Raw genomic sequence first — 72,089 nt, forward strand, 5'->3', positions numbered from 1 at the left:
GACTTTTCCTACTGTCTATGATTTGAACCATTCCTGTGACACTAGTCATAGAATCCGATGGTTCATTTCAGGTTTACTGTATCCCTCTGACCTTCTTAGTGACGATGAAACACAGATATTGCATCGGAATTAAATACAAAAATGGCGGTGCCGAATAAAATACAAGAAGACTGACTCTTCTTCTTGTCAACGCTTTGAACCATTCCTGTGACACAAGTTACAGACTCTGATGCTTCACTCCAGGTTTACTGTATCCCTTGGACCTTCTTATTGACGATGAAACACAGAAATTGCATCGGATTTAAATACAAAAGGCACAATGCCGACTTAAGTACAAGAAGACTGGCTCATCTTACTGATTATGATTTGAGCCATTCTTGTGACACTTAAATTCCGATGATTCACTTCAGGTTTACTGTATCCCTTGGACCTTCTTATTGACGATGAAACACAGAAATTGCATCGGAAATAAATACAAAAGGCACAATGCCGACTTAAGTACAAGAAGATTGACTCTTCTTACTGTCTATGCTTTGAACCATCCCTGTGACACTAGTTATAGATTCCGATGCTTCACTACAGGTTTACTGTATCCCTTGGTCCTTCTTATTGACGATGAAACACAGAAATTGCATCGGATTTAAATACAAAAGGCACAATGCCGACGTAAGTACAAGAAGACTGGCTCTTCTTACTGATTATGATTTGAGCCATTCCATTGACACTTAAATTCCGATGATTCACTTCAGGTTTACTGCATCGCTTGGACCTTCTTATTGACGATGAAATACAAAAATTGCAAGGAATTAAATACAAAAGGCAGAATGCAGAATTAAGTACAAGAAGACTGACTCTTCTTTCAGTCTATGTTTTAACCATTCCAGTGACACTAGTTATAGATTCCGATGCTTCACTCCAGGTATACTGTGTCCCTTGCAGAAATTGCATCGGAATTAAATACAATAGGAACAATGTCGACTTAAGTACAAGTATACTGACTCATCCTACTGTCTATGTTTTGAACCATTCCTGTGACACTAGTTTTAATTCCGATCCTTAACTTCAGGATTACTGTATCAATTGGCCCTTCTTATTGACGATGAAACACAGAAATTGCATCGGATTTAAATACAAAAGGCACAATGCCGACTTAAGTACAAGAAGACTGACTCTTCTAACTGATTATGATTTGAGCCATTCCTGTGACACTTAAATTCCGATGATTCACTTCAGGTTTACTGCATCCCTTGGACCTTCTTATTGACGATGAAATACAAAAATTGCATCGGAATTAAATACAAAAGGCACAACGCAGAATTAAGTACAAGAAGACTGACTCTTCTTACTGACTACGTGTTGAACCATTGCTGTGACACTAGTTATAGATTCCGATGCTTCACTTCAGGATTACTGTATCCCTTGGACCTTCTTACTGACGATGAAACGCAGATATTGCATCGGAATTAAATAGAAAAGGAACAATGCCGACTTAAGTACAAGAAGACTGACTCTTCTTACTGTTTATGTTTTGAACCATTCCTCTGACACTAGTTTTGGATTCCGATGCATCACTTCAGGTTTACTGTATCCCTTGGACCTACTTATTGACGATGAAACACAGAAATTGCATCGGAATTTAATAGAAAAGGCACATGCCAACTAAAGTACAAGAAGACTGACTCTTCTCTCAGTCTATGTTTTAACCATTCCTGTGACACCAGTTATAGATTCCGATGCTTAACTCCAGGTTTACTGTATCCCTTGGACCTTCTTATTGACGATGAAACACAGAAATTACATCGGAATTAAATACAAAAGGAACAATGCCGACTTAAGTAAAAGAAGACTGACTCTTCCTACTGTCAATGTTTTGAACCATTCCTGTTACACTAGTAATACATTCCGATGCTTCACTTCAGGTTTACTGTATCCCTCTGATCTTCTTATTGACGATAAACAAAGATATTGCATCGGAATAAAATAGAAAAGGCACAATGCCGACTTAAGTACATGACGACTGAATTTTCTCACTGTCTAAGATTTGAACCATTCCTGTGACACTAGTTGTAGATTCCGATGCTTCACTTCAGGTTTACTGTATCATTTGGACCTTCTTATTGACGATGAAACACAGAAATTGCATCGGAGTTAAATACAAAAGGCACAATGCCGACTTAAGTACAAGAAGACTGACTCTTCTTACTGACTATGTTTTGAACCATTCTTGTGACACTAGTTATAGATCCCGATGCGTCACTTCAGCTTTACTGTATCCCTCTGACCATCTTATTGACGAGGAAACACAGAAATTGCATCGGAATTAAATAGATACGCCACAGTGCCTACTTAAGTACGAGAAGACTGAGTCTACTTACTAGCTATGTTTTGAAACATTCCTGTGACACTAGTTATAGATTCCGATGCTTGACTTCGGTTTTACTGTATCCCTTGGACCTTCTTATTGACGATGAAACACAGATATTGCATCGGAATTAAATACAAAAGGCACAATGCCGACTTAAGTACAAGAAGACTGACCCTTCTTACAGTCTATGTTTTGAACCATTCCTGTGACACTAGTTATAGATTCCGATGCTTAACTTCAGGTTTACTGTATCCCTTGGTCCTTCTTATTGACGATGAAACACAGAAATTGCATCGTAATTAAATAGAAAATGCACAATGCCGACTTAAGTACATGAAGACTGATTCTTCTTACTGTCTATGCTTTGAACCATTCCAGTGACACTCGTTATAGCTTCCGATGCTTCACTTCAGGTTTACTGTATCCCTTGGACCCTCTTATTGACGATGAAACACAGAAATTGCATCGGAATTAAATACAAAAGGCACAATACCGACTTAAGTACGAGAAGACTGACTCTTCTTACTGTCTATGTTTTGAACCATTCCTGTGACACTAGTTATAGATTCCGATGCTTCACTTCAGGTTTACTGTATCCCTTGGACCTTCTTATTGACGATGAAACACAGAATTTGCATCGGAATTAAATAAAAAAGGGACAATGCCGACTTAAGAACAATAAGACTGACCCTTCCTACTGTCAATGTTTTGAACCATTCCTTTGACACTTGTTATAGACTCCGATGCTTCACTTCAGGTTTACTGTATCCCTCTGATCTTCTTATTGACGATGAAACACAGAAATTGAATCGAAAATAAATACAAAAGGCACAATGCCGACTTAAGTACAAGAAGACTGACTCTTCATACTGTCTATGTTTTGAACCATTCCTGTGACACTTGTTATAGATTCCGATGCATCACTTCAGGTTTACTGTATCCCTTGGACCCACTTATTGATGATGAAGCACAGAAATTGCATCAGAATTAAAAACAAAATGCACAATACCGACTTAAGTACAAGAAGACTGACTCTTCTTAGTGTCTATGTTTTGAACCATTCCTGTGACACTAGTTATAGATTCCGATGCTTCACTTCAGGTTTAATGTATCACTTGGACCTACTTATTGACGATGAAACACAGAAATTGCATCGGAATTAAACACAAAATGCACAATGCCGACTTAAGTACAAAAAGACTGACTCTTTTTAATGACTATGTTTTGAACCATTCCTGTGACACTAGTTATAGATTCCGATGCTTCACTTCAGGTGTACTGTATCCCTTGGACCTACTTATTGACGATGAAACACAGAAATTGCATCGGAAATAAACACAAAAGGCACAATGCCGACTTAAGTACAAAAAGACTGACTCTTCTTACTGACTATGTTTTGAACCATTCCAGTGACACTAGTTATAGATTCCGATGCTTCACTTCAGGTTTACTGTATACCTCTGACCCTCTTATTGACGATGAAACACAGAAATTGCATCGGAATTAGATACAAAAGGCACAATGCCGACTTAAGTAAAAGAAGTCTGACTCTTTTTACTGACTATGTTTTGAACAATTCCTGTGACACTAGTTATAGATTAGGATGCTTCACTTCAGGTTTACTGTATCCCTCTGACATTCTTGTTGACGATGAAACACAGAAATTGCATCGGAATTAAATAGAAAAGGCACGATGCCGACTTAAGTACAAGACGACTGACTTTTCTTACTGTCTATGTTTTAAACCATTCCAGTGACACTAGTTATAGATTCCGATGCTTCACTTCCGGTTTACTGTATCCCTTGGACCTTCTCATTGACGATGAAACACAGAAATTGCATCGGAATTAAATACAAAAGGCACAATGCCGACTTAAGTACAAGAAGACTGACTCCTCTTACTGAGTATGTTTTGAACCTTTCCTGTGACACTAGTTATAGATCCCGATGCTTCACTTCCGGTTTACTGTATCCCTCCGACCTTCTTATTGACGAGGAAACACAGAAATTGTATCGGAATTAAATAGAAACGCCACAATCCCTACTAAAGTACAAGAAGACTGACTCTTCTTACTGGCTATGCTTTGAACCATTCCTGTGACACTAGTTATAGATTCTGATGCTTGACTTCCGTTTTACTGTATCCCTTGGACCTTCTTACTGACGATGAAACACAGAAATTGCAACGGAATTAAATACAAAAGGCACAATGCCGACGTAAGTACAAGAAGACTGACCCTTCTTAATGTCTATGATTTGAACCATTCCTGTGACACTAGTTACAAATTCCGATGCTTCACTTCGGGTTTACTGTATCCCTCTGAGCTTCTTATTGACGATGAAACACAGAACTTGCATCGGAATTAAATACAAAAGGCACAATGCCGATTTAAGTACAAGAAGACTGACTCTTCTTACTGACTATGTTTTGATCCATTCCTGTGACACTAGTTACAGATTGCAACGCTTCACTTCAGGTTTACTGTATCCCTCTGACCTTCTTATTGACGATGAAACACAGAAATTGCATCGGAATTAAATACAAAAGGCACAATACCGACTTAAGTACAAGAAGACTGACACTTCGTACTGTCTATGTTTTGAACCATTGCTGTGACACTAGTTATAGATTCCGATGCTTCCCTCCAGGTTTACTGTATTCCTTGGACCTTCTTGTAGACGATGAAACACAGAAGTTGCATCGGAATTAAATACAAAAGGCACAATGCCGACTTAAAGACAAGAAGACTGACTCTTCTTACTGACTATGTTTTGAACCATTCCTGTGACACTAGTTATAGATTCCGATGCTTCACTTCAGGTTTACTGTATCCCTTGGACCTTCTTATTAACGATGAAACACAGAATTTGAATCGGAATTAAATACAAAAGGCAAAATGCCGACTTAAGTACATGAAGACTGACTCTTTTACTATCTATGTTTTGAACCATTCCTGTAACACTAGTTATTGATTCCGATGCTTCACTTCAGGTTTACTGTACACCTTGGACCTTCTTATTGACTATGAAACACAGAAATCGCATCGGAATTAAATACAAAAGGCACAATGCCGACTTAAGTACCAGAAGACTGACTCTTCCTACTGTCTATATTTTGAACCATTCCTGTGACACTAGTTATAGATTCCGATGCTTCACTTCAGGTTTACTGTATCCCTCTGACCTTATTGCCGATGAAACACAGAAATTGCATCGGAATTAAATAGAAAAGGCACAATGCCGACTTAAGTACAAGAAGGCTGTCTCTTCTTCTTTGTCTATGCTTTAAGCCATTCCTGTGACACTAGTTATAGATTCCGATGCTTCACTTCAGGTTTACTGTATCCCTTGCACCTTCTTATTGACGATGAAACAAAGAAATTGGTTCGGAATTCAATACAAAAGGCACAATGCCGACTTAGCTACAGGAAGACTGACTCTTCTTACTGACTATGCTCTGAACCATTCCTGTGACACTAGTTATAGATTCCGATGCTTAACTTCAGGATTACTGTATCCCTCTGACCTTCTTAGTGACGATGAAACACAGAAATTGCATCGGAATTAAATACAAAAAGCACAATGCCGACTTAAGTACAAGAATACTGACTCATCTTACTGTCTATGATTTGCACCATTCCTGTGACACTAGTTATAGATTCCGATGCTTCACTCCAGGTTTACTGTATCCCTTGGACCTTCTTATAGACGATGAAACACAGAAATTGCATCGGAATTAAATACAAAAGGCACAATGCCGGCTTAAGGACAAGAAGACTGACTCTTCCTACTGACTATCTTTTGAACCATTCCTGTGACACTAGTTATAGATTCCGATACTTCACTTCAGGTTTACTGTATCCCGCTGACCTTCATATTGACGATGAAACACAGATATTGCATCGGAATTAAATACAAAAGGCACAATGCCGACTTAAGTACAAGAGGACTGACTCTTCTTACTGTCTATGTTTTGGACCATTCCATTGACACTAGTTATAGATTCCGATTCTTCACTCCAGGTTTACCGTTTCCCTTGGACCATCTTATTGACGATGAAACAAAGAAATTGCATCGGAATTAAATAGAAAAGGCACAATGCCGACTTAAGTACAGGAAGACTCAATCTTTTTACTGACTATGTTTTAAACCATTCCTGTGACACTAGTTATAGATTCCGATGCTTCACTTCAGGTTTGCTGTATCCCTTGGACCTTCTTATTGACGATGAAACACAGAAATTGCATCGGAATTAAATACAAAAGGCAAAATGCCGTCATAAGTACACGAAGACTGACTCTTCTTACTTTCTATGGCTTGAACCATTCCTGTGACACTGGTTATAGATTCCGATGTTACACTCCAGGTTTACTGTATCCCTTGGACCTTCTTATTGACGATGAAACACAGAAATTGAATCGGAATTAAATACAAAAGGCACAATGCCGACTTAAGGACAAGAAGACTGACGCTTCTTTCTGACTATGTTTTGAACCATTCCTGTGACTCTAGTTATAGATTCCGATGCTTCACTTCAGGTTTACTGTATCCCTCTGACCTTCTTATTGACGATGAAAAACAGAAATTGCATCGGAATTAAATACAAAAGGCACAATGCCGACTTAAGGACAAGAAGACTGACACTTTTTACTATCTATGCTTTGAACCATCCCTGTGACACTAGTTAGAGTTTCCGATGCTTCACTCCAGGTTTACTGTATCCCTTGGTCCTTCTTATTGACGAAGAAAAACAGAAATTGCATCGGAATTAAATACAAAAGGCACAATGCCGACTTAAGAACAAGAAGACTGACTCTTATTACTGACTGTGTTTTGGACCATTCCTGTGACACTAGTTATAAATTCCGATGCTTCACTTCGGGTTTACTGTATCCCTTGGACCTTCTTATTGACGATGAAACACAGAAATTACATCGGAATTAAATACATAAGGAACAATGCCGACTTAAGTAAAAGAAGACTGACTCTTCCTACTGTCAATGTTTTGAACCATTCCTGTCACACTAGTAATACATTCCGATGCTTCACTTCAGGTTTACTGTATCCCTCTGATCTTCTTATTGACGATAAACAAAGATATTGCATCGGAATAAAATAGAAAAGGCACAATGCCGACTTAAGTACAAGACGACTGAATTTTCTCACTGTCTAAGTTTTGAACCATTCCTGTGACACTAGTTGTAGATTCCGATGCTTCACTTCAGGTTTACTGTATCATTTGGACCTTCTTATTGACGAAGAAACACAGAAATTGCATCGGAGTTAAATACAAAAGGCACAATGTCGAATTAAGTACAAGAAGACTGACTCTTCTTACTGACTATGTTTTGAACCATTCCTGTGACACTAATTATAGATCCCGATGCGTCACTTCAGGTTTACTGTATCCCTCTGACCTTCTTATTGACGAGGAAACACAGAAATTGCATCGGAATTAAATAGATACGCCACAGTGCCTACTTAAGTACGAGAAGACTGAGTCTACTTACTGGCTATGTTTTGAAACATTCCTGTGACACTAGTTATAGATTCCGATGCTTGACTTCGGTTTTACTGTATCCCTTGGACCTTCTTATTGACGATGAAACACAGATATTGCATCGGAATTAAATACAAAAGGCACAATGCCGACTTAAGTACAAGAAGACTGACCCTTCTTACAGTCTATGTTTTGAACCATTCCCGTGACACTAGTTATAGATTCCGATGCTTAACTTCAGGTTTACTGTATCCCTTGGACCTTCTTATTGACGATGAAACACAGAAATTGCATCGTAATTAAATAGAAAATGCACAATGCCGACTTAAGTACATGAAGACTGATTCTTCTTACTGTCTATGTTTTGAACCATTCCAGTGACACTCGTTACAGCTTCCGATGCTTCACTTCAGGTTTACTGTATCCCTTGGACCCTCTAATTGACGATGAAACACAGAAATTGCATCGGAATTAAATACAAAAGGCACAATACCGACTTAAGTAAGAGAAGACTGACTCTTCTTACTGTCTATGTTTTGAACCATTCCTGTGACACTAGTTATAGATTCCGATGCTTCACTTCAGGTTTACTGTATCCCTTGGACCTTCTTATTGACGATGAAACACCGAATTTGCATCGGAATTAAATAAAAAAGGGACAATGCCGACTTAAGTACAAGAAGACTGACCCTTCCTACTGTCAATGTTTTGAACCATTCCTTTGACACTTGTTATAGACTCCGATGCTTCACTTCAGGTTTACTGTATCCCTCTGATCTTCTTATTGACGATGAAACACAGAAATTGCATCGAAAATAAATACAAAAGGCACAATGCCGACTTAAGTACAAGAAGACTGACTCTTCATACTGTCTATGTTTTGAACCATTCCTGTGACACTTGTTATAGATTCCGATGCTTCACTTCAGGTTTAATGTATCACTTGGACCTACTTATTGACGATGAACCACAGAAATTGCATCGGAATTAAACACAAAAGGCACAATGCCGACTTAAGTACAAAAAGACTGACTCTTCTTAATGACTATGTTTTGAACCATTCCTGTGACACTAGTTATAGTTTCCGATGCTTCACTTCAGGTTTACTGTATCCCTTGGACCTTCTTATTGACGATGAAACACAGAAATTGCATCGGAATTAAATACAAAAGGCAAAATGCCGACTTAAGTACATGATGACTGACTCTTCTTACTATCTATGTTTTGAACCATTCCTGTAACACTAGTTATTGATTCCGATGCTTCACTTCAGGTTTACTGTACACCTTGGACCTTCTTATTGACTATGAAACACAGAAATCGCATCGGAATTAAATACAAAAGGCACAATGCCGACTTAAGTACAAGAAGACTGACTCTTCCTACTGTCTATATTTTGAACCATTCCTGTGACACTAGTTATAGATTCCGATGCTTCACTTCAGGTTTACTGTATCCCTCTGACCTTATTGCCGATGAAACACTGAAATTGCATCGGAATTAAATAGAAAAGGCACAATGCCGACTTAAGTACAAGAAGGCTGTCTCTTCTTCTTTGTCTATGCTTTAAACCATTCCTGTGACACTAGTTATAGATTCCGATGCTTCACTTCAGGTTTACTGTATCCCTTGCACCTTCTTATTGGCGATGAAACAAAGAAATTGGTTCGTAATTCAATACAAAAGGCACAATGCCGACTTAGCTACAGGGAGACTGACTCTTCTTACTGACTATGTTTTGAACCATTCCTGTGACACTAGTTATAGATTCCGATACTTCACTTCAGGTTTACTGTATGCCGCTGACCTTCTTATTGACGATGAAACACATATATTGCATCGGAATTAAATACAAAAGGCACAATGCCGACTTAAGTACAAGAGGACTGACTCTTCTTACTGTCTATGTTTTGGACCATTCCATTGACACTAGTTATAGATTCCGATTCTTCACTCCAGGTTTACCGTTTCCCTTGGACCATCTTATTGACGATGAAACACAGAAATTGCATCGGAATTAAATAGAAAAGGCACAATGCCGACTTAGGTACAGGAAGACTCAATCTTTTTACTGACTATGTTTTAAACCATTCCTGCGACACTAGTTATAGATTCCGATGCTTCACTTCAGGTTTGCTGTATCCCTTGGACCTTCTTATTGACGATGAAACACAGAAAATGCATCGGAATTAAATACAAAAGGCAAAATGCCGACATAAGTACACGAAGACTGACTCTTCTTACTTTCTATGGCTTGAACCATTCCTGTGACACTGGTTATAGATTCCGATGTTACACTCCAGGTTTACTGTATCCCTTGGACCTTCTTATTGACGATGAAACACAGAAATTGCATCGGAATTAAATACAAAAGGCACAATGCCGACTTAAGGACAAGAAGACTGACGCTTCTTTCTGACTATGTTTTGAACCATTCCTGTGACTCTAGTTATAGATTCCGATGCTTCACTTCAGGTTTACTGTATCCCTCTGACCTTCTTATTGACGATGAAACACAGAAATTGCATCGGAATTAAATACAAAAGGCACAATGCCGACTTAAGGACAAGAAGACTGACACTTTTTACTATCCATGCTTTGAACCATTCCCGTGACACTAGTTATAGATTCCCATGCTTCACTGCAGGCTTACTGTGTCCCTTAGACTGTCTTATTGACGATGAAACACAGAAATTACATCGGAATTAAATACAATAGGCACAATGCCGACATGAGTACAAGAAGACTGACTCTTCCTACTGTCTATGTTTTGAACCATTCCTGTGACACTAGTTATAGATTCCGATGCTTCACTTCAGTTTTATTGTATCCCTTGGACCGTCTTATTGACGATGAAACACAGATATTGCATCGGAATTAAATACAAAAGGCACAATGCCGACTTAAGAACAAGAAGACTGACTCTTATTACTGACTGTGTTTTGGACCATTCCTGTGACACTAGTTATAAATTCCGATGCTTCACTTCGGGTTTACTGTATCCCTTTGACCATCTTATTGACGATGAAACACAGAAATTGCATCGGATATAAATAGAAAAGGCACAATGTCGAATTAAGTACAAGAAGACTGACTCTTCTTACTGTCTATGATTTGAGCCATTCCTGTGACACTAGTTATGGATTCCGATGCTTCACTCCAGGTTTACTATATCCCTTGGACCTTCTTATTGACGATGAAACACAGAAATTGCATCGGAATTAAATAGAAAAGGCACAATGCCGACTTAAGTACAAGAAGACTGACGCTTTTTACTGACTATGCTATGAACCATTCCTGTGACACTAGTTATAGATTCCGATGCTTCACTTCAGGTTTACTGTACACGTTGGACCTTGTTATTGACTATGAAACACAGAAATCGCATCGGAATTAAATACAAAAGGCACAATTTTGACTTAAGTACAAGAAGACTGACTCTTCCTACTGTCTATTTTTTGAACCATTCCTGTGACACTAGTTATAGATTCCGATGCTTCAATTTAGGTTTACTGTATCCCTCTGACCTTATTGCCGTTGAAACATTGAAATTGCATCGGAATTAAATACAAAAGGCACAATGCCGACTTAAGGACAAGAAGACTGTCCCTTCTTACTATCTATGTTTTGAACCAGTCCTGTGACACTAGTGATAGATTTCGATGCCTCACTTCAGGTTTACTGTATCCCTTGGACCTTGTTATTTACGATGAATCACAGAAATTTCATCGGAATTAAATACGAAAGGCACAATGCCAAATTAAGTTCAAGAAGACTGACTCTTCTAACTGACTATGTTTTGAACCATTCCTGTGACACTAGTTATAGATTCTGATACTTCACTTCATGTTTACTGTATCCTTCTGACCTTCTTATTGACGATGAAACACAGAAATTGCATCGGAATGAAATAGAAAAGGCACTATGCCGACTTAAATACAAGAAGACTGACTCTTCTTACTGTCTATGCTTTGAGCCATTCCTGTGACACAACTTATAGATTCCGATGCTTCACTTCAGGTTTACTGTATCCCTTGCACCTTCTTATTGACGATGAAACACAGAAATTAGTTCGGAATTCAATACAAAAGGCACAATACCGACTTAACTACAAGAAGACTGACTCTTCTTACTGACTATGCTTTGAACCATTCCAGTGACACTAGTTATAGATTAAGATGCCTAACTTCAGGATTACTGTATCCCACTGACCTTGTTAGTGACGATGAAACACAGAAATTGCATCGGAATTAAATACAAAAAGCACAATGCTGACTTAAGTACAAGAATACTGACTCATCTTACTGTCTATGATTTGCACCATTCCTGTGACACTAATTATAGATTCCGATGCTTCACTTCAGGTTTACTGTTTCCCTTGGACCTTCTTATTGACGATGAAACACAGAAATTGCTTCGGAATTAAATACAAAAGGCACAATGCCGACTTATGTACAAGAAGACTGACTCTTCCTACTGTCTATGTTTTGAACCATTTCTGTGACACAAGTTATAGAGTCGTATGCTTCACTTCAGGTTTACTGTATCCCTTGGACCTTGTTATTTACGATGAATCACAGAAATTGCATCGGAATTAAATACAAAAGCACAATGCCGACTTAAGTACAAGAAGACCGACTCTTCTTACTGTCTATAATTTGAACCATTCCAGTGACACTAGTTATAGATTCCGATGCTTCACTTCAGGTTTACTGTATCCCTTGGAACTTCTTATTGACGATGAAACACAGAAAGTGCATCGGAATTAAATACAAAAAGCATAATGCCGACTTAACTACAAGAAGACTGACTCTTCTTACTGACTATGCTTTGAACCATTCCTGTGACTCTAGTTATAGATTCCGATGCTTAACTTCAGGATTACTGTATCCCTCTGACCATCTTAGTGACGATTAAACACAGAAATTGCATCGGAATTAAATACAAAAAGCACAATGCCGGCTTAAGTACAAGAATACTGACTCATCTTACTGTCTATGAATGCACCATTCCTGTGACACTAGTTATGGATTCCGATGCTTCACTTCAGGTTTACTGTATCCCTTGGACCTTGATATTTACGATGAATCACAGAAATTGCATCGGAATTAAATACAAAAGGCACAATGCCGACTTAAGTACAAGAAGACTGACTCTTCTTACTGTCTATAATTTGAACCATTATAGTGACACTAGTTATAGATTCCGATGCTTCACTTCAGGTTTACTGTATCCCTTGGACCTTGTTATTTACGATGAATCACAGGAATTGCATCGGAATTAAATACGAAAGGCACAATGCCAAATTAAGTTCAAGAAGACTGACTCTTCTTACTGACTATGTTTTGAACCATTCCTGTGACACTAGTTATAGATTCTGATACTTCAATTCATGTTTACTGTATCCTTCTGACCTTCTTATTGACGATGAAACACAGAAATTGCATCGGAATTAAATAGAAAAGCCACTATGCCGACTTAAGTACAAGAAGACTGACTCTTCTTACTGTCTATGCTTTGAGCCATTCCTGTGACACAAGTTATAGATTCCGATGCTTCACTTCAGGGTTACTGTATCCCTTGCACCTTCTTATTGACGATGAAACACAGAAATTAGTTCGGAATTCAATACAAAAGGCACAATGCCGACTTAACTACAAGAAGACTGACTCTTCTTACTGACTATGCTTTGAACCATTCCAGTGACACTAGTTATAGATTAAGATGCCTAACTTCAGGATTACTGTATCCCACTGACCTTGTTAGTGACGATGAAACACAGAAATTGCATCGGAATTAAATACAAAAAGCACAATGCTGACTTAAGTACAAGAATACTGACTTATCTTACTGTCTATGATTTGCACCATTCCTGTGACACTAATTATAGATTCCGATTCTTCACTCCAGGTTTACCGTTTCCCTTGGACCATCTTATTGACGATGAAACACAGAAATTGCATCGGAATTAAATAGAAAAGGCACAATGCCGACTTAGGTACAGGAAGACTCAATCTTTTTACTGACTATGTTTTAAACCATTCCTGTGACACTAGTTATAGATTCCGATGCTTCACTTCAGGTTTGCTGTATCCCTTGGACCTTCTTATTGACGATAAAACACAGAAAATGCATCGGAATTAAATACAAAAGGCAAAATGCCGACATAAGTACACGAAGACTGACTCTTCTTACTTTCTATGGCTTGAACCATTCCTGTGACACCGGTTATAGATTCCGATGTTACACTCCAGGTTTACTGCATCCCTTGGACCTTCTTATTGACGATGAAACACAGAAATTGCATCGGAATTAAATACAAAAGGCACAATGCCGACTTAAGGACAAGAAGACTGACGCTTCTTTCTGACTATGTTTTGAACCATTCCTGTGACTCTAGTTATAGATTGCGATGCTTCACTTCAGGTTTACTGTATCCCTCTGACCTTCTTATTGACGATGAAACACAGAAATTGCATCGGAATTAAATACAAAAGGCACAATGCCGACTTAAGGACAAGAAGACTGACACTTTTTACTATCCATGCTTTGAACCATTCCCGTGACACTAGTTATAGATTCCGATGCTTCACTGCAGGCTTACTGTGTCCCTTAGACTGTCTTATTGACGATGAAACACAGATATTGCATCGGAATTAAATACAAAAGGCACAATACCGACTTAAGAACAAGAAGACTGACACTTCTTACTGTCTATGTTTTGAACCATCCCTGTGACACTAGTTAGAGTTTCCGATGCTTCACTCCAGGTTTACTGTATCCCTTGGTCCTTCTTATTGACGAAGAAAAACAGAAATTGCATCGGAATTAAATACAAAAGGCACAATGCCGACTTAAGAACAAGAAGACTGACTCTTATTACTGACTGTGTTTTGGACCATTCCTGTGACACTAGTTATAAATTCCGATGCTTATCTTCGGGTTTACTGTATCCCTTTGACCATCTTATTGACGATGAAACACAGAAATTGCATCGGATATAAATAGAAAAGGCACAATGTCGAATTAAGTACAAGAAGACTGACTCTTCTTACTGTCTATGTTTTGAGCCATTCCTGTGACACTAGTTATAGATTCCGATGCTTCACTCCAGGTTTACTATATCCCTTGGACCTTCTTATTGACGATGAAACACAGAAATTGCATCGGAATTAAATAGAAAAGGCACAATGCCGACTTAAGTACAAGAAGACTGACGCTTTTTACTGACTATGCTATGAACCATTCCTGTGACACTAGTTATAGATTCCGATGCTTCACTTCAGGTTTACTGTACACCTTGGACCTTGTTATTGACTATGAAACACAGAAATCGCATCGGAATTAAATACAAAAGGCACAATGCCGACTTAAGTACAAGAAGACTGACTCTTCCTACTGTCTATTTTTTGAACCATTCCTGTGACACTAGTTATAGATTCCGATGCTTCAATTTAGGTTTACTGTATCCCTCTGACCTGATTGCCGTTGAAACATAGAAATTGCATCGGAATTAAATACAAAAGGCACAATGCCGACTTAAGGACAAGAAGACTGACCCTTCTTACTATCTATGTTTTGATCCAGTCCTGTGACACTAGTGATAGATTTCGATGCCTCACTTCAGGTTTACTGTTTCCCTTGGACCTTGTTATTTACGATGAATCACAGAAATTGCATCGGATTTAAATACAAAAGGCACAATGCCGGCTTAAGTACAAGAAGGCCGACTCTTCTTACTGTCTATAATTTGAACCATTCCAGTGACACTAGTTATAGATTCCGATACTTCACTTCATGTTTACTGTATCCTTCTGACCTTCTTATTGACGATGAAACACAGAAATTGCATCGGAATTAAAAAGAAAAGCCACTATGCCGACTTAAGTACAAGAAGACTGACTCTCCTTACTGTCTATGCTTTGAGCCATTCCTGTGACACAAGTTATAGATTCCGATGCTTCACTTCAGGTTTACTGTATCCCTTGCACCTTCTTATTGACGATGAAACAAAGAAATTAGTTCGGAATTCAATACAAAAGGCACAATGCCGACTTAACTACAAGAAGACTGACTCTTCTTACTGACTATGCTTTGAACCATTCCAGTGACACTAGTTATAGATTAAGATGCCTAACTTCAGGATTACTGTATCCCACTGACCTTGTTAGTGACGATGAAACACAGAAATTGCATCGGAATTAAATACAAAAAGCACAATGCTGACTTAAGTACAAGAATACTGACTCATCTTACTGTCTATGATTTGCACCATTCCTGTGACACTAATTATAGATTCCGATGCTTCACTTCAGGTTTATTGTTTCCCTTGGACCTTCTTATTGACGATGAAACACAGAAATTGCATCGGAATTAAATACAAAAGGCACAATGCCGACTTATGTAAAAGAAGACTGACTCTTCCTACTGTCTATGATTTGAACCATTTCTGTGACACAAGTTATAGAGTCGTATGCTTCACTTCAGGTTTACTGTATCCCTTGGACCTTGTTATTTACGATGAATCACAGAAATTGCATCGGAATTAAATACAAAAGCACAATGCCGACTTAAGTACAAGAAGACCGACTCTTCTTACTGTCTATAATTTGAACCATTCCAGTGACACTAGTTATAGATTCCGATGCTTCACTTCAGGTTTACTGTATCCCTTGGACCTTGTTAATTACGATGAATCACAGAAATTGCATCGGAATTAAATACGAAAGGCACAATGCCAAATTAAGTTCAAGAAGACTGACTCTTCTTACTGACTATGTTTTGAACCACTCCTGTGACACTAGTTATAGATTCTGATACTTCACTTCATGTTTACTGTATCCTTCTGACCTTCTTATTGACGATGAAACACAGAAATTGCATCGGAATTAAATAGAAAAGGCACTATGCCGACTTAAGTACAAGAAGACTGACTCTTCTTACTGTCTATGCTTTGAGCCATTCCTGTGACACAAGTTATAGATTCCGATGCTTCACTTCAGGTTTACTGTATCCATTGCACCTTCTTGTTGACGATGAAACACAGAAATTAGTTCGGAATTCAATACAAAAGGCAAAATGCCGACTTAACTACATGAAGACTGACTCTTCTTACTGACTATGCTTTGAACCATTCCAGTGACACTAGTTATAGATTAAGATGCCTAACTTCTGGATTACTGTATCCCACTGACCTTGTTAGTGACGATGAAACACAGAAATTGCATCGGAATTAAATACAAAATGCACAATGCTGACTTAAGTACAAGAATACTGACTCATCTTACTGTCTATGATTTGCACCATTCCTGTGACACTAATTATAGATTCCGATGCTTCACTTCAGGTTTATTGTTTCCCTTGGACCTTCTTATTGACGATGAAACACAGAAATTGCATCGGAATTAAATACAAAAGGCACAATGCCGACTTATGTAAAAGAAGACTGACTCTTCCTACTGTCTATGTTTTGAACCATTTCTGTGACACAAGTTATAGAGTCGTATGCTTCACTTCAGGTTTACTGTATCCCTTGGACCTTGTTATTTACGATGAATCACAGAAATTGCATCGGAATTAAATACAAAAGCACAATGCCGACTTAAGTACAAGAAGACCGACTCTTCTTACTGTCTATAATTTGAACCATTCCAGTGACACTAGTTATAGATTCCGATGCTTCACTTCAGGTTTACTGTAACCCTTGGAACTTCTTATTGAGTATGAAACACAGAAAGTGCATCGGAATTAAATACAAAAGGCACAATGCCGACTTAACTACAAGAAGACTGACTCTTCTTACTGACTATGCTTTGAACCATTCCTGTGACTCTAGTTATAGATTCCAATGCTTAACATCAGGATTACTGTATCCCTCTGACCATCTTAGTGACGATGAAACACAGAAATTGAATCGGAATTAACTACAAAAAGCACAATGCCGGCTTAAGTACAAGAATACTGACTCATCTTACTGTCTATGAATGCACCATTCCTGTGACACTAGTTATGGATTCCGATGCTTCACTTCAGGTTTACTGTATCCCTTGGACCTTGATATTTACGATGAATCACAGAAATTGCATCGGAATTAAATACAAAAGGCACAATGCCGACTTAAGTATAAGAAGACTGACTCTTCTTACTGTCTATAATTTGAACCATTATAGTGACACTAGTTATAGATTCCGATGCTTCACTTCAGGTTTACTGTATCCCTTGGACCTTTTTATTGACGATGAAACACAGAAATTGCATCGGAATTAAATACAAAAGGCACAATGCCGACTTAAGTACAAGAAGACTGACTCTTCCTACTGTCTATGTTTTGAACCATTACTGTGACACTAGTTACAGATTCCGATGCTTCACTCGAGGTTCACTGTATCCCCTGGACCTTCTTATTGACGATGAAACACAGAAATTGCATCGGAATTAAATACAAAATGCACAATGCCGACTTTAGTACAAGAAGACTGACTCTTCCAACTGTCTATGTTTTGAACCATTCCTGTGACTCTAGTTATACATTCCGATGCTTAACTTCCGGATTATTGTATCCCTCTGACCTTCTCATTGACGATGAAACACAGAAATTGCATCGGAATTAAATACAAAAAGCACAATGCCGACTTAAGTACATGAATACTGACTCATCTTACTGTCTATGTTTTGAACTGTCCCTGTGACACTAGTTATGGATTCCGATGTTTCACTCCAGGTTGACTGTATCCCTTGGACCTTCTTATTGACGATGAACCACAGAAATTGCAACGGAATTAAATACAAAATGCACAATGCCGACTTAAGTACAAGAAGACTGACCCTTCTTACTGACTATGTTTTGAACAATTCCTGTGACGCTAGTTATAGATTCCGTTGCTTCACTTCAGGTTTACTGTATCCCTCTGACCCTCTTATTGACGATGAAACACAGAAATTTCATCGGAATTAAATACAAAAGGCACAATGCCGAATTAAGTACAAGAAGACTGACTCTTCTTACTGTCTATGCTTTTAACCATTCCTGTGGCACTAGTTATAGACTCCGATGCTTCACTCCAGGTTTACTGTATCCCTTCGACCTTCTTATTGACGATGAAACACAGAAATTGCATCGGAATTAAATACAAATGGCACAAGCCGACTTAAGTACAAGAAGACTGACTCTTCTTACTGTCTATGATTTGAACCATCCCTGTGACACTAGTTATAGATTCCGATGCTTCACTGCATGTTTACTGTGTCCCTTAGCCCTTCTTATTGACGATGAAACACAGAAATTACATCGGAATTAAATACAATAGGCACAATGCCGACTTAAGTACAAGAAGACTGACTCTTCCTACTGTCTATGTTTTGAACCATTCGAGTGACACTAGGTATTTATTCCGATGCTTCACTTCAGGTTTACTGTATCCCTTGGACCGTGTTATTGACGATGAAACACAGAAATTGCATCGGAAATAAATACAAAATGCACAATACCGACTTAAGGACAAGAAGACTGACTCTTTTATGGACTATGCTTTGAACCTTTCCTGTGACACTAGTCATAGATTCCGATGCTTAACTTCAAGATTACTGTATCCCTCTGACCTTCTTATTGACGATGAACCACAGAAATTGCATCCGAATTAAATACAAAAGGCACAATGCCGACTTAAGTACAAGAAGTCTGACTCTTCTTACTGTCTATGTTTTGAACCATCCCTGTGACACTAGTTATAGTTTCCGATGCTTCACTCCAGGTTTACTGCATCCCTTGGTCCTTCTTATTGACGAAGAAACACAGAAATTGCATCGGAATTATATACAAAAGTCACAATGCCGACTTAAGTACAAGAAGACTGACTCTTATTAATGACTATGTTTTGGACCATTCCTGTGACACTAGTTATGAATTCCGATGCTTCACTTCGGGTTTACTGTATCCCTTGGACCATCTTATTGAGGATGAAAAACAGAAATTGCATCGGATATAAATAGAAAAGGCACAATGTCGACTTAAGTACAAGAAGACTGACGCTTCTCACTGACTATGATTTGAACCATTCCTGTGACACTAGTTATAGATTCCGTTGCTTCACTTCAGGTTTACTGTACACCTTGGACCTTCTTATTGACTATGAAACACAGAAATCGCATCGGAATTAAATAGAAAAGGCACAATGCCGACATAAGTACAAGAAGACTGACTCTTCCTACTGTCTATATTTTGAACCATTCCTGTGACACTAGTTATAGATTCCGATGCTTCAATTTAGGTTTACTGTATCCCTCTGACCTTATAGCCGATGAAACACAGAAATTGAATCGGAATTAAATACAAAAGGCACAATGCCGACTTAAGGAAAAGAAGACTGACCCTTCTTACTATCTATGTTTTGAACCAGTCCTGTGACACTAGTTATAGATTCCGATGCTTCACTTCTGGTTTACTGTTTCCCTTGGACCTTCTTATTGGCGATGAAACACAGAAATTGCATCGGAATTAAATACAAAAGGCACAATGCCGACTTATGTACAAGAAGACTAACTCTTCCTACTGTCTATGTTTTGAACCATTTCTGTGACACTAGTTATTGAGTCCGCTGCTTCACTTCAGGTTTACTGTATCCCTTGGACCTTCTTATTGACGGTGAAACACTGAAATTGCATCGGAATTAAATACGAAAGGCACAATGCCAACTTAAGTTCAAGAAGACTGACTCTTCTTACTGACTATGTTTTGAACCATTCCTGTGACACTAGTTATAGATTCCGATGCTTCACTTCAGGTTTACTGTATCCTTCTGACCTTCTTATTGACGATGAAACACAGAAATTGCATCGGAATTAAATAGAAAAGGCAGTATGCCGACTTAAGTACAAGAAGACTGACTCTTCTTACTGTCTATGTTTTGAGCCATTCCTGTGACACTAGTTATAGATTCCGATGCTTCACTTCATGTTTACTCTATCCCTTGCACCTTCTTATTGACGATGAAACACAGAAATTGGTTCGGAATTCAATACAAAAGGCACAATGCCGACTTAACTACAAGAAGACTGACTCTTCTTACTGACTATGCTTTGAACCATTCCAGTGACACTAGTCATAGATATCGATGCCTTACCTCAGTATTACTGTATCCCACTGACTTTGTTAGATACGATGAAACACAGAAATTGCATCGGAATTAAATACAAAAAGCACAATGCCGACTTAAGTACAAGAATACTGACTCATCTTACTGTCTATGTTTTGAACCGTCCCTGTGACACTAGTTATAGATTCCAATGTTTCACTCCAGGTTCACTGTATCCCTTGGACATTCTTATTGACGATGAAACACAGAAATTGCATCGGAATTAAATACAAAATGCACAATGCCGACTTAAGTACAAGAGGACTGACCCTTCTTACTGACTATGTTTTGAACCATTCCTGTGACACTAGTTATAGATTCCGTTGCTTCACTTCAGGTTTACTGTATCCCTCTGACCTTCTTATTGACGATGAAACACAGAAATTGCATCGGAATTAAATACAAAAGGCACAATGCCGAATTAAGTGCAAGAAGACTGACTCTACTTACTGTCTATGATTTGAACCATCCCTGTGACACTAGTTATAGATTCCGATGCTTCACTGCAGGTTTACTGTGTCCCTTAGACCTTCTTATTGACGATGAACCACAGAAATTACATCGGAATGAAATACAATAGGCACAATGCCGACTTAAGTACAAGAAGACTGACTCTTCCTACTGTCTATGTTTTGAACCATTCGAGTGACACTAGTTATAGATTCCGATGCTTCACTCCAGGTTTACTGTATCCCTTGGTCCTTCTTATTGACGAAGAAACACGGAAATTGCATCGGAATTATATACAAAAGGCACAATGCCGACTTAAGTACAAGAAGACTGACTCTTATTAATGACTATGTTTTGGACCATTCCTGTGACACTAGTTATAAATTCCGATGCTTCACATCAGGTTTACTGTATCCCTCTGACCATCTTATGTACGATGAAACACAGAAATTGCATCGGAATTAAATACAAAAGGCACAATGCCGACTTATGAACATGTAGATTGACTTTTCCTACTGTCTATGATTTGAACCATTCCTGTGACACTAGTCATAGAATCCGATGGTTCATTTCAGGTTTACTGTATCCCTCTGCCCTTCTTAGTGACGATGAAACACAGAAATTGCATCGGAATTAAATACAAAAAGCGCAATGCCGAATAAAATACAAGAAGACTGACTCTTCTTCTTGTCTACGCTTTGAACCATTCCTGTGACACTAGTTACAGACTCCGATGCTTCACTCCAGGTTGACTGTATCCCTTGGTCCTTCTTATTGACGATGAAACACAGAAATTGCATCGGATTTAAATACAAAAGCACAATGCCGACTTAAGTACAAGAAGACTGGCTCTTCTTACTGATTATGATTTGAGCCATTCCTCTGACACTTAAATTCCGATGATTCACTTCAGGTTTACTGTATCCCTTGGACCTTCTTATTGACGGTGAAACACAGAAATTGCATCGGAATTAAATACGAAAGGCACATTGCCAACTTAAGCACAAGAAGACTGACTCTTCTTTCTGACTATGTTTTGAACCATTCCTGAGACACTAGTTTATAGATTCCGATGCTTCAATGCAGGTCTACTGTATCCCTTGGACTTTCCTATTGACGATGAAACACAGAAATTGCATCGGAATTAAATACAAAAGGTACAATGCTGACTTAAGTACAAGAAGACTGACTCTTCTTACTGACTTTGTTTTGAAGCATTCCTGTGACACTAGTTATAGATTCCGATGCTTCACTTCGGGTTTACTGTATCCCTTGGACCTTCTTATTGTCGATGAAACACAGAAATTGCATCGGAATTCAATACAAAAGGCACAAGGCCGACTTAACTAGAAGAAGACTGACCCTTCTTACTGACTGTGTTTTGAACCATTCCTGTGACACTAGTTATAGATTCCGTTGCTTCACTTCAGGTTTACTGTATCCCTCTGACCTTCTTATTGACGATGAAACACAGAAATTGCATCGGAATTAAATACAAAAGGCATAATGCCGAATTAAGTACAAGAAGACTGACTCTTCTTACAGTGTATGCTTTTAACCATTCCTGTGACACTAGACATAGACTCCGATGCTTCACTACAGGTTTACTGTATCCCTTCGACCTTCTTATTGACGATGAAACACAGAAATTGCATCGGAATTAAATACAAAAGGCACAATGCCGACTTAAGTACAAGAAGACTGACTCTTCTTACTGTCTACGCTTTGAACCATCCCTGTGACACTAGTTATAGATTCCGATGTTTCAATTAAGGTTTACTGTATCCCGTGGACCGTGTTATTGACGATGAAACACAGAAATTGCATCGGAAATAAATACAAAAAGCACAATACCGACTTAAGAACAAGAAGACTGACTCTTCTTATGGACTATGCTTTGAACTATTCCTGTGACACTAGTCATAGATTCCGATGCTTAACTTCAGGATTAATGTATCCCTCTGACCTTCTTATTGACGATGAAACACAGAAATTGCATCCGTATTAAATACAAAAGGCACAATGCCACCTTAAGTACAAGAAGTCTGACTCTTCTTACTGTCTATGTTTTGAACCATCCCTGTGACACTAGTTATAGTTTCCGATGCTTCACTCCTGGTTTACTGTATCCCTTGGTCCTTCTTATTGACGAAGAAACACTGAAATTGCATCGGAATTAAATACAAAAGGCACAATGCCGACTTAAGGACAAGAAGACTGACCCTTCTTACTATCTATGTTTTGAACCAGTCCTGTGACACTAGTTATAGATTCCGATGCTTCACTTCAGGTTTACTGTTTTCCTTGGACCTTCTTATTGACGATGAAACACAGAAATTGCATCGGAATTAAATACAAAAGGCACAATGCCGACTTATGTAGAAGAAGACTAACTCTTCCTACTGTCTATGTTTTGAACCATTTCTGTGACACTAGTTATAGAGTCCGTTGCTTCAATTCAGGTTTACTGTATCCTTTGGGCCTTCTCATTGACGGTGAAACACAGAAATTGCATCGGAATTAAATACGAAAGGCACAATGCCAACTTAAGTTCAAGAAGACTGACTTTTCTTACTGACTATGTTTTGAACCATTCCTGTGACTCTAGTTATAGATTCCGATGCTTCACTGCAGGTTTACTGTATCCTTCTGACCTTCTTATTGACGATGAAACACAGAAATTGCATCGGAATTAGGTAGAAAAGGCAGTATGCCGACTTAAGTACAAGAAGACTGACTCTTCTTACTGTCTATGCTTTGAACCATTCCTGTGACACTAGTTATAGATTCCGACGCTTTACTTCAGGATTACTGTATCCCTCTGACCTTCTTATGGACGATGAAACACAGAAATTGCAACGGAATTAAATACAAAAGGCACAATGCCGACTTCAGTACAAGAACACTGACACTTCTTACTGACTATGTTTTGAACCATTCTTGTGACACTAGCTATAGATTCCGATGCTTCACTTCAGGTTTACAGTAGCCCTTAAACCTTCTAATTGACGATGAAACACAGAAATTGCATCGGAATTAAATACAAAAGGCACAATGCCGACTTAAGTACAAGATGACTGACTCTACTGACTGTCTATGCTTTGAACCATTCCTGTGACTCTAGTTATAGATTCCGATGCTTCAATTCAGGTCTACTGTATCCCTTGGACCTTCTTATTGACGATGAAACACAGAAATTGCATCGGAATTAAATACAAAAGGTACAATGCCGACTTAAGTACAAGAAGACTGACTCTTCTTACTGACTTTGTTTTGAAGCATTCCTGTGACACTAGTTATAGATTCCGATGCTTCACATCAGGTTTACTGTATCCCTCTGACCATCTTATGTACGATGAAACACAGAAATTGCATCGGAATTTAATACAAAAGGCACAATGCCGACTTATGAACATGTAGATTGAGTTTTCCTACTGTCTATGATTTGAACCATTCCTGTGACACTAGTCATAGAATCCGATGGTTCATTTCAGGTTTACTGTATCCCTCTGCCCTTCTTAGTGACGATGAAACACAGAAATTGCATCGGAATTAAATACAAAAAGCGCAATGCCGAATAAAATACAAGAAGACTGACTCTTCTTCTTGTCTACGCTTTGAACCATTCCTGTGACACTAGTTACAGACTCCGATGCTTCACTCCAGGTTTACTGTATCCCTTGGACCTTCTTATTGACGATGAAACACAGAAATTGCATCGGATTTAAATAGAAAAGGCACAATGCCGGCTTAAGTACAAGAAGACTGGCTCTTCTTACTGATTATGATTTGAGCCCTTCCTGTGACACTTAAATTCCGATGATTCACTTCAGGTTTACTGTATCCCTTGGACCTTCTTATTGACGGTGAAACACAGAAATTGCATCGGAATTAAATACGAAAGGCACATTGCCAACTTAAGCACAAAAAGACTGACTCTTCTTCCTGACTATGTTTTGAACCATTCCTGAGACACTAGTTATAGATTTCGATGCTTCAATTCAGGTCAACTGTATCCCTTGGACCTTCTTATTGACGATGAAACACAGAAATTGCATCGGAATTAAATACAAAAGGTACAATGCTGACTTAAGTAGAAGAAGACTGACTCTTCTTACTGACTTTGTTTTGAAGCATTCCTGTGACACTAGTTATAGATTCCGATGCTTCACTTCAGGTTTACTGTATCCCTTGGACCTTCTTATTGTCGATGAAACACAGAAATTGCATCGGAATTCAATACAAAAGGCTCAAGGCCGACTTAACTACAAGAAGACTGACCCTTCTTACTGACTGTGTCTTGAACCATTCCTGTGACACTAGTTATAGATTCCGTTGCTTCACTTCAGGTTTACTGTATCCCTCTGACCTTCTTATTGACGATGAAACACAGAAATTGCATCGGAATTAAATACAAAAGGCACAATGCCGAATTAAGTACAAGAAGACTTACTCTTCTTACTGTGTATGCTTTTAACCATTCCTGTGACACTAGACATAGACTCCGATGCTTCACTCCAGGTTTACTGTATCCCTTGGACCTTCTTATTGTCGATGAAACACAGAAATTGCATCGGAATTAAATACAAAAGGCACAATGCCGACTTAAGTACAAGAAGACTGACTCTTCTTACTGTCTACGCTTTGAACCATCCCTGTGACACTAGTTATAGATTCCGATGTTTCAATTCAGGTTTACTGTATCCCGTGGACCGTGTTATTGACGATGAAACACAGAAATTGCATCGGAAATAAATACAAAAAGCACAATACCGACTTAAGAAGAAGAAGACTGACACTTCTTATGGACTATGTTTTGAACTATTCCTGTGACACTAGTCATAGATTCCAATGCTTAACTTCAGGATTAATGTATCCCTCTGACCTTCTTATTGACGATGAAACACAGAAATTGCATCCGTATTAAATACAAAAGGCACAATGCCGACTTAAGTACAAGAAGTCTGACTCTTCTTACTGTCTATGTTTTGAGCCATCCCTGTGACACTAGTTATAGTTTCCGATGCTTCACTCCTGGTTTACTGTATCCCTTGGTCCTTCTTATTGACGAAGAAACACTGAAATTGCATCGGAATTAAATACAAAAGGCACAATGCCGACTTAAGGACAAGAAGACTGACCCTTCTTACTATCTATGTTTTGAACCAGTCCTGTGACACTAGTTATAGATTCCGATGCTTCACTTCAGGTTTACTGTTTCCCTTGGACCTTCTTATTGACGATGAAACACAGAAATTGCATCGGAATTAAATACAAAAGGCACAATGCCGACTTATGTAGAAGAAGACTAACTCTTCCTACTGTCTATGTTTTGAACCATTTCTGTGACACTAGTTATAGAGTCCGTTGCTTCAATTCAGGTTTACTGTATCCTTTGGGCCTTCTCATTGACGGTGAAACACAGAAATGGCATCGGAATTAAATACGAAAGGCACAATGCCAACTTAAGTTCAAGAAGACTGAATTTTCTTACTGACTATGTTTTGAACCATTCCTGTGACCCTAGTTATAGATTCCGATGCTTCACTGCAGGTTTACTGTATCCTTCTGACCTTCTTATTGACGATGAAACACAGAAATTGCATCGGAATTAGGTAGAAAAGGCAGTATGCCGACTTAAGTACAAGAAGACTGACTCTTCTTACTGTCTATGCTTTGAACCATTCCTGTGACACTAGTTATAGATTCCGACGCTTTACTTCAGGATTACTGTATCCCTCTGACCTTCTTATGGACGATGAAACACAGAAATTGCATCGGAATTAAATACAAAAGGCACAATGCCGACTTCAGTACAAGAACACTGACTCTTCTTACTGACTATGTTTTGAACCATTCTTGTGACACTAGCTATAGATTCCGATGCTTCACTTCAGGTTTACAGTAGCCCTTAAACCTTCTAATTGACGATGAAACACAGAAATTGCATCGGAATTAAATACAAAAGGCACAATGCCGACTTAAGTACAAGATGACTGACTCTACTGACTGTCTATGCTTTGAACCATTCCTGTGACTCTAGTTATAGATTCCGATGCTTCAATTCATGTCTACTGTATCCCTTGGACCTTCTTATTGACGATGAAACACAGAAATTGCATCGGAATTAAATACAAACGGTACAATGCCGACTTAAGTACAAGAAGACTGACTCTTCTTACTGACTTTGTTTTGAAGCATTCCTGTGACACTAGTTATAGATTCCGATGCTTCACATCAGGTTTACTGTATCCCTCTGACCATCTTATGTACGATGAAACACAGAAATTGCATCGGAATTTAATACAAAAGGCACAATGCCGACTTAAGTACAAGAAGACTGGCTCTTCTTACTGATTATGATTTGAGCCATTCCTGTGACACGTAAATTCCGATGATTCACTTCAGGTTAACTGTATCTACATCTACATCTACATCTATAGTCCGCGAGCCACCTTACGGTGTGTGGCGGAGGGTACTTATTGTACCACTATCTGATCCCCCCTTCCCTGTTCCATTCACGAATTGTGCGTGGAAAGAACGACTGCTGGTAAGTCTCCGTATTTGCTCTAATTTATCGGATCTTTTAGTTGTGATCATTACGCGAGATATATGTGGGCAGTAGTAATATGTTGCCCATCTCTTCCCGGAATGTGCTCTCTCGTAATTTCGATAATAAACCTCTGAATATTGCGTAACGCCTTCCTTGAAGTGTCCGCCACTGGAGCTTGTTCAGCATCTCCGTAACGCTCTCGCGCTGACTAAATGTCCCCATGACGAATCGCGCTGCTTTTCGCTGGATCATGTCTATCTCTTCTATTAATCCAACCTGGTAAGGGTCCCATACTGATGAGCAATACTCAAGAATCGGACGAACAAGCGTTTTGTAAGCTACATCTTTCGTCGATGAGTCACATTTTCTTAGAATTCTTCCTATGAATCTCAACCTGGCGCCTGCTTTTCCCACTATTTGTTTTATGTGATCATTCCACTTCAGATCGCTCCGGATAGTAACTCCTATGTATTTTACGGTCGTTACCGCTTCCAATGATTTACCACCTATGGCATAATCGTACTGGAATGGATTTCTGCCCCTATGTATGCGCATTATATTACATTTATCTACGTTTAGGGAAAGCTGACAGCTGTCGCACCATGCATTAATCCTCTGCAGGTCTCTTGGACCTTCTTATTGACGATGAAACACAGAAATTGCATCGGAAATAAATACAAAAGGCACAATACCGACTTAAGTACAAGAAGACTGACTCTTCTTACTGTCTATGTTTTGAACCATCCCTGTGACACTAGTTATAGATTCCGATGCTTCACTCCAGGTTAACTGTATCCCATGGTCCTTCTTATTGACGATGAAACACAGAAAATGCATCGGAATTAAATACAAAAGGCACAATGCCGACTTAAGTACAAGAAGACTGACTCTTCCTACTGTCTATGTTTTGAACCATTACTGTGACACTAGTTATAGATTCCGATGCTTCACTCCAGGTTTACTGTATCCCTAGGACCTTCTTATTCACGGTGAAACACAAAAATTGCATCGGAATTAAATACGAAAGGCACATTGCCAACTTAAGCACAAGAAGACTGACTCTTCTTCCTGACTATGTTTTGAACCATTCCTGAGACACTAGTTATAGATTCCGATGCTTCACTTCTGGTTTACTGTATCCCCCTGACCGTCTTATTGACGATGAAACACAGAAATTGCATCCGAATTAAATAGAAAAGCACAATGCCGACTTAAGTACTAGAAGACTGACTCTTCCTACTGTCTATGTTTTGAACCATTCCTAAGACACTTGTTATAGATTCCGATGCTTCACTTCAGGTTTACTGTATCCCTTGGACCTTCTTATTGTCGATGAAACACAGAAATTGCATCGGAATTCAATACAAAAGGCACAAGGCCGACTTAACTACAAGAAGACTGACCCTTCTTACTGACTGTGTTTTGAACCATTCCTGTGACACTAGTTATAGATTCCGTTGCTTCACTTCAGGTTTACTGTATCCCTCTGACCTTCTTATTGACGATGAAACACAGAAATTGCATCGGAATTAAATACAAAAGGCACAATGCCGAATTAAGTACAAGAAGACTGACTCTTCTTACTGTGTATGCTTTTAACCATTCCTGTGACACTAGTTATAGACTCCGATGCTTCACTCCAGGTTTACTGTATCCCTTCGACCTTCTTATTGACGATGAAACACAGAAATTGCATCGGAATTAAATACAAAAGGCACAATGCCGACTTAAGTACAAGAAGACTGACTCTTCTTACTGTCTATAATTTGAACCATTTCAGTGACACTAGTTATAGATTCCGATGTTTCAATTCAGGTTTACTGTATCCCGTGGACCGTGTTATTGACGATGAAACACAGAAATTGCATCGGAAATAAATACAAAAAGCACAATACCGACATAAGAACAAGAAGACTGACTCTTCTTATGGACTATGCTTTGAACTATTCCTGTGACACTAGTCATAGATTCCGATGCTTAACTTCAGGATTACTGTATCCCTCTCACCTTCTTATTGACGATGAAACACAGAAATTGCATCCGTATTAAATACAAAAGGCACAATGCCGACTTAAGTACAAGAAGTCTGACTCTTCTTACTGTCTATGTTTTGAACCAACCCTGTGACACTAGTTATACTTTCCGATGCTTCACTCCTGGTTTACTGTATCCCTTGGACCATCTTATTGACGATGAAACACAGAAATTGCATCGGATATAAATAGAAAAGGCACAATGTCGACTTAAGTACAAGAAGACTGACGCTTCTCACTGACTATGCTTTGAACCATTCCTCTGACACTAGTTATAGATTCCGATGCTTCACTTCAGGTTTACTGTACACCTTGGACCTTCTTATTGACTATGAAACACAGAAATCGCATCGGAATTAAATACAAAAGGCAGAATGCCGACTTAAGTACAAGAAGACTGACTCTTCCTACTGTCTATATTTTGAACCATTCCTGTGACACTAGTTATAGATTCCGATGCTTCAATTTAGGTTTACTGTATCCCTCTGACCTTATTGCCGATGAAACACAGAAATTGCATCGGAATTAAATACAAAAGGCACAATGCCGACTTAAAGACAAGAAGACTGACCCTTCTCACTATCTATGTTTGAACCAGTCCTGTGACACTAGTTATAGATTCCGATGCTTCACTTCTGGTTTACTGTTTCCCTTGGACCTTCTTATTGACGATGAAACACAGAAATTGCATCGGAATTAAATACAAAAGGCACAATGCCGACTTATGTACAAGAAGACTAACTCTTCCTACTGTCTATGTTTTGAACCATTTCTGTGACACTAGTTATAGAGTCCGTTGCTTCACTTCAGGTTTACTGTATCCCTTGGGCCTTCTTATTGACGGTGAAACACAGAAATTGCATCGGAATAAAATACGAAAGGCACAATGCCAACTAAAGTTCAACAAGACTGACTCTTCTTACAGACAATGTATTGAACCGTTTCTGTGACACTAGTTACAGATTCCGATGCTTCACTTCAGGTTTACTGTATCCTTCTGACCTTCTTATTGACGATGAAACACAGAAATTGCATCGGAATTAAATAGAAAAGGCAGTATGCCAACTTAAGTACAAGAAGACTGACTCTTCTTACTGTCTATGCTTTGAACCATTCCTGTGACACTAGTTATAGATTCCGATGCTTCACTTCAGGTTTACTGTATCCCTTGCACCTTCTTATTGACGATGAAACACAGAAATTGGTTCGGAATTCAATACAAAAGGCACAATGCCGACTTAACTACAAGAACACTGACTCTTCTTACTGACTATGCTTTGAACCATTCCAGTTACACTAGTTATAGATTCCGATGCCTAACTTCAGGATTACTGTATCCCACTGACCTTGTTAGTGACGATGAAACACAGAAATTGCATCGGAATTAAATACAAAAAGTACAATGCCGACTTAAGTACAAGAATACTGACTCATCTTACTGTCTATGATTTGCACCATTCCTGTGACACTAGTTATAGAATCCGATGCTTCACTTCAGGTTTACTGTTTCCTTTGGACCTTCTTATTGACGATGAAACACAGAAATTGCATCGGAATTAAATACAAAAGGCACAATGCCGACTTAAGTACAAGAAGACCGACTCTTCTTACTGTCTATAATTTGAACCATTCCAGTGACACTAGTTATAGATTCCGATGCTTCACTTCAGGATTACTGTATCCCTCTGACCTTCTTAGTGACGATGAAACACAGAAATTGCATCGGAATTAAGTACAAAAAGCACAATGCCTACTTATGTACAAGAATACTGACTCATCTTATTGTCTATGAATTGCACCATTCCTGTGACACTAGTTATAGATTCCGATGCTTCACGCCAGGTTTAATGTATCCCTTGGACCTTGTTATTTACGATGAATCACAGAAAATGCATCGGAGATAAATACAAAAGGCACAATGCCGACTTAAGTACAAGAAGACTGACTCTTCTTACTGTCTATAATTTGAACCATTCCAGTGACACTAGTTATAGATTCCGATGCTTCACTTCATGTTTACTGTATCCCTCGGACCTTCTTATTGACGATGAAACACAGAAATTGCATCGGAATTAAATACAAAAGGCACAATGCCGACTTAAGTACAAGAAGACTGACTCTACCTACTGTCTATGTTTGGACCATTTCTGTGACACTAGTTATAGATTCCGATGCTTCACTCCAGGTTTACTGTAACCCTTGGACCATCTTATTAACGGTGAAACACAGAAATTGCATCGGAATTAAATACGAAAGGCACATTGCCAACTTAAGTACAAGAAGACTGACTCTTCTTCCTGACTATGTTTTCAACCATTCCTGTGAAACTAGTTGTACATTCCGATGCTTCACTTCAGGTTTACTGTATCCCTTGGACCTTCTTATTGACGATGAAACACAGAAATAGCATCGGAATTAAATACAAAAGACACAATGCCGACTTAAGTACAAGAAGACTGACTCTTCCAACTGTCTATGTTTTGAACCATTCCTGAGACACTAGTTATAGATTCCGATGCTTCACTTCAGGCTTACTGTATCCCCCTGACCGTCTTATTGACGATGAAACACAGAAATTGCATACGAATTAAATAGAAATGGCACAATGCCGACTTAAGTACTAGAAGACTGACTCTTCCTACTGTCTATGTTTTGAACCATTCCTAAGACACTTGTTATAGATTCCGTTGCTTCACTTCAGGTTTACTGTATCCCTCTGACCTTCTTATTGACGATGAAACACAGAAATTGCATCGGAATTAAATACAAAAGGCACAATGCCGAATTAAGTACAAGAAGACTGACTCTTCTTACTGTATATGCTTTTAACCATTCCTCTGACACTAGTTATACACTCCGATGCTTCGCTCCAGATTTACTGTAACCCTTCGACCTTCTTATTGACGATGAAACACAGAAATTGCATCGGAATTAAATACAAAAGGCACAAAGCCGACTTAAGTACATGAAGACTGACTCTTCTTACTGTCTATGCTTTGAACCATCCCTGTGACACTAGTTATAGATTCCGATGCTTCACTGCAGGTTTACTGTGTCCCTTAGACCTTCTTATTGACGATGAAACACAGAAATTACATCGGAATTAAATACAATAGGCACAATGCCGACTTAAGTACTAGAAGACTGACTCTTATTAATGACTGTGTTTTGAACCAGTCCTGTGACACTAGTTATAAATTCCGATGCTTCACTTCGGGTTTACTGTATCCCTTGGACCATCTTATTGACGATGAAACACAGAAATTGCATCGGATATAAATAGAAAAGGCACAATGTCGACTTAAGTACAAGAAGACTGACGCTTCTCACTGACTATGCTTTGAACCATTCCTGTGACACTAGTTATAGATTCCGATGCTTCACATCAGGTTTATTGTACACCTTGGACCATCTTATTGACTATGAAACACAGAAATCGCATCGGAATTAAATACAAAACGCACAATGCCGACTTATGTACAAGAAGACTAACTCTTCCTACTGTCTATGTTTTGAACCATTTCTGTGACACTAGTTATAGAGTCCGTTGCTTCACTTCAGGTTTACTGTACCCCTTGGGCCTTCTTATTGACGGTGAAACACAGAAATTGCATCAGAATTAAATACGAAAGGCACAATGCCAACTTAAGTACAAGAAGACTGACTATTCTTACTGACTATGATTTGAACCATTCCAGTGACACTAGTTATAGATTCCGATGCTTCACTTCAGGTTAACTGTATCCCTTAAACCTTCTTATTGACGATGAAACGCAGAAATTGCATCGGAATTAAATACAAAAGACACTATGCCGACTTAAGTACAAGAAGACTGACTCTTCTTACCGTCTATGTTTTGACCCGTCCCTGTGACCCTAGTTATAGATTCCGATGTTTCACTCCAGGTTGACTGTATCCCTTGGACCTTCTTATTGACGATGAAACACAGAAATTGCATCGGAATTAAATACAAAATGCACAATGCCGACTTAATTACAAGAAGACTGACTCTTCTTACTGACTATGCTTTTGAACCATTCCTGTGACACTAGTTATAGATTCCGTTGCATCACTTCAGGTTTACTGTATCCCTCTGACCTTCTTATTGACGATGAAACACAGAAATTGCTTCGGAATTAAATACAAAAGGCACAATGCCGAATTAAGTACAAGAAGACTGACTCTTCTTACTGTCTATGCTTTTAACCATTCCTGTGACACTAGTTATAGACTCCGATGCTTCAGTCCAGGTTTACTGTATCCCTTCGACCTTCTTATTAACGATGAAACACAGAAATTGCATCGGAATTAAATACAAAAGGCACAATGCCGACTTAAGTACAAGAAGTCTGACTCTTGTTACTGTCTATGTTTATAACCATCCCTGTGACACTAGTTATAGTTTCCGATGCTTCACTCCTGGTTTACTGTATCCCTTGGTCCTTCTTATTGACGAAGAAACACTGAAATTGCATCGGAATGAATTACAAAAGGCACAATGCCGACTTATGTACAAGAAGACTGACTCTTATTACTGTCTATAATTTGAACCATTCCTGTGACACTAGATATAGATTCCGATGCTTAAGTTTAGGTTTACTGTATCCCTCTGACCTTATTGCCGATGAAACACAGATATTGCATCGGAATTAAATACAAAAGGCACAATGCCGACTTATGTACAAGAAGACTAACTCTTCCTACTGTCTATGTTTTGAACCATTTCTGTGACACTAGTTATAGAGTCCGTTGCTTCACTTCAGGTTTACTGTATCCCTTGGGCCTTCTTATTGACGGTGAAACACAGAAATTGCATCAGAATTAAATTGAAAAGGCAGTATGCCAACTTAAGTACAAAAAGACTGACTCTTCTTACTGTCTATGCTTTGAACCATTCCTGTGACACTAGTTATAGTTTCCGATGCTTCACTTCAGGTTTACTGCATCCCTTGCACCTTCTTATTGACGATGAAACACAGAAACTGGTTCGGAATTCAATACAAAAGGCACAATGCCGACTTAACTACAAGAACACTGACTCTTCTTACTGACTATGCTTTGAACCATTCCAGTGACACTAGTTATAGATTCCGATGCCTAACTTCAGGATTACTGTATCCCACTGACCTTGTTAGTGACGATGAAACACAGAAATTGCATCGGAACTAAATACAAAAAGCACATTGCCGACTTAAGTACAAGAATACTGACTCATCTTACTGTCTATGATTTGCACAATTCCTGTGACACTTGTTATAGATTCCGATGCTTCACTTCAGGTTTACTGTTTCTCTTGGACCTTCTTATTGACGATGAAACACAGAAATTGCATCGGAATTAAATACAAAAGGCACGATGCCGACTTATGTACAAGAAGTCTGACTCTTCCTTCTGTCTATGTTTTGAACCATTTCTGTGACACTAGTTATAGAGTCCGATGCTTCACTTTGGGTTTACTGTATCCCTTGGACCTTGTTATTTACGATGAATCACAGAAATTGCATCGGAATTAAATACAAAAGGCACAATGCCGACTTAAGTACAAGAAGACCGACTCTTCTTACTGTCTATAATTTGAACCATTCCAGTGACACTAGTTATAGATTCCGATGCTTCACTTCAGGATTACTGTATCCCTCTGACCTTCTTAGTGACGATGAAACACAGAAATTGCATCGGAATTAAATACAAAAAGCACAATGCCGACTTAAGTACAAGAATACTGACTCATCATATTGTCTATGAATTGCACAATTCCTGTGACACTAGTTACAGATTCCGATGCTTCACGTCAGGTTTAATGTATCCCTTGGACCGTGTTATTTACGATGAATCACAGAAATTGCATTGGAGATAAATACAAAAGGCACAATGCCGACTTAAGTACAAGGAGACTGACTCTTCTTACTGTCTATAATTTGAACCATTCCAGTGACACTAGTTATAGATTCTGATGCTTCACTTCATGTTTACTGTATCCCTCGGACCTTCTTATTGACGATGAAACACAGAAATTGCATCGGAATTAAATACAAAAGGCACAATGCCGACTTAAGTACAAGAAGACTGACTCTTCCTACTGTCTACGTTTTGAACCATTACTGTGACACTAGTTATAGATTCCGATGCTTCACTCCAGGTTTACTGTATCCCTTGGACCTTCTTATTGACGGTGAAACACAGAAATTGTATCGGAATTAAATACGAAAGGCACATTGCCAACTTAAGTACAAGAAGACTGACTCTTCTTCCTGACTATGTTTTCAACCATTCCTGTGACACTAGTTGTAGATTCCGATGCTTCACTTCAGGTTTACTGTATCCCTTGGACCATCTTATTGACGATGAAACACAGAAATAGCATCGGAATTAAATACAAAAGACACAATGCCGACTTAAGTACAAGAAGACTGACTCTCCCAACTGTCTATGTTTTGAACCAGTCCTGAGACACTAGTTATAGATTCCGATGCTTCACTTCAGGCTTACTGTATCCCCCTGACATTTTATTGACGATGAAACACAGAAATTGCATCAGAATTAAATAGAAAAGGCACAATGCCGACCTAAGTACTAGAAGACTGACTCTTCCTACTGTCTATGTTTTGAACCATTCCTAAGACACTTGTTATAGATTCCGTTGCTTCACTTCATTTTTACTGTATCCCTCTGACCTTCTTATTGACGATGAAACACATAAATTGCATCTGAATTAAATACAAAAGGCACAATGCCGAATTAAGTACAAGAAGATTGACTCTTCTTACTGTCTATGCTTTTAACCATTCCTGTGACACTAGTTATAGACTCCGATGCTTCGCTCCAGATTTACTGTATCCCTTCGACCTTCTTATTGACGATGAAACACAGAAATTGCATCGGAATTAAATACAAAAGGCACAATGCCGACTTAAGTACATAAAGACTGACTCTTCTTACTGTCTATGCTTTGAACCATCCCTGTGACACTAGTTATAGATTCCGATGCTTCACTGCAGGTTTACTGTGTCCCTTAGACCTTCTTATTGACGATGAAACACAGAAATTACATCGGAATTAAATACAAAAGACTCAATGCCGACTTAAGTACAAGAAGACTGACTCTTCCAAATGTCTATGTTTTGAACCATTCCTGTGACGCTAGTTATAGATTCCGATGCTTCACTTCAGGTTAACTGTATCCCTCTGACCGTCTTAGTGACGATGAAACACAGAAATTGCATCCGAATTAATACAAAAGGCACAATGCCGACTTAAGTACAAGAAGACTGACTCTTCTTACCGTCTATGTTTTGAACCGTCCCTGTGACCCTAGTTATAGATTACGATGTTTCACTCCAGGTTGACTGTATCCCTTGGACCTTCTTATTGACGATGAAACACAGAAATTGCATCGGAATTAAATACAAAATGCACAATGCCGACTTATGTACAAGAATACTGACTCTTCCTACTGTCTATGTTTTGAACCATTCCTGTGACACTAGTTATAGATTCCGTTGCTTCACTTCAGGTTTACTGTATCCCTCTGACCTTCTTATTGACGATGAAACACAGAAATTGCATCGGAATTAAATACAAAAGGCACAATGCCGAATTAAGTACAAGAAGACTGACTCTTCTTATTGTCTATGCTTTTAACCATTCCTGTGACACTTGTTATAGACTCCGATGCTTCAGTCCAGGTTTACTGTATCCCTTCGACCTTCTTATTGACGATGAAACACAGAAATTGCATCGGAATTAAATACAAAAGGCACAATGCCGACTTAAGTACATGAAGACTGACTCTTCTTACTGTCTATGCTTTGAACCATCCCTGTGACACTAGTTATAGATTCCGATGCTTCACAGCAGGTTTACTGTGTCCCTTAGACCTTCTTATTGACGATGAAACACAGAAATTACATCGGAATTAAATACAATAGGCACAATGCCGACTTAAGTACAAGAAGACTGACTCTTCCTACTGTCTATGTTGTGACCCATTTCTGTGACACTAGTTATAGAGTCCGATGCTTCACTGCAGGTTTACTGTGTCCCTTAGACCTTCTTATTGACGATGAAACACAGAAATTACATCGGAATTAAATACAAAAGGCACAATGCCGACTTAAGTACAAGAAGACCGACTCTTCTTACTGTCTATAATTTGAACCATTCCAGTGACACTAGTTATAGATTCCGATGCTTCACTTCAGGATTTCTGTATCCCTCTGACCTTCTTAGTGACGATGAAACACAGAAATTGCATCGGAATTAAATACAAAATGCACAATGCCGACTTATGTACAAGAATACTGACTCAACTTATTGTCTATGGATTGTACCATTCCTGTGACACTAGTTATAGATTCCGATGCTTCACGTCAGGTTTAATGTATCCCTTGGACCTTGTTATTTACGATGAATCACAGAAATTAAATCGGAGATAAATACAAAAGGCACAATGCCGACTTAAGTACAAGAAGACTGACCCTTCTTACTGTCTAAAATTTGATCCATTCGAGTGACACTAGTTATAGATTCCGATGCTTCACTTCATGTTTACTTTATCCCTCGGACCTTCTTATTGACGATGAAACACAGAAATTGCATCGGAATTAAATACAAAAGGCACAATGCCGACTTAAGTACAAGAAGACTGACTCTTCCTACTGTCTATGATTTGAACCATTACTGTGACACTAGTTATAGATTCCGATGCTTCACTGCAGGTTTACTGTGTCCCTTAGACCTTCTTATTGACGAAGAAACACAGAAATTACATCGGAGTTAAATACAATAGGCACAATGCCGACTTAAGTACAAGAAGACTGACTCTTCTTACTGTCTATAGTTTGAACCATTCCAGTGCCACTAGTTATAGATTCCGATGCTTGACTTCATGTTTACTGTATCCCTTGGATCTTCTTATTGACGATGAAACACAGAAATTGCATCGGAATTAAATACAAAATGCACAATGCCGACTTATGTACAAGAATACTGACTCTTCCTACTGTCTATGTTTTGACCCATTTCTGTGACACTAGTTATAGAGTCCGATGCTTCACTTCAGGTTTACTGTATCCCTTGGACCTTCTTATTGACGGTGAAACACAGAAATTGCATTGGAATTAAATACGAAAGGCACAATGCCAACTTAAGTACAAGAAGACTGACTCTTCTTACTGACTATGTTTTGAACCATTCCTGTGACACTAGTTATAGATTCCGTTGCTTCACTTCAGGTTTACTGTATCCCTCTGACCTTCTTATTGACGATGAAACACAGAAATTGCATCGGAATTAAATACAAAAAGCACAATGCCGACCTAAGTACAAGAATACTGACTCATCTTACTGTCTATGATTTGCACCATTCCTGTGACACTAGTTATAGATTCCGATGCCTCACTTCAGGTTTACTGTTTCCTTTGGACCTTCTTATTGACGATGAAACACAGAAATTGCATCGGAATTAAATACAAAAGGCACAATGCCGACTTAAGTACAAGAATACTGACTCATCTTATTGTCTATGAATTGCACCATTCCTGTGACACTAGTTATAGATTCCAATGCTTCACGTCAGGTTTAATGTATCCCTTGGACCTTGTTATTTACGATGAATCACAGAAATTGCATCGGAGATAAATACAAAAGGCACAATGCCGACTTAAGTACAATAAGACTGACTCTTCTTACTGTCTATAATTTGAACCATTCCAGTGACACTAGTTATAGATTCCGATGCTTCACTTCATGTTTACTGTATCCCTCGGACCTTCCTATTGACGATGAAACACAGAAATTGCATCGGAATTAAATACAAAAGGCACAATGCCGACTTGAGTACAAGAAGACTGACTCTTCCTACTGTCTATGTTTTGAACCATTCCTGAGACACTAGTTATAGATTCCGATGCTTCACTTCAGGCTTACTGTATCCCCCTGACCGTCTTATTGACGATGAAACACAGAAATTACATACGAATTAAATAGAAAAGGCACAATGCCGACTTAAGTACTAGAAGACTGACTCTTCCTACTGTCTATGATTTGAACCATTCCTAAGACACTTGTTATAGATTCCGTTGCTTCACTTCAGGTTTACTGTATCCCTTGGACCATCTTATTGACGATGAAACACAGAAATTGCATCGGATATAAATAGAAAAGGCACAATGTCGACTTAAGTACAAGAAGACTGACGCTTCTCACTGACTATGCTTTGAACCATTCCTGTGACACTTGTTATAGATTCCGATGCTTCACTTCAGGTTTACTGTACACCTTGGACCTTCTTATTGACTATGAAACACAGAAATCGCATCGGAATTAAATACAAAAGGCACAATGCCGACTTATGTACAAGAAGACTAACTCTTCCTACTGTCTATGTTTTGAACCATTTCTTTTACACTAGTTATGGAGTCCGTTGCTTCACTTCAGGTTTACTGTACCCCTTGGGCCTTCTTATTGACGGTGAAACACAGAAATTGCATCGGAATTAAATACGAAAGGCACAATGCCAACTTAAGTACAAGAAGACTGACTCTTCTTACTGACTATGTTTTGAACCATTCCAGTGACTCTAGTTATAGATTCCGATGCTTCACTTCAGGTTTACTGTATCCCTTAAACGTTCTTATTGACGATGAAACGCAGAAATTGCATCGGAATTAAATACAAAAGACACAATGCCGACTTAAGTACAAGAAGACTGACTCTTCTTACTGTCTATGTTTTGACCCGTCCCTGTGACCCTAGTTATAGATTCCGATGTTTCACTCCAGGTTGACTGTATCCCTTGGACCTTCTTATTGACGATGAAACACAGAAATTGCATCGGAATTAAATACAAAATGCACAATGCCGACTTAAGTACAAGAAGACTGACTCTTCTTACTGACTATGATTTGAACCATTCCTGTGACACAAGTTATAGATTCCGTTGCTTCACTTCAGGTTTACTGTATCCCTCTGACCTTCTTATTGACGATGAAACACAGAAATTGCATCGGAATTAAATACAAAAGGCACAATGCCGAATTAAGTACAAGAAGACTGACTCTTCTTTCTGTCTATGCTTTTAACCATTCCTGTGACACTAGTTATAGACTCCGATACTTCAGTCCAGGTTTACTGTATCCCTTCGACCTTCTTATTGACGATGAAACACAGAAATTGCATCGGAATTAAATACAAAAGGCACAATGCCGACTAAAGTACAAGAGGTCTGACTCTTCTTACTGTCTATGTTTATAACCATCCCTGTGACACTAGTTATAGTTTCCGATGCTTCACTCCTGGTTTACTGTATCCCTTGGTCCTTCTTATTGACGAAGAAACACTGAAATTGCATCGGAATGAAATACAAAAGGCACAATGCCGACTTAAGTACAAGAAGACTGACTCTTATTTATGACTATGTTTTGGACCATTCCTGTGAAACTAGTTATAAATTCCGATGCTTCACTTCGGGTTTACTGTATCCCTTGGACCATCTTATTGACGATGAAACACAGAAATTGCATCGGATATAAATAGAAAAGGCACAATGTCGACTTAAGTACAAGAAGACTGACGCTTCTCACTGACTATGCTTTGAACCATTCCTGTGACACTAGTTATAGATTCCGATGCTTCACTTCAGGTTTACTGTACACCTTGGAACTTCTTATTGACTATGAAACACAGAAATCGCATCGAAATTAAATACAAAAGGCACAATGCCGACTTAAGTACAAGAAGACTGACTCTTCCTACTGTCTATATTTTGAACCATTCCTGTGACACTAGTTATAGATTCCGATGCTTAAATTTAGGTTTACTGTATCCCTCTGACCTTACTGCCGATGAAACACAGAAATTGCATCGGAATTAAATACAAAAGGCACAATTCCGACTTAAGGACAAGAAGACTGACCCTTCTTACTATCTATGTTTTGAACCAGTCCTGTGACACTAGTTACAGATTCCGATGCTTCACTTCAGGTTTACTGTTTCCCTTGGACCTTCTTAATGACGTTGAAACACAGAAGTTGCATCGGAATTAAATACAAAAGGCACAATGCCGACTTATGTACAAGAAGACTAAGTCTTCCTACTGTCTATGTTTTGAACCATTTCTGTGACACTAGTTATAGAGTCCGTTGCTTCACTTCAGATTTACTGTATCCCTTGGGCCTTCTTATTGACGATGAAACACAGAAATTGCATCGGATTTAAATAGAAAAGGCAGTATGCCAACTTAAGTACAAGAAGACTGACTCTTCTTACTGTCTATGCTTTGAACCATTCCTGTGACACTAGTTATAGATTCCGATGCTTCACTTCAGGTTTACTGCATCCCTTGCACCTTCTTAATGACGTTGAAACACAGAAATTGCATCGGAATTAAATACAAAAGACACAATGCCGACTTAAGTACAAGAAGACTGACTCTCCCAACTGTCTATGTTTTGAACCATTCCTGAGACACTAGTTATAGATTCCGATGCTTCACTTCAGGCTTACTGTATCCCCCTGACCGTATTATTGACGATGAAACACAGAAATTGCATCCGAATTAAATAGAAAAGGCACAATGCCGACTTAAGTACTAGAAGACTGACTCTTCCTACTGTCTATGTTTTGAACCATTCCTAAGACACTTGTTATAGATTCCGTTGCTTCACTTCATTTTTACTGTATCCCTCTGACCTTCTTATTGACGATGAAACACAGAAATTGCATCGGAATTAAATACAAAAGGCACAATGCCGAATTAAGTACAAGAAGACTGACTCTTCTTACTGTCTATGCTTTTAACCATTCCTGTGACACTAGTTATAGACTCCGATGCTTCGCTCCAGACTTACTGTATCCCTTCGACCTTCTTATTGACGATGAAACACAGAAATTGCATCGGACTTAAATACAAAAGGCACAATGCCGACTTAAGTACATGAAGACTGACTCTTCTTACTGTCTATGCTTTGAACCATCCCTGTGACACTAGTTATAGATTCCGATGCTTCACTGCAGGTTTACTGTGTCCCTTAGACCTTCTTATTGACGATAAAACACAGAAGTTACATCGGAATTAAATACAATAGGCACAATGCCGACTTAAGTACAAGAAGACTGACTCTTCTTACTGTCTATAGTTTGAACCATTCCAGTGCCACTAGTTATAGATTCCGATGCTACACTTCATGTTTACTGTATCCCTTGGACCTTCTTATTGACGATGAAACACAGAAATTGCACCGGAATTAAATACAAAATGCACAATGCCGACTTATGTACAAGAAGACTGACTCTTCCTACTGTCTACGTTTTGACCCATTTCTGTGACACTAGTTATAGAGTCCGATGCTTCACTTCAGGTTTACTGTATCCCTTGGACCTTCTTATTGACGGTGAAACACAGAAATTGCATTGGAATTAAATACGAAAGGCACAATGCCAACTTAAGTACAAGAAGACTGACTCTTCTTACTGACTATGTTTTGAACCATTCCAGTGACACTAGTTATAGATTCCGATGCTTCACTTCAGGTTTACTGTATCCCTTAAACCTTCTTATTGACGATGAAACGCAGAAATTGCATCGGAATTAAATACAAAAGACACAATGCCGACTTAAGTACAAGAAGACTGACTCTTCCAACTGTCTATGTTTTGAACCATTCCTGTGACGCTAGTTATAGACTCCGATGTTTCACTTCAGGCTTACTGTATCCCTCTGACCGTCTTAGTGACGATGAAACACAGAAATTGCATCCGAATCAATACAAAGGCACAATGCCGACTTAAGTACAAGAAGACTGACTCTTCTTACCGTCTATGTTTGAACCGTCCCTGTGACCCTAGTTATAGATTCCGATGTTTCACTCCAGGTTGACTGTATCCCTTGGACCTTCATATTGACGTTGAAAAACAGAAATTGCATCGGAATTAAATACAAAATGCACAATGCCGACTTAAGTACAAGAAGACTGACTCTTCTTACTGACTATGTTTTGAACCATTCCTGTGACACTAGTTATAGATTCCGTTGCTTCACTTCACGTATACTGTATCCCTCTGACCTTCTTATTGACGATGAAACACAGAAATTGCATCGGAATTAAATACAAAAGGCACAATGCCGAATTAAGTGCAAGAAGACTGACTCTTCTTATTGTCTATGCTTTTAACCATTCCGGTGACACTTGTTATAGACTCCGATGCTTCAGTCCAGGTTTACTGTATCCCTTCGACCTTCTTATTGACGATGAAACACAGAAATTGCATCGGAATTAAATACAAAAGGCACAATGCCGACTTAAGTACATGAAGACTGACTCTTCTTACTGTCTGTGTTTTGAACCATCCCTGTGACACTAGTTATAGATTCCGATGCTTCACTGCAGGTATACTGTGTCCCTTAGACCTTCTTATTGACGATGAAACACAGAAATTACATCGGAATTAAATACAATAGGCTCAATGCCGACTTAGGTACAAGAAGACTGACTCTTCCTACTGTCTATGTTGTGACCCATTTCTGTGACACTAGTTATAGAGTTCGATGCTTCACTGCAGGTTTTTCTGTGTCCCTTAGACCTTCTTATTGACGATGAAACACAGAAATTACATCGGAATTAAATACAAAAGGCACAATGCCGACTTAAGTACAAGAAGACCGACTCTTCTTAGTGTCAATAATTTGAACCATAACAGTGACACTAGTTATAGATTCCGATGCTTCACTTCAGGATTACTGTATCCCTCTGACCTTCTTAGTGACGATGAAACACAGAAATTGCATCGGAATTAAATACAAAAAGCACAATGCCGACTTATGTACAAGAATACTGACTCATCTTATTGTCTATGAATTGCACCATTCCTGTGACACTAGTTATAGATTCCGATGCTTCACGTCAGGTTTAATGTATCCCTTGGACCTTGTTATTTACGATGAATCACAGAAATTGCATCGGAGATAAATACAAAAGGCACAATGCCGACTTAAGTACAAGAAGACTGACTCTTCTTACTGTCTATAATTTGAACCATTCCAGTGACACTAGTTATAGATTCCGATGCTTCACTTCATGTTTACTGTATCCCTCGGACCTTCTTATTGACGATGAAACACAGAAATTGCATCGGAATTAAATACAAAAGGCACAATGCCGACTTAAGTACAAGAAGACTGACTCTTCCTACTGTCTATGATTTGAACCTATACTGTGACACTAGTTATAGATTCCGATGCTTCACTCCAGGTTTACTGTATCCCTTGGACCTTCTTATTAACGGTGAAACACAGAAATTGCATCGGAATTAAATACGAAAGGCACATTGCCAAGTTAAGTACAAGAAGACTGACTCTTCTGCCTGACTATGTTTTCAACCATTCCTGTGACACTAGTTGTAGATTCCGATGCTTCACTTCAGGTTTACTGTATCCCTTGGACCTTCTGATTGACGATGAAACACAGAAATAGCATCGGAATTAAATACAAAAGACACAATGCCGACTTAAGTACAAGAAGACTGACTCTTCCAACTGTCTATGTTTTGAACCATTCCTGAGACACTAGTTATAGATTCCGATGCTTCACTTCAGGCTTACTGTATCCCCCTGACCGTCTTATTGACGATGAAACACAGAAATTCCATCCGAATTAAATAGAAAAGGCACAATGCCGACTTAAGTACTAGAAGACTGACTCTTGCTACTGTCTATGTTTTGAACCATTCCTAAGACACTTATTATAGATTCCGTTGCTTCACTTCTGGTTTACTGTATCCCTCTGACCTTCTTATTGACAATGAAACACAGAAATTGCATCGGAATTAAATACAAAAGGCACAATGCCGAATTAAGTACAAGAAGACTGACTCTTCTTACTGTCTATGCTTTTAACCATTCCTGTGACACTAGTTATAGACTCCGTTGCTTCGCTCCAGATTTACTGTATCCCTTCGACCTTCTTATTGACGATGAAACACAGAAATTGCATCGGAATTATATAAAAAAGGCACAATGCCGACTTAAGTACATGAAGACTGACTCTTCTTACTGTCTATGCTTTGAACCATCCCTGTGACACTAGTTATAGATTCCGATGCTTCACTGCAGGTTTACTGTGTCCCTTAGACCTTCGTATTGACGATGAAACACAGAAATTACATCGGAGTTAAATACAATAGGCACAATGCCGACTTAAGTACAAGAAGACTGACTCTTCTTACTGTCTATAGTTTGAACCATTCCAGTGCCACTAGTTATAGATTCCGATGCTTGACTTCATGTTTACTGTATCCCTTGGACCTTCTTATTGACGATGAAACACAGAAATTGCACCGGAATTAAATACAAAATGCACAATGGCGACTTATGTACAAGAAGACTGACTCTTCCTACTGTCTATGTTTTGACCCATTTCTGTGACACTAGTTATAGAGTGCGATGCTTCACTTCAGGTTTACTGTATCCCTTGGACCTTCTTATTGACGGTGAAACACAGAAATTGCATTGGAATTAAATACGAAAGGCACAATGCCAACTTAAGTACAAGAGGACTGACTCTTCTTACTGACTATGTTTTGAACCATTCCAGTGACACTAGTTATAGATTCCGATGCTTCACTTCAGGTTTACTGTATCCCTTAAACCTTCTTATTGACGATGAAACGCAGAAATTGCATCGGAATTAAATACAAAAGACACAATGCCGACTTAAGTACAAGAAGACTGACTCTTCTTACCGTCTATGTTTTGAACCGTCCCTGTGACCCTAGTTATAGATTCCGATGTTTCACTCCAGGTTGACTGTATCCCTTGGACCTTCTTATTGACGATGAAACACAGAAATTGCATCGGAATTAAATACAAAATGCACAATGCCGACTTAAGTACAAGAAGACTGACTCTTCTTACTGACTATGTTTTGAACCATTCCTGTGACACTAGTTATAGATTCCGTTGCTTCACTTCAGGTTTACTGTATCCCTCTGACCTTCTTATTGACGATGAAACACAGAAATTGCATCGGAATAAAATACAAAAAGCACAATGCCGACTTAAGTACAAGAATACTGACTCATTTTACTGTCTATGATTTGCACCATTCCTGTGACACTAGTTATAGATTCCGATGCTTCACTTCAGGTTTACTGTTTCCTTTGGACCTTCTTATTGACGATGAAACACAGAAATTGCATCGGAATTAAATACAAAAGGCACAATGCCGACTTAAGTACAAGAAGACCGACTCTTCTTACTGTCTATAATTTGAACCATTCCAGTGACACTAGTTATAGATTCCGATGCTTCATTTCAGGATTACTGTATCCCTCTGACCTTCTTAGTGACGATGAAACACAGAAATTGCATCGGAATTAAGTACAAAAAGCACAATGCCGACTTATGTACAAGAATACTGACTCATCTTATTGTCTATGAATTGCACCATTCCTGTGACACTAGTTATAGATTCCGATGCTTCACGTCAGTTTTAATGTATCCCTTGGACCTTGTTATTTCCGATGAATCACAGAAATTGCATCGGAGATAAATACAAAAGGCACAATGCCGACTTAAGTACAAGAAGACTGACTCTTCTTACTGACTATGTTTTGAACCATTCCTGTGACACTAGTTATTGATTCCGTTGCTTCACTTCAGGTTTACTGTATCCCTCTGACCTTCTTATTGACGATGAAACACAGAAATTGCATCGGAATTAAATACAAAAAGCACAATGCCGACATAAGTACAAGAATACTGACTCATCTACTGTCTATGATTTGCACCATTCCTGTGACACTAGTTATAGATTCCGATGCTTCACTTCAGGTTTACTGTTTCCTTTGGACCTTCTTATTGACGATGAAACACAGAAATTGCATCGGAATTAAATACAAAAGGCACAATGCCGACTTAAGTACAAGAAGACCGACTCTTCTTACTGTCTATAATTTGAACCATTCCAGTGACACTAGTTATAGATTCCGATGCTTCATTTCAGGATTACTGTATCCCTCTGACCTTCTTAGTGACGATGAAACACAGAAATTGCATCGGAATTAAGTACAAAAAGCACAATGCCGACTTATGTACAAGAATACTGACTCATCTTATTGTCTATGAATTGCACCATTCCTGTGACACTAGTTATAGATTCCGATGCTTCACGTCAGGTTTAATGTATCCCTTGGACCTTGTTATTTCCGATGAATCACAGAAATTGCATCGGAGATAAATACAAAAGGCACAATGCCGACTTAAGTACAAGAAGACTGACTCTTCTTACTGTCTATAATTTGAACCATTTCAGTGACACTAGTTATAGATTCCGATGCTTCACTTCATGTTTACTGTATCCCTCGGACCTTCTTATTGACGATGAAACACAGATATTGCATCGGAATTTAATACAAAAGGAACAATGCCGACTTAAGTACAAGAAGACTGACTCTTCCTACTGTCTATGTTTTGAACCATTACTGTGACACTAGTTATAGATTCCGATGCTTCACTCCAGGTTTACTGTATCCCTTGGACCTTCTTATTAACGGTGAAACACAGAAATTGCATCGGAATTAAATACGAAAGGCACATTGCCAACTTAAGTACAAGAAGACTGACTCTTCTTCCTGACTATGTTTTCAACCATTCCTGTGACACTAGTTGTAGATTCCGATGCTTCACTTCAGATTTACTGTATCCCTTGGACCTTCTTATTGACGATGAAACACAGAAATAGCATCGGAATTAAATACAAAAGACACAATGCCGACTTAAGTACAAGAAGACTGACTCTTCCAACTGTCTATGTTTTGAACCATTCCTGAGACACTAGTTATAGATTCCGATGCTTCACTTCAGGCTTACTGTATCCCCCTGACCGTCTTATTGACGATGAAACACAGAACTTGCATACGAATTAAATAGAAAAGGCACAATGCCGACTTAAGTACTAGAAGACTGACTCTTCCTACTGTCTATGTTTTGAACCATTCCTAAGACATTTGTTATAGATTCCGTTGCTTCACTTCAGGTTTACTGTATCCCTCTGACCTTCTTATTGACGATGAAACACAGAAATTGCATCGGAATTAAATACAAAAGGCACAATGCCGAATTAAGTACAAGAAGACTGACTCTTCTTACTGTCTATGCTTTTAACCATTCCTGTGACACTAGTTATAGACTCCGATGCTTCGCTCCAGATTTACTGTATCCCCTCGACCTTCTTATTGACGATGAAACACAGAAATTGCATCGGAATTAAATACAAAAGGCACAATGCCGACTTAAGTACATGAAGACTGACTCTTCTTACTGTCTATGCTTTGAACCATCCCTGTGACACTAGTTATAGATTCCGATGCTTCACTGCAGGTTTACTGTGTCCCTTAGACCTTCGTATTGACGATGAAACACAGAAATTACATCGGAGTTAAATACAATAGGCACAATGCCGACTTCAGTACTAGAAGACTGACTCTTATTAATGACTATGTTTTGGACCATTCCTGTGACACTAGTTATAAATTCCGATGCTTCACTTCGGGTTTACTGTATCCCTTGGACCATCTTATTGACGATGAAACACAGAAATTGCATCGGATGTAAATAGAAAAGGCACAATGTCGACTTAAGTACAAGAAGACTGACGCTTCTCACTGACTATGCTTTGAACCATTCCTGTGACACTAGTTATAGATTCCGATGCTTCACTTCAGGTTTACTGTACACCTTGGACCTTCTTATTGACTATGAAACACAGAAATCGCATCGAAATTAAATACAAAAGGCACAATGCCGACTTAAGTATAAGAAGACTGACTCTTCCTACTGTCTATATTTTGAACCATTCCTGTGACACTAGTTATAGATTCCGATGCTTAAATTTAGGTTTACTGTATCCCTCTGACCTTATTGCTGATGAAACACAGAAATTGCATCGGAATTAAATACAAAAGGCACAATGCCGACTTAAGGACAAGAAGACTGACCCTTCTTACTATCTATGTTTTGAACCAGTCCTGTGACACTAGTTACAGATTCCGATACTTCACTTCAGGTTTACTGTTTCCCTTGGACCTTCTTAATGACGTTGAAACACAGAAATTGCATCGGAATTAAATACAAAAGGCACAATGCCGACTTATGTACAAGAAGACTAACTCTTCCTACTGTCTATGTTTTGAACCATTTCTGTGACACTAGTTATAGAGTCCGTTGCTTCACTTCAGGTTTACTGTATCCCTTGGGCTTTCTTATTGACGATGAAACACAGAAATTGCATCGGATTTAAATAGAAAAGGCAGTATGCCTACTTAAGTACAAGAAGACTGACCCTTCTTACTGTCTATGCTTTGAACCATTCCTGTGACACTAGTTATAGATTCCGATGCTTCACTTCAGGTTTACTGCATCCCTTGCACCTTCTTATTGACGATGAAACACAGAAATTGGTTCGGAATTCAATACAAAAGGCACAATGCCGACTTAACTACAAGAACACTGACTCTTCTTACTGACTATGCTTTGAACCATTCCAGTGACACTAGTTATAGATTCCGATGCCTAACTTCAGGATTACTGTATCCCACTGACCTTGTTAGTGACGATGAAACACAGAAATTGCATCGGAACTAAATACAAAAAGCACAATGCCGACTTAAGTACAAGAATACTGACTCATCTTACTGTCTATGATTTGCACCATTCCTGTGACACTTGTTATAGATTCCGATGCTTCACTTCAGGTTTACTGTTTCTCTTTGACCTTCTTATTGACGATGAAACACAGAAATTGCATCGGAATTAAATACAAAAGGCACAATGCCGACTTATGTACAAGAAGTCTGACTCTTCCTTCTGTCTATGTTTTGAACCATTTCTGTGACACTAGTTATAGAGTCCGATGCTTCACTTCGGGTTTACTGTATCCCTTGGACCTTGTTATTTACGATGAATCACAGAAATTGCATCGGAATTAAATACAAAAGGCACAATGCCGACCTAAGTACAAGAAGACCGACTCTTCTTACTGTCTATAATTTGAACCATTCCAGTGACACTAGATATAGATTCCGATGCTTCACTTCAGGATTACTGTATCCCTCTGACCTTCTTAGTGACGATGAAACACAGAAATTGCATCGGAATTAAATACAAAAAGCACAATGCCGACTTAAGTACAAGAATACTGACTCATCTTATTGTCTATGAATTGCACAGTTCCTGTGACACTAGTTACAGATTCCGATGCTTCACGTCAGGTTTAATGTATCCCTTGGACCGTGTTATTTACGATGAATCACAGAAATTGCATTGGAGATAAATACAAAAGGCACAATGCCGACTTAAGTACAAGAAGACTGACTCTTCTTACTGTCTATAATTAGAACCATTTCAGTGACACTAGTTATAGATTCCGATGCTTCACTTCATGTTTTCTCTATCCCTCGGACCTTCTTATTGACGATGAAACACAGAAATTGCATCGGAATTAAATACAAAAGGCACAATGCCGACTTAAGTACAAGAAGACTGACCCTTCCTACTGTCTATGTTTTGAACCATTAATGTGACACTAGTTATAGATTCCGATGCTTCACTCCAGGTTTACTGTATCCCTTGGACCTTCTTATTGACGGTGAAACACAGAAATTGCATCGGAATTAAATACGAAAGGCACATTGCCAACTTAAGTACAAGAAGACTGACTGTTCTTCCTGACTATGTTTTCAACCATTCCTGTGACACTAGTTGTAGATTCCGATGCTTCACTTCAGGTTTACTGTATCCCTTGGACCTTCTTATTGACGATGAAACACAGAAATAGCATCGGAATTAAATACAAAAGACACAATGCCGACTTAAGTACAAGAAGACTGACTCTCCCAACTGTCTATGTTTTGAACCATTCCTGAGACACTAGTTATAGAATCCGATGCTTCACTTCAGGCTTACTGTATCCCCCTGACCGTCTTATTGACGATGAAACACAGAAATTGCATCCGAATTAAATAGAAAAGGCACAATGCCGACTTAAGTACTAGAAGACTGACTCTTCCTACTGTCTATGCTTTGAACAATTCCTAAGACACTTGTTATAGATTCCGTTGCTTCACTTCATTTTTACTGTATCCCTCTGACCTTCTTATTGACGATGAAACACAGAAATTGCATCGGAATTAAATACAAAAGGCACAATGCCGAATTAAGTACAAGAAGACTGACTCTTCTTACTGTCTATGCTTTTAACCATTCCTGTGACACTAGTTACAGACTCCGATGCTTCGCTCCAGATTTACTGTATCCCTTCGATCTTCTTATTGACGATGAAACACAGAAATTGCATCGGAATTAAATACAAAAGGCACAATGCCGACTTAAGTACATGAAGACTGACTCTTCTTACTGTCTATGCTTTGAACCATCCCTGTGACACTAGTTATAGATTCCGATGCTTCACTGCAGGTTAACTGTGTCCCTTAGACCTTCTTAATGACGATGAAACACAGAAATAACATCGGAATTAAATACAATAGGCACAATGCCGACTTAAGTACAAGATGACTGACTCTTCTTACTGTCTATAGTTTGAACCATTCCAGTGCCACTAGTTATAGATTCTGATGCTTCACTTCATGTTTACTGTATTCCTTGGACCTTCTTATTGACGATGAAACACAGAAATTGCACCGGAATTAAATACAAAATGCACAATGCCGACTTATGTACAAGAAGACTGACTCTTCCTACTGTCTACGTTTTGACCCATTTCTGTGACACTAGTTATAGAGTCCGATGCTTCACTTCAGGTTTACTGTATCCCTTGGACCTTCTTATTGACGGTGAAACACAGAAATTGCATTGGAATTAAATACGAAAGGCACAATGCCAACTTAAGTACAAGAAGACTGACTCTTCTTACTGACTATGTTTTGAACCATTCCAGTGACACTAGTTATAGATTCCGATGCTTCACTTCAGGTTTACTGTATCACTTAAACCTTCTTATTGACGATGAAACGCAGAAATAGAATCGGAATTAAATACAAAAGACACAATGCCGATTTAAGTACAAGAAGACTGACTCTTCCAACTGTCTATGTTTTGAACCATTCCTGTGACGCTAGTTATAGATTCCGATGCTTCACTTCAGGTTTACTGTATCCCTCTGACCGTCTTAGTGACGATGAAACACAGAAATTGCATCCGAATTAATACAAAAGGCACAATGCCGACTTAAGTACAAGAAGACTGACTCTTCTTACCGTCTATGTTTTGAACCGTCCCTGTGACCCTAGTTATAGATTCCGATGTTTCACTCCAGGTTGACTGTATCCCTTGGACCTTCTTATTGACGATGAAAAACAGATATTGCATCGGAATTAAATACAAAATGCACAATGCCGACTTAAGTACAAGAAGACTGACTCTTCTTACTGACTATGTTTTGATCCATTCCTGTGACACTAGTTATAGATTCCGTTGCTTCACTTCAGGTATACTGTATCCCTCTGACCTTCTTATTGACGATGAAACACAGAAATTGCATCGGAATTAAATACAAAAGGCACAATGCCGAATTAAGTACAAGAAGACTGACTCTTCTTACTGTCTATGCTTTTAACCATTCCTGTGACACTTGTTATAGACTCCGATGCTTCAGTCCAGTTTTACTGTATCCCTTCGACCTTCTTATTGACGATGAAACACAGAAATTGCATCGGATTTAAATACAAAAGGCACAATGCCGACTTAAGTACATGAAGACTGACTCTTCTTACTGTCTATGCTTTGAACCATCCCTGTGACACTAGTTATAGATTCCGATGCTTCACTGCAGGTTTTCTGTGTCCCTTAGACCTTCTTATTGACGATGAAACACAGAAATTACATCGGAATTAAATACAATAGGCACAATGCCGACTTAAGTACAAGAAGACTGACTCTTCCTACTGTCTATGTTGTGACCCATTTCTGTGACACTAGTTATTGAGTTCGATGCCTCACTGCAGGTTTACTGTGTCCCTTAGACCTTCTTATTGACGATGAAACACAGAAATTACATCGGAATTAAATACAAAAGGCACAATGCCGACTTAAGTACAAGAAGACCTACTCTTCTTACTGTCTATAATTTGAACCATTCCAGTGACACTAGTTATAGCTTCCGATGCTTCACTTCAGGATTACTGTATCCCTCTGACCTTCTTAGTGACGATGAAACACAGAAATTGCATCGGAATTAAATACAAAAAGCACAATGCCGACTTATGTACAAGAATACTGACTCATCTTATTGTCTATGAATTGCACCATTCCTGTGACACTAGTTATAGATTCCGATGCTTCACGTCAGGTTTAATGTATCCCTTGGACCTTGTTATTAACGATGAATCACAGAAATTGCATCGGAGATAAATACAAAAGGCACAATGGCGACTTAAGGACAAGAAGACTGACTCTTCTTACTGTCTATAATTTGAACCATTCCAGTGACACTAGTTATAGATTCCGATGCTTCACTTCATGTTTACTGTATCCCTCGGACCTTCTTATTGACGATGAAACACAGAAATTGCATCGGAATTAAATACAAAAGGCACAATGCCGACTTAAGTACAAGAAGACTGACTCATCTTATTGTCTATGAATTGCACCATTCCTGTGACACTAGTTATAGATTCCGATGCTTCACTTCAGGTTCAATGTATCCCTTGGACCTTGTTATTTACGATGAATCACAGAAATTGCATCGGAGATAAATACAAAAGGCACAATGCCGACTTAAGTAAGAGAAGACTAACTCTTCTTACTGTCTATGTTTTGAACCATTACTGTGACACTAGTTATAGATTCCGATGCTTCGCTCCAGATTTACTGTATCCTTTCGACCTTCTTATTGACGATGAAACACAGAAATTGCATCGGAATTAAATACAAAAGGCACAATGCCGACTTAAGTACATGAAGACTGACTCTTCTTACTGTCTATGCTTTGAACCATCCCTGTGACACTAGTTATAGATTCCGATGCTTCACTGCAGGTTTACTGTGTCCCTTAGACCTTCTTATTGACGATGAAACACAGAAATTACATCGGAGTTAAATACAATAGGCACAATGCCGACTTAAGTACAAGAAGACTGACTCTTCTTACTGTCTATAGTTTGAACCATTCCAGTGCCACTAGTTATAGATTCCGATGCTTGACTTCATGTTTACTGTATCCCTTGGACCTTCTTATTGACGATGAAACACAGAAATTGCATCGGAATTAAATACAAAATGCACAATGCCGACTTATGTACAAGAAGACTGACTCTTCCTACTGTCTATGTTTTGACCCAATTCTGTGACACTAGTTATTGAGTCCGATGCTTCACTTCGGGTTTACTGTATCCCTTGGACCTTCTTATTGACGGTGAAACACAGAAATTGCATTGGAATTAAATACGAAAGGCACAATGCCAACTTAAGTACAAGAAGACTGACTCTTCTTACTGACTATGTTTTGAACCATTCCAGTGACACTAGTTATAGATTCCGATGCTTCAGTCCAGGTTTACTGTATCCCTTCGACCTTCTTATTGACGATGAAACACAGAAATTGCATCGGAATTAAATACAAAAGGCACAATGCCTACTTAAGTACAAGAAGTCTGACTCTTCTGACTGTCTATGTTTTGAACCATCCCTGTGACACTAGTTATAGTTTCCGATGCTTCACTCCTGGTTTACTGTATCCCTTGGTCCTTCTTATTGACGAAGAAACACTGAAATTGCATCGGAATGAAATACAAAAGGCACAATGCCGACTTAAGTACAAGATGACTGACTCTAATTATTGACTATGTTTTCGACCATTCCTGTGACACTAGTTATAAATTCCGATGCTTCACTTCAGGTTTACTGTACACCTTGGACCTTCTTATTGACTATGAAACACAGAAATCGCATCGGAATTAAATACAAATGGCACAATGCCGACTTAAGTACAAGAAGACTGACTCTTCCTACTGTCTATATTTTGAACCATTCCTGTGGCACTAGTTATAGATTCCGATGCTTCAATTTAGGTTTACTGTATCCCTCTGACCTTATTGCCGATGAAACACAGAAATTGCATCGGAATTAAATACAAAAGGCACAATGCCGACTAATGTACAAGAAGACTAACTCTTCCAACTGTCTATGTTTTGAACCATTTCTGTGACACTAGTTATAGAGTCCGTTGCTTCACTTCAGGTTTACTGTACCCCTTGGGCCTTCTTATTGACGGTGAAACATCAGAAATTGCATCTGATTTAAATACAAATTGCACAATGCCGACTTAAGTACAAGAAGACTGACTCTTCTTACTGACTATGTTTTGTACCATTCCTGTGACACTAGTTATAGATTCCGTTGCTTCACTTCAGGTTTACTGTATCCCTCTGACCTTCTTATTGACGATGAAACACAGAAATTGCATCGGAATTAAATACAAAAGGCACAATGCCGAATTAAGTACAAGAAGACTGACTCTTCTTACTGTCTATGCTTTTAACCATTCCTGTGACACTAGTTATAGACTCCGATGCTTCAGTCCAAGTTTACTGTATCCCTTCGACCTTCTTATTGACGATGAAACACAGAAATTGCATCGGAATTAAATACAAAAGGCACAATGCCGACTTAAGTACAAGAAGTCTGACTCTTCTTACTGTCTATGTTTTGAACCATCCCTGTGACACTAGTTATAGTTTCCGATGCTTCACTCCTGGTTTACTGTATCCCTTGGTCCTTCTTATTGACGAAGAAACACTGAAATTGCGTCGGAATGAAATACAAAAGGCACAATGCCGACTTAAGTACAAGAAGACTGACTCTTATTAAAGACAATGTTGTGGACCATTCCTGTGACACTAGTTATAAATTCCGATGCTTGACTTCGGGTTTACTGTAACCCTTGGACCATCTTATTGACGATGAAACACAGAAATGGCATCGGATATAAATAGAAAAAGCACAATGTCGACTTAAGTACAAGAAGACTGATTCTTCTCACTGACTATGCTTTGAACCATTCCTGTGACACTAGTTACAGATTCCGATGCTTCACTTCAGGTTTGCTGTACACCTTGGACCTTCTTATTGACTATGAAACACAGAATTCGCATCGGAATTAAATACAAAAGGCACAATGCCGACTTATGTACAAGAAGACTGACTCTTCCTTCTGTCTATGTTTTGAACCATTTCTGTGACACTAGTTATAGAGTCCGATGCTTCACTTTGGGTTTACTGTATCCCTTGGACCTTGTTATTTACGATGAATCACAGAAATTGCATCGGAATTAAATACAAAAGGCACAATGCCGACTTAAGGACAAGAAGACTGACCCTTCTTACTATCTATGATTTGAACCAGTCCTGTGACACTAGTTACAGATTCCGATGCTTCACTTCAGGTTTACTGTTTCCCTTGGACCTTCTTAATGACGATGAAACACAGAAATTGCATCGGAATTAAATACAAAAGGCACAATGCCGACTTATGTACAAGAAGACTAACTCTTCCTACTGTCTATGTTTTGAACCATTTCTGTGACACTAGTTATAGTGTCCGTTGCTTCACTTCAGGTTTACTGTATCCCTTGGGCCTTCTTATTGACGGTGAAACATAGAAATTGCATCGGAATTAAATACGAAAGGCACAATGCCAACTTAAGTTCAACAAGACTGACTCTTCTTACTGACTATGTATTAAACCGTTCCTGTGACACTAGTTATAGATTCCGATGCTTCACTTCAGGTTTACTGTATCCTTCTGACCTTCTTATTGACGATGAAACACAGAAATTGCATCGGAATTAAATAGAAAAGGCAGTATGCCAACTTAAGTACAAGAAGACTGACTCTTCTTACTGTCTATGCTTTGAACCATTCCTGTGACACTAGTTATAGATTCCGATGCTTCACTTCAGGTTTATTGCATCCCTTGCACCTTCTTATTGACGATGAAACACAGAAATTGGTTCGGAATTCAATACAAAAGGCACAATGCAGATTTAACTACACGAACACTGACTCTTCTTACTGACTTTGGTTTGAACCATTCCAGTGACACTAGTTATAGATTCCGATGCCTAACTTCAAGATTACTGTATCCCACTGACCTTGTTAGTGACGGTGAAACACAGAAACTGCATCGGAACTAAACACAAAAAGCACAATGCCGACTTAAGTACAAGAATACTGACTCATCTTACTGTCTATGATTTGCACCATTCCTGTGACACTTGTTATAGATTCCGATGCTTCACTTCAGGTTTACTGTTTCTCTTGGACCTTCTTATTGACGATGAAACACAGAAATTGCATCGGAATTAAATACAAAATGCACAATGCCGACTTATGTACAAGAAGACTGACTCTTCCTTCTGTCTATGTTTTGAACCATTCCTGTGACACTAGTTATAGAGTCCGATGCTTCACTTCGGGTTTACTGTATCCCTTGGATCTTGTTATTTACGATGAATCACAGAAATTGCATCGGAATTAAATACAAAAGGCACAATGCCGACCTAAGTACAAGAAGACCGACTCTTCTTACTGTCTATAATTTGAACCATTCCAGTGACACTAGTTATAGATTCCGATGCTTCACTTCAGGATTACTGTATCCCTCTGACCTTCTTATTGACGGTGAAACACAGAAATTGCATCGGAATTAAATACAAAAGTCACAATGCCGACTTAAGTACATGAAGACTGACTCTTCTTACTGTCTATAGTTTGAACCATTCCTGTGACACTAGTTATAGATTCCGATGCTTCACTTCAGGTTTACTGTTTCTCTTGGACCTTCTTATTGACGATGAAACACAGAAATTACATCGGAATTAAATACAATATGCACAATGCCGACTTAAGTACAAGAAGACTGACTCTTCTTACTGTCTATAGTTTGAACCATTCCAGTGCCACTAGTTATAGATTCCGATGCTTCACTTCAGGTTTATTGCATCCCTTGCACCTTCTTATTGACGATGAAACACAGAAATTGGTTCGGAATTCAATACAAAAGGCACAATGCAGACTTAACTACACGAACACTGACTCTTCTTACTGACTTTGCTTTGAACCATTCCAGTGACACTAGTTATAGATTCCGATGCCTAACTTCAAGATTACTGTATCCCACTGACCTTGTTAGTGACGGTGAAACACAGAAACTGCATCGGAACTAAACACAAAAAGCACAATGCCGACTTAAGTACAAGAATACTGACTCATCTTACTGTCTATGATTTGCACCATTCCTGTGAAACTTGTTATAGATTCCGATGCTTCACTTCAGGTTTACTGTATCCCTTGGACCTTCTTATTGATGGTGAAACACAGAAATTGCATTGGAATGAAATACGAAAGGCACAATGACAACTTAAGTACAAGAAGACTGACTCTTCTTACTGACTATGCTTTGAACCATTCCAGTGACACTAGTTATAGATTCCGATGCTTCACTTGAGGTTTACTGTATCCCTTAAACCTTCTTATTGACGATGAAACGCAGAAATTGCATCGGAATTAAATACAAAAGACACAATGCCGACTTAAGTACAAGAAGACTGACTCTTCTTACCGTCTATGTTTTGAACCGTCCCTGTGACCCTAGTTATAGATTCCGATGTTTCACTCCAGGTTGACTGTATCCCTCTGACCTTCTTATTGACGATGAAACACAGAAATTGCATCGGAATAAAGTACAAAAGGCACAATGCCGAATTAAGTACAAGAAGACTGACTCTTCTTACGGTCTATGATTATAACCATTCCTGTGACACTAGTTATAGACTCCGATGCTTCAGTCCAGGTTTACTGTATCCCCTCGACCTTCTTATTGACGATGAAACACAGAAATTTCATCGGAATTAAATACAAAAGGCACAATGCCGACTTAAGTACAAGATGTCTGACTCTTCTTACTGTCTATGTTTTGAACCATCCCTGTGACACTAGTTATAGTTTCCGATGCTTCACTCCTGCTTTACTGTATCCCTTGGTCCTTCTTATTGACGAAGAAACACTGAAATTGCATCGGAATGGAATACAAAAGGCACAATGCCGACTTAAGTACAAGAAGACTGACTCTTATTAATGACTATGTTTTGGACCATTCCTGTGACACTAGTTATAAATTCCGATGCTTCACTTCGGGTTTACTGTATCCCTTGGACCATCTTATTGACGATGAAACACAGAAATTGCATCGGATATAAATAGAAAAGGCACAATGTCGACTTAAGTACAAGAAGACTGACGCTTCTCACTGACTATTCTTTGAACCATTCCTGTGACACTAGTTATAGATTCCGATGCTTCACTTCAGGTTTACTGTACACCTTGGACCCTCTTATTGACTATGAAACACAGAAATCGCATCGGAATTAAATACAAAAGGCACAATGCCGACTTAAGTACAAGAAGACTGACTCTTCCTACTGTCTATATTTTGAACCATTCCTGTGACACTAGTTATAGATTCCGATGCTTCAATTTAGGTTTACTGTATCCCTCTGACCTTATTGCCGATGAAACACAGAAATTGCATCGGAATTAAATACAAAAGGCACAATGCCGACTTAAGGACAAGAAGACTGACCCTTCTTACTATCTATGTTTTGAACCAGTCCTGTGACACTAGTTACAGATTCCGATGATTCACTTCAGGTTTACTGTTTCCCTTGGACCTTCTTAATGACGATGAAACACAGAAATTGCATCGGAATTAAATACAAAAGGCACAATGCCAACTTATGTACAAGAAGACTAACTCTTCCTACTGTCTATGTATTGAACCATTTCTGTGACACTAGTTATAGAGTCCGTTGCTTCACTTCAGGTTTACTGTACCCCTTGGGCCTTCTTATTGACGGTGAAACACAGAAAATGCATCGGAATGAAATACGATAGGCACAATGCCAACTTAAGTACAAGAAGACTGAATCTTCTTACTGACTATGTTTTGAACCATTCCAGTGACACTAGTTATAGATTCCGATGCTTCACTTCAGGTTTACTGTATCCCTTAAACCTTCTTATTGACGATGAAACGCAGAAATTGCATCGGAATTAAATACAAAAGACACAATGCCGACTTAAGTACAAGAAGACTGACTCTTCTTACCGTCTATGTTTTGACCCGTCCCTGTGACCCTAGTTATAGATTCCGATGTTTCACTCCAGGTTGACTGTATCCCTTGGACCTTCTTATTGACGATGAAACACAGAAATTGCATCGGAATTAAATACAAAATGCACAATGCCGACTTAAGTACAAGAAGACTGACTCTTCTTACTGACTATGTTTTGAACCATTCCTGTGACACTAGTTATAGATTCCGTTGCTTCACTTCAGGTTTACTGTATCCCTCTGACCTTCTTATTGACGATGAAACACAGAAATTGCATCGGAATTAAATACAAAAGGCACAATGCCGAATTAAGTACAAGAAGACTGACTCTTCTTACTGTCTATGCTTTTAACCATTCCTGTGACACTAGTTATAGACTCCGATGCTTCAGTCCAAGTTTACAGTATCCCTTCGACCTTCTTATTGACGATGAAACAAAGAAATTGCATCGGAATTAAATACAAAAGGCACAATGCCGACTTAAGTACAAGAAGTCTGACTCTTCTTACTGTCAATGTTTTGAACCATCCCTGTGACACTAGTTATAGTTTCCGATGGTTCACTCCTGGTTTAGTGTATCCCTTGGTCCTTCTCATTGACGAAGAAATACTGAAATTGCATCGGAATGAAATACAAAAGGCACAATGCCGACTTAAGTACAAGAAGACTGACTCTTATTAATGACTATGTTTTGGACCATTCCTGTGACACTAGTTATAAATTCCGATGCTTCACTTCGGGTTTACTGTATCCCTTGGACCATCTTTTTGACGATGAAACACAGAAATTGCATCGGATATAAATAGAAAAGGCACAATGTCGACTTAAGTACAAGAAGACTGACGCTTCTCACTGACTATGCTTTGAACCATTCCTGTGACACTAGTTATAGATTCCGATGCTTCACTTCAGGTTTACTGTACACCTTGGACCTTCTTATTGACTATGAAACACAGAAATCGCATCGGAATTAAATACAAAAGGCACAATGCCGACTTAAGTACAAGAAGACTGACTCTTCCTACTGTCTATATTTTGAACCATTCCTGTGACACTAGTTATAGATTCCGATGCTTCAATTTAGGTTTACTGTATCCCTCTGACCTTATTGCCGATGAAACACAGAAATTGCATCGGAATTAAATAGAAAAGGCACAATGCCGACTTAAGGACAAGAAGACTGACCCTTCTTACTATCTATGTTTTGAACCAGTCCTGTGACACTAGTTACAGATTCCGATGCTTCACTTCAGGTTTACTGTTTCCCTTGGACCTTCTTAATGACGATGAAACACAGAAATTGCATCGGAATTAAATACAAAAGGCACAATGCCGACTTATGTACAAGAAGACAAACTCTTCCTACTGTCTTTGTTTTGAACCATTTCTGTGACACTAGTTATAGAGTCCGTTGCTTCGCTTCAGGTTTACTGTATCCCTTGGGCCTTCTTATTGACGGTGAATCACAAAAATTGCATCGGAATTAAATACGAAAGGCACAATGCCAACTTAAGTTCAACAAGACTGACTCTTCTTACTGACTATGTATTGAACCGTTCCTGTGACACTAGTTATAGATTCCGATGCTTCACTTCAGGTTTACTGTATCCTTCTGACCTTCTTATTGACGATGAAACACAGAAAATGCATCGGAATTAAATAGAATAGGCAGTATGCCAACTTAAGTACAAGAAGACTGACTCTTCTTACTGTCTATGCTTTGAACCATTCCTGTGACACTAGTTATAGATTCCGATGCTTCACTTCAGGTTTACTGCATCCCTTGCACCTTCTTATTGACGATGAAACACAGAAATTGGTTCGGAATTCAATACAAAAGGCACAATGCCGACTTAACTACAAGAACACTGACTCTTCTTACTGACTATGCTTTGAACCATTCCAGTGACACTAGTTATAGATTCCGATGCCTAACTTCAGGATTACTGTATCCCACTGACCTTGTTAGTGACGATGAAACACAGAAATTGCAACGGAACTAAATACAAAAAGCACAATGCCGACTTAAGTACAAGAATACTGACTCATCTTACTGTCTATGATTTGCACCATTCCTGTGACACTTGTTATAGATTCCGATGCTTCACTTCAGGTTAACTGTTTCTCTTGGACCTTCTTATTGACGATGAAACACAGAAATTGCATCGGAATTAAATACAAAAGGCACAATGCCGACTTATGTACAAGAAGACTGAATCTTCCTTCTGTCTATGTTTTGAACCATGTCTGTGACACTAGTTATAGAGTCCGATGCTTCACTTCGGGTTTACTGTATCCCTTGGACCTTGTTATTTACGATGAATCACAGAAATTGCATCGGAATTAAATACAAAAGGCACAATGCCGACTTAAGTACAAGAAGACCGACTCTTCTTACTGTCTATAATTTGAACCATTCCAGTGACACTAGTTATAGATTCCGATGCTTCACTTCAGGATTACTGTATCCCTCTGACCTTCTTATTGACGGTGAAACACAGAATTTGCATCGGAATTAAATACGAAAGGCACATTGCCAACTTAAGTACAAGAAGACTGACTCTTCTTCCTGACTATGTTTTCAACCATTCCTGTGACACTAGTTGTAGATTCCTATGCTTCACTTCAGCTTTACTGTATCCCTTGGACCTTCTTATTGACGATGAAACACAGAAATAGCATCGGAATTAAATATAAAAGACACAATGCCGACTTAAGTACAAGAAGACTGACTCTTCCAACTGTCTATGTTTTGAACCATTCCTGAGACACTAGTTATAGATTCCGATGCTTCACTTCAGGTTTACTATATCCCCCTGACCGTCTTATTGACGATGAAACACAGAAATTGCATCGGAATTAAATACAAAAGTCACAATGCCGAATTAAGTAGAAGAAGACTAATTCATCTTACTGTCTATGCTTTTAACCATTACTGTGACACTAGTTATAGACTCCGATGCTTCGCTCCAGATTTACTGTATCCCTTCGACCTTCTTATTGACGATGAAACACAGAAATTGCATCGGAATTAAATACAAAAGGCACAATGCCGACTTAAGTACATGAAGACTGACTCTTCTTACTGTCTATGCTTTGAACCATCCCTGTGACACTAGTTATAGATTCCGATGCTTCACTGCAGGTTTACTGTGTCCCTTAGACCTTCTTATTGACGATGAAACACAGAAATTACATCGGAATTAAATACAATGGGCACAATGCCGACTTAAGTACAAGAAGACTGACTCTTCTTACTGTCTATAGTTTGAACCATTCCAGTGCTAATAGTTATAGATTCCGATGCTTCACTTCATCATTACTGTATCCCTTGGACCTTCTTATTGACGATGAAACACAGAAATTGCACCGGAATTAAATACAAAATGCACAATGCCGACTTATGTACAAGAAGACTGACTCTTCCTACTGTCTATGTTTTGACCCATTTCTGTGACACTAGTTATAGAGTCCGATGCTTCACTTCATGTTTACTGTATCCCTTGGACCTTCTTATTGACGGTGAAACACAGAAATTGCATTGGAATTAAATACGAAAGGCGCAATGGCAACTTAAGTACAAGAAGACTGACTCTTCTTACTGACTATGTTTTGAACCATTCCAGTGACACTAGTTATAGATTCCGATGCTTCACTTCACGTTTACTGTATCCCTTAAACCTTCTTATTGACGATCAAACGCTGAAATTGCATCGGAATTAAATACAAAAGACACAATGCCGACTTAAGTACAAGAAGACTGACTCTTCCAACTGTCTATGTTTTGAACCATTCCTGTGACGCTAGTTATAGATTCCGATGCTTCACTTCAGGTTTACTGTATCCCTCTGACCGTCTTAGTGACGATGAAACACAGAAATTGCATCCGAATTAATACAAAAGGCACAAAGCCGACTTAAGTACAAGAAGACTGACTCTTCTTACCGTCTATGTTTTGAACCGTCCCTGTGACCCTAGTTATAGATTCCGATGTTTCACTCCAGGTTGACTGTATTCCTTGGACCATCTTATTGACGATGAAACACAGAAATTGCATCAGAATTAAATACAAAAGGCACAATGCCGACTTAAGTACAAAAAGACTGAATCTTCCTACTGTCTATGTTGTGACCCATTTCTGTGACACTAGTTATAGAGTTCGATGCTTCACTTCAGGTTTACTGTATCCCTTGGACCTTCTTATTGACGGTGAAACACAGAAATTGCATTGGAATTAAATACGAAAGGCACAATGCCAACTTAAGTACAAGAAGACTGACTCTTCTTACGGACTATGTTTTGAACCATTCCAGTGACACTAGTTATAGATTCCGATGCTTCACTTCAGGTCTACTGTATCCCGTAAACCTTCTTAATGACGATGAAACGCAGAAATTGCATCGGAATTACATACAAAAGACACAATGCCGTCTTAAGTACAAGAAGACTGACTCTTCCAACTGTCAATGTTTTGAACCATTCCTGTGACGCTAGTTATAGATTCCGATGCTTCACTTCAGGTTTACTGTATCCCTCTGACCGTCTTAGTGACGATGAAACAGAGAAATTGCATTCGAATTAAATAGAAACGGCACAATGACGACTTAAGTACTAGAAGACTGACTCTTCCTACTGTCTATGCTTTGAACCATTCCTAAGACACTTGTTATAGATTCCGATGCTTCACTTCAGGATTACTGTATCCCTTGGACCTACTCATTGTCGATGAAACACAGAAATTGCATCGGAATTCAATACAAAAGGTACAAGGCCGACTTAACAACAAGAAGACTGACTCCTCTTACTGACTGTGCTTTGAACCATTCCTGTGATTCTAGTTATAGATTCCGATGCTTAACTTCCGGATTACTGTATCCCTCTGACCTTCTTAGTGACGATGAAACACAGAAATTGCATCGGAATTAAATACAAAAGGCACAATGCCGACTTATGAACAAGAAGAATGACTCTTCCTACTGTCTATGTTTTGACCCAATTCTGTGACACTAGTTATAGAGTCCGATGCTTCACTTCAGGTTTACTGTATCCCTTGGACCTTCTTATTGACGGTGAAACACAGAAATTGCATTGGAATTAAATACGAAAGGCACAATGCCAACTTAAGTACAAGAAGACTGACTCTTCTTACTGACTATGTTTTGAACCATTCCTGTGACACTATTTATAGATTCCGATGCTTCACTTCAGGTTTACTGTATCCCTCTGACCATCTTATTGACGATGAAACACAGAAATTTCATCAAAATTAAATAGAAAAGGCACAATGCCGACTTAAGTACAAGAAGACTGACTCTTCTTACTGTCTATGCTTTGAACCATTCCTGTGACACTAGTTATAGATTCCGATGCTTCACTTCAGGTTTACTGTATCCCTTGCACCTTCTTATTGACGAAAAAAAACACAGAAATTGGTTCGGAATTCAATACAAAAGGCACAATGCCGACTTAAGTACAAGAAGACTGACTCTTCTTACTGTCTACGCTTTGAACCATCCCTGTGACACTAGTTATAGATTCCGATGTTTCACTTTAGGTTTACTGTATCCCGTGGACCGTGTTATTGACGATGAAACACAGAAATTGCATCGGAAATAAATACAAAAAGCACAATACCGACTTAAGAACAAGAAGACTGACTCTTCTTATTGACTATGCTTTGAACCATTCCTGTGACACTAGTCATAGATTCCGATGCTTAACTTCAGGATTACTGTATCCCTCTGACCTTCTTATTGACGATGAAACACAGAAATTGCATCCGTATTAAATACAAAAGGCACAATGCCGACTTAAGTACAAGAAGTCTGACTCTTCTTACTGTCTATGTTTTGAACCATCCCTGTGACACTAGTTATAGTTTCCGATGCTTCACTCCTGGTTTACCGTATCCCTTGGTCCTTCTTATTGACGAAGAAACACTGAAATTGCATCGGAATTAAATACAAAAGGCACAATGCCGACTTAAGTACAAGAAGACTGACTCTTATTAATGACTATGCTTTGGACCATTCCTGTGACACTAGTTACAAATTCCGATGCTTCACTTCGGGTTTACTGTATCCCTTGGACCATCTTATTGACGATGAAACACAGAAATTGCATCGGATATAAATAGAAAAGGCACAATGTCGACTTAAGTACAAGAAGACTGCCGCTTCTCACTGACTATGCTTTGAACCATTCCTGTGACACTAGTTATAGATTCCGATGCTTCACTTCAGGTTTACTGTACACCTTGGACCTTCTTATTGACTATGAAACACAGAAATCGCATCGGAATTAAATACAAAAGGCACAATGCCGACTTAAGTACAAGAAGACTGACTCTTCCTACTGTCTATATTTTGAACCATTCCTGTGACACTAGTTATAGATTCCGATGCTTCAATTTAAGTTTACTGTATCCCTCTGACCTTATTGCCGATGAAACACAAAAATTGCATCGGAATTAAATACAAAAGGCACAATGCCGACTTAAGGACAAGAAGACTGACTCTTCTTACTGACTATGCTTTGAACCATTCCTGTGACACTAGTTATAGATTCCGATGCTTCACTTCAGGTTTACTGTATCCCTTGCACCTTCTTATTGACGATGAAACACAGAAATTGGTTCGGAATTCAATACAAAAGGCACAATGCCGACTTAACTACAAGAACACTGACACTTCTTACTGACTATGCTTTGAACCATTCCAGTGACACTAGTTATAGATTCCGATGCCTAACTTCAGGATTACTGTATACCACTGACCTTGTTAGTGACGATAAAACACAGAAATTGCATCGAAATTAAATACAAAAAACACAATGCCGACTTAAGTACAAGAATACTGACTCATCTTACTGTCTATGATTTGCACCATTCCTGTGACACTAGTTACAGATTCCGATGCTTCACTTCAGGTTTACTGTTTCTCTTGGACCTTCTTATTGACGATGAAACATAGAAATTGCATCGGAATTAAATACAAAAGGCACAATGCCGACTTATGTACAAGAAGACTGACTCTTCCTACTGTCTATGTTTTGAACCATTTCTGTGACACTAGTTATAGAGTCCGATGCTTCACTTCAGGTTTACTGTATCCCTTGGACCTTGTTATTTACGATGAATCACAGAAATGGCATCGGAATTAAATACAAAAGGCACAATGCCGACTTAAGTACAAGAAGACCGACTCTTCTTACTGTCTATAATTTGAACCATTCCAGTGACACTAGTTATAGATTCCGATGCTTCACTTCAGGTTTACTGTATGCCTTGGACCTTCTTATTGACGATGAAACACAGAAAGTTCATCGGAATTAAATACAAAAGGCACAATGCCGACTTAACTACAAGAAAACTGACTCTTCTTACTGACTATGCTTAGAACCATTCCTGTGACTCTAGTTATAGATTCCGATGCTTCACTTCAGGATTACTGTATCCCTCTGACCTTCTTAGTGACGATGAAACACAGAAATTGCATCGGAATTAATTACAAAAAGCACAATGCCGACTTAAGTACAAGAATACTGACTCATCTTATTGTCTATGAATTGCACCATTCCTGTGACACTAGTTATAGATTCCGATGCTTCACTTCAGGTTCAATGTATCCCTTGGACCTTGTTATTTACGATGAATGACAGAAATTGCATCGGAGATAAATACAAAATGCACAATGCCGACATAAGTACAAGAAGACTGACTCTTCTTACTGTCTATAATTTGAACCGTTCCAGTGACACTAGTTATAGATTCCGATGCTTCACTTCATGTTTACTGTATCCCTCGGACCTTCTTATTGACGATGAAACACAGAAATTGCATCGGAATTAAATACAAAAGGCACAATGCCGACTTAAGTACAAGAAGACTGACTCTTCCTACTGTCTATGCTTTGAACCATTACTGTGACACTAGTTATAGATTCCGATGCTTCACTCCAGGTTTACTGTATCCCTTGGACCTTCTTTTTGACGGCGAAACACAGAAATTGCATCGGAATTATATACGAAAGGCACATAGCCAACATAAGTACAAGAAGACTGACTCTTCTTCCTGACTATGTTTTCAACCGTTCCTGTGACACTAGTTGTAGATTCCAATGCTTCACTTCAGGTTTACTGTATCCCTTGGACCTTCTTATTGACGATGAAACACAGAAATAGCATCGGAATTAAATACATAAGACACAATGCCGACTTAAGTACAAGAAGACTGACTCTTCCAATGTTTTGAACCATTCCTGAGACACTAGTTATAGATTCCGATGCTTCACTTCAGGCTTACTGTATCCCCCTTACCGCCTTATTGAAGATGAAACACAGAAATTGCATCCGAATTAAATAGAAAAGGCACAATGCCGACTTAAGTACTAGAAGACTGACTCATCCTACTGTCTATGTTTTGAACCATTCCTAAGACACTTGTTATAGATTCCGTTGCTTCACTTCAGGTTTACTGTATCCCTCTGACCTTCTTATTGGCGATGAAACACAGAAATTGCATCGGAATTAAATACAATAGGCACAATGCCGACTTAAATACATGAATACTGAATTTTCTTACTGTCTATGCTTTGAACCATCCCTGTGACACTAGTTATAGATTCTGATGCTTCACTGCAGGTTTACTTGGTCCCTTAGACCTTCTTATTGACGATGAAATACAGAAATTATATCGGAATTAAATACAATAGGCACAATGCCGACTTAAGTACAAAAAGACTGACTCTTCTTACTGTCTATAGTTTGAACCATTCCAGTGCCATTAGTTATAGATTCCGATGCTTCACTTCATGTTTACTTTACCCCTTGGACCTTCATATTGACGATGAAACACAGAAATTGCATCGGAATTAAATACAAAATGCACAATGCTGACTTATGTACAAGAAGACTGACTCTTCCTACTGTCTATGTTTTGACCCATTTCTGTGACACTAGTTATAGAGTCCGATGCTTCACTTCAGGTTTACTGTATCCCTTGGACCTTCTTATTGACGGTGAAACACAGAAATTGCATTGGAATTAAATACGAAAGGCACAATGCCAACTTAAGTACAAGAAGACTGACTCTTCTTACTGACTATGTTTTGAACCATTCCAGTGACACTAGTTATAGATTCCGATGCTTCACTTCAGGTTTACTGTATCCCTTAAGCCTTCTTATTGACGATGAAACGCAGAAATTGCATCGGAATTAAATACAAAAGACACAATGCCGACTTAAGTACAAGAAGACTGACTCTTCCAACTGTCTATGTTTTGTACCATTCCTGTGACGCTAGTTATAGATTCCGATGCTTCACTTCAGGTTTACTGTATCCCTTAATCCTTCTTATTGACGATGAAACGCAGAAATTGCATCGGAATTAAATACAAAAGGCACAATGCCGACTTAAGTACAAGAAGACTGACTCTTCTTACCGTCTATGTTTTGAACCGTTCCTGTGACCCTAGTTATAGATTCCGATGTTTCACTCGAGGTTGACTGTATCCCTTGGACCTTGTTATTGACGATGAAACACAGAAATTGCATCGGAATTAAATACAAAATGCACAATGCCGACTTAAGTACAAGAAGACTGACTCTTCTTACTGACTATGTTATGAACCATTCCGGGGACACTAGTTATAGATTCCGTCGCTTCACTTCAGGTTTACTGTATCCCTCTGACCTTCTTATTGACGATGAAACACAGAAATTGCATCTGAATTAAATACAAAAGGCACAATGCCGAATTAAGTACAAGAAGACTGACTCTTCTTACTATCTATGCTTTTAACCATTCCTGTGACACTAGTTATAGACTCCTATGCTTCACTCCAGGTTTACTGTATCCCTTCGACCTTCTTATTGACGATGATTCATAGAAATTACATCGGAACTAAATACAATAGGCACAATGCCGACTTAAGTACAAGAAGACTGACTCTTCTTACTGTCTATAGTTTGAACCATTCCAGTGACACTAGTTATAGATTCCGATGCTTCACTTCATGTTTACTCTATCCCTTGGAGCTTCTTATTGACGATGAAACACAGAAATTGCATCGGAATTAAATACAAAAGGCACAATGCCGACTTAAGTACAAGAAGACTGACTCTTCCAAGTATCTATGATTTGACCCATTTCTGTGACACTAGTTATAGAGTCCGATGCTTCACTTCAGGTTTACTGTATCCCTTGGACCTTCTTATACGGTGAAACACAGAAATTACATTGGAATTAAATACGAAAGGCACAATGCCAACTTAAGTACAAGAAGACTGACTCTTCTTACTGACTATGTTTTGAACCATTCCAGTGACACTAGTTATAGATTCCGATGCTTCACTTCAGGTTTACTGTATCCCGTAAACCTTCTTATTGACGATGAAACGCAGAAATTGCATCGGAATTAAATACAAAAGACACCATGCCGACTTAAGTACAAGAAGACTGACTCTTCCAACTGTCTATGTTTTGAACCATTCCTGTGACGCTAGTTATAGATTCCGATGCTTCTCTTCAGGTTTACTGTATCCCTCTGACCGTCTTAGTGACGATGAAACAGAGATATTGCATCCGAATTAAATAGAAAAGGCACAATGACGACTTAAATACTAGAAGACTGACTCTTCCTACTGTCTATGTTTTGAACCATTCCTAAGACACTTGTTATAGATTCCGATGTTTCACTTCAGGTTTACTGTATCCCTTGGACCTTCTTATTGTCGATGAAACACAGAAATTGCATCGGAATTAAATACAAAAGGCACAAGGCCGACTTAACTACAAGAAGACTGACTCCTCTTACTGACTGTGCTTTGAACCATTCCTGTGACTCTAGTTATGGATTCCGATGCTTAACTTCCGGA

The sequence above is a fragment of the Schistocerca serialis genome, unplaced genomic scaffold, assembly GCF_023864345.2.
Source record: "Schistocerca serialis cubense isolate TAMUIC-IGC-003099 unplaced genomic scaffold, iqSchSeri2.2 HiC_scaffold_1370, whole genome shotgun sequence".
NCBI lineage: Eukaryota > Metazoa > Arthropoda > Insecta > Orthoptera > Acrididae > Schistocerca > Schistocerca serialis.